Below are 72,089 nucleotides of genomic sequence, written 5' to 3'. Positions count from 1 at the left end.
TATTCCCAACATAACTAATGGCAGAAATTCTGTCCATTGGTTGGGGTTTGAGTGTGATGTGAGGAAACGTTCTACAGTGCAACGCATTCTATTGGAGCCTAAAGGTTTGTCTAAGTTCTTAATTAGCTCAGTTTTAAATTATGTTCCTCTGTCCGTCATCATTGTTATAAGGGTACCAAAAAAGGTCACCCAGTTCTATATGGAAACTATGGCCATTGTTTTGGCTGTAATTTCCGTCATTGGTATGGCTGTAGGAAACCTCGTGGATCAGTCCATACATGTAAACAAATAATTAAGACCATTCGAACGCGACCAAGAGCCTACGAAGTCGGTATGCACATGAGCGACATGCACATCTGGTTGTGAAAACACCAATGGGTGAATTTGCGTGACGGTTGACTTTCGATCGTTGGTACGTCAAAAACTCTCGAACATATTTGCGTTCTTCCTTCTGTAAAGTTGGCCATGTATATCTGGCGTTGATTATTTTTGTCGAAGCTTTTGCTTCAGGATGAGACTAAAAAATGAAAGTTATTGGATAATAAACTTCTTGTACTTTTGGGGACGAAAGGTCGCAAACTTACCTTGGTCGTGCCACAGTAAATCAGAATACTGTCAATAGGAGATGGTATTTGCCTTAGTCTGAGACTGGAGTTGTTTGTAGTAAGTAGGTTTTATATTTTTTGATCCTCTTCCTGGCTGTCTCCCAACGTTTCGAAATTTACTGTGAGTATAATGAAATAAGTCGAAACATTACTAGGAAGAAACCATTATTGACGTCATTAATACCTGTAATATCAAAACGCTAGTCATTAAGTTGTTCATCTACGTGCCTTTCAACTGAATACGGTACAAATATTAAGACATTCAGTGGTTAGACATCTACACATCACATAAATGAATAATAATAATAACTGGTTGTTTATCAGTAATTTAAGATTTATATCTCAAATGTTAAAAAGCTAGCTGTATTCATATGATGGGCAGAAGTACTTGGACTGTGATAGGACCAGGATTCCCCGAAATAGCTCAACTTAAACTAAACAGAACTAGGTGAGCACGAACGAACGTATTGTATTTATAATTTGAAATCAGGCAGTCATCAAGTAAAAAAGAGTCATTAATTCATACAAACACTACATCCGTCAAAGCTTAAATGAGAATCAAAATTTACGCAATCTACTGTACCTCTTCTACTTAGGTTCATCATGTGTCCGATCGTGCATTGGATATCGACTTTGAATGGTCTAGAATATACTTATTAGTATTAGAATTACCAAACGAAATTTGCACGGACTCACCTGGGTTCTGGAAGTTGTATAGGATCAACATGTCTTTTCTGTACTGAAATTACCGATGCCTAGATTTTGAATCATCGATTTTCCAACACTATTCTCCCCTACGAAATAATGTAGGGTCCTTATGTCGCAATGTTATGACCAATATGACGTTTACAATTTGCATGATCTAATATCTCACGCTTCGATTATAATATGTGAGTTTTTGGGGGTACACACTGATATATAATAATTTGAGGCATTCCATCATGTGACTTTAGGTTGCATAGAAGTACGATACAAATTCTTTTTGCCTTTTCGCTTTAGATCACATAAATATGCATTAATATGTGTGATTAACACATGTGACTCATCTAGGCTTGATTCACCCGCACAACAATCAAATGGAAAAGCACGCACCTTACACATACTCATTAGGATAATCTTGGACTCAGTTTGAATTTTCTACCTGTCCAAACGTCATATCTGGGCAAACTGGTTCAAATGGTTGCAAACGGAATAGAAGAAGCTTTCACTTAACGGGCTTCCGTGTTCAGTAGCAGTGGATCACCGATACCTCCAGGCAAGAACCTAGGTATATTGACGACAATAGAGGAAAAAAATGAAATTTATGAATCATAATAATGTGTTATCCCTAGTTCTTAAAAATAGGTGAAGTTTCCTCTTAAAGGACTCTTGGGAAGTTGCTTGGACTAGCTCAGCCGGCAGCGAATTCCAGCATTTGATAACTCTGACGGAGTATAAGTTCTCTGAATGCGTTATAAAAACTTTACATTCCCTCTGATTCACCATACCACTGACTACGGATTCTACTCAACATAACTTGGTTGTGAGAATATACAACACCTAATGCAATGACATCAGAAATGTGGCTAAACTTCGAGTCATTCAGAACACATTTGTCACATTCATGTGGGGTGTTACTGGAGATAAATCCATTGTGAAGACAAATAACATCTGATGAGACACCTTGAGGACTGTGATCAGATTTTAACTAACTTAGAGCGTGTTCCTCACACTTAAACAAGATTTCACTAGAAATAAGTAAATTACTAGGATGAACAATATCTGATAAAACAACATATGACTTCTGATCAGGTTTTGATGCACTAGATATACTTTCCACATATTTGTAAACAGTTCCGTTGGAAAAAGATGAATCATGGAAACAACGCATATCTGGTAAATTAATATCATGAATCCGGTCAGAGAATGATTCATCTGAAACATCCAACTTAATAGTAAACGTGCCACAGGTATTAGGAGTTTGACAACGCTTTAACCAGCAACACCTGTTATGAATCATGCCCACCCAGTGAAATCAAAAGGCAGAAGTGAGGGGGTTCAAAGATATATTTGATAGCTCATCAATATACCGAGAAGTGATTGATCTAAACCGGCTAGTGATCGCAGGGGGTGTTGAGCACGGCGTTCCCACTCGTGATTTGGTGCGGATGCATGGCCGAGCACCTTCAGCTAATTGGATCTATTAAAACTAATTTGGTGAGCATCCAATGTCGAACATTTACAGAGCTATTGATTTTGGGGATTTATTTGTCTTTACAGTGGGATCGAAATGACAAACTTTAGCATTACATGCAACAAAATAAAGAGTAGTATTACAAACTGCCTGTATCTGTCCAATTTGACTAATTTTAAAACATTTACCACTACAAAATACATAGAATTTACCACAAGACAAACATTTAAAGAACTTGTGCTCATCTTCATCACCTGCTTCTTAGCTCCTCAATGAATTGTAATCTGCATAACCTTGAGTACTCACTGAATTGGGATGACGTAGTAATGTAGAGGAATTCTTGATGTCCCTAAGAATCAGTTTATGAAATTTTCCTTCTTTACAGAATTCGAAATTTGTACTCTTTACACGGTACAGTTGTAGTTCATTGAGAGTTGCATAAGTTAGTGAAATAGGATTTTCTGGAAATGGCAAACTTTTTAATAGATTATAGGCTTCTTTTCCAATGAATATAAGCAAATGCACTACAATATTAACATCATCAAAATCTTCCTTGGTCATAGTACGGATGTCTAACCTTTCTATATAATCCTCAAAAACATCAGAATTTGAGTGTATGTCCAGCTGTCCAACCACAGGCTCTATCTCGACGCCAATGTGATGATCAGAAGTATTTCGATTAGCCCAATCTAAACCAAACAGAATTAGATGAACACAAACGAAAGTACCGCATTTGGAATTCGAAATCAGGCAGTCATCAAGTACAAAAGAATTATTAGTTCATACAAACACCACAATTCCATGAAGTCAATTCCGTGTATGATGATCCACTATACATAACTGTGACAATGAATTTTTGTCACATTTCATAACAAAGTGGACTAAAGTGTGAACCATGATATTCAATAGCTAACTGTTTACGGGGTTCATATAAGAAGTGGTGATTGTTAATTTGATCACTATATATTTCTTATAAGTAGGCATAACTGATGAGTCTTGCAATGAAAACAGACTAGTTGATGGACATTTTGTGACCTCTCATAGTTCCCCAAATAATTTGACGTATTTTATTCCTAAAATAATCGTTAACAATTTAGCATCTAAAGGACATTTTTACTACTTTATTTATTGAAAGTACTTTTACACATATAACCGATGAATATATCATCATATTTAAGTATTCTCCAAGATGACAGGTCCATTCTTTAATTTGCGACCGACCCTAATTATATATGTTTGGTGCGATTAAAACGATAAGTACACTTCAAAATGAATCATTAGTATAAGTGATAATATTTTAAGCAGTTTCTAATATAAGTTTCTAAAAACGGTTGGTGTTTTTTTAATAAAAAGAAGTAAGTGCATGACCTCGAGTTTCTAAAAATAGTTATTTATCAGTTTATTTATGCTTTTTGTTTTCTGTAGAAAAAGATTGTTTCAATGAAGTATCAGTATCTTCTAAAATGTTCGGTTTTGCATTTAAAAGTAATGTGGGTTTAGGAGTTGGATTATGATACTCACTGAAGAACGATATGATGACTAATTTACATAGCTTTAGTTATTTTTCCATCTTGGCTCCACAGGTTGCTCAATGTTCTCTGGTATCAGAGAGACAGTCATAATCAACATAGAAATTAACAGAAACACGCTTTAGACCATGCGATCTTACTAATTCGGCTTGACGAGTTGTAATTCTGATGGTGAATAAATCGAAATAATACTGTGGTAAACGAAGACTTGGAAGGAGAAAAGCATTCTATTGTTTTAAACAGAATCACACTGTGGCTTTGTTAAATAAGGAAATCGAAAATTCAATACATAAGTTGCATATTTTCCTTCAAATAACCCTAACGTACTTCATTATTCTTCCGATCATGCTGGTAAAACTGGTGAAGCTCTATGGAGCCGATCTTCCAGAGTCACCCTTCTAGATGGAACTTTCTAGCTTCATTTAGGACTAGGTCTCGAAGAATTTCTTCTCTGACTTCATCTGATGATACTGGAATGCTTCGTATGGCGTCTGCTACTATACTCCTTATTTTTGGATCTATTGATATGAAGGTAATGATCATGTACTCCGGTCCAGGGTATTGAACTCCAATAAATCGAAAGAGAGCGTCGGCCTGACTGATACGTGATACTGAAGCCACAGATCAGAAGCCTTGTTGCTTAGCACTGTAATCTATTATACCTATAAACAGGGGTTCCCTTCTTAGAACCAAAGATTGGAACCAAAGGTTTGTGGTCTGTCAGTAGAGTAAACGTATGGCCATAAATCATTTTATGGAATCTTTTAACGGCAAAAATGATTGCAAAGGCTTCAATTTAAGTTTGACTGTAGTTTTATCCAATGAGTTGAGTGATCTAGCAGCACGAGCTTTTTCCGATTTGTCTGGAAACACGTAAGATATCACTGTTCCAACTCCATTACTAAGGGCATCAGATGCAGCAACAACTCCCAAGCTGGAATCTAAATGTATTGAGAGAAGCTGTTGATTGATTTGCATCTGTTGAAAGTTGCTTGACATTACGCTCATCACTATCAAGGTTCGCCTTTTGACAGTAGTTCATTCAGGGGACCTCTCACTCGATAAATTGTTTTGAGAGGGGAGATTGCTATAATGGTTAATAAACCCCATGAAGAGTCATTAAATGACCCTCGATGAGTGTTGATAGTTAGAAGCTCTCCACAATCACAATCTACTTCCACTTGCAGGTAGGCATCGAAAAAAAATATTTGCGAAACGTATTCCACCATTAAGCTTACCGAACAGGTCTTCAGGAACTGGGAACGGATACTGATTTACATGCACTGTAACGTTTAAGCCGGTTGAAAAGTTGGAACATATGCTCATAGTTCTATTAGTCTTCTTAATCACCACGGTCGGTATGGCTGGTTGGATTACACTAGCTTGTTGTAAAAGGTCTATTTCCTGATCAGCTAGTTCAAGATCAGTAAACAGTTTAGAGTGTCTTAGATGAAAAATAGGTTTAGCAACTGGTTTCACTAGTAAATCAGCTTTCATCTTCATACAGTGACCAATGCTATTCTGAAAAGCAGTCTTAAATTTTCTCCTTAGATTTTCTAGTAACCTTTCACCAGTTTGTTTGCAAGTATCCGAGTGCTCAATGATGAACAGAACATGTTGTAGACACCGTTAATTACTATATCCATTATTCCGAGTTTTTCTAGCATATCTAGACCGAGAAGACCATGATTTGGTTGTTCTATTGGATAACATATTTCTTTACAGTTAATTCCATTGAAAGAAAATTCACAGTGTAATTAGCAACTACTTTTAGTACTTCTCTTGATGCATCTTTAACAGTTTTTTTCTATGGCTAATCAGCGTGCCCCAACGCAATATCTCACGGAACATGCTTTTATCCAATATATATCCCTCTGACAAAAGCTGCATAAGTTCAGTTAAAAATGTTCGATGGATAAATCCGCTAAATTGTGGTGGTATGACTTAATATTTTTATACTTAACATCGATGAGAAAATCCGACTGTTCACACTTAATTTTCTTTCGAAGTTCGCAAAAAAATTCAGAACTGTTATCAATAATACAGTAATAATAGTAATAATAATAGTGATAATAATAATAAAGTAGAAATTAAACAAAGATTCCCGTCGGATGAAGACATCACTTTAATAGAATAGTCGTTTTTCTATCAAATATCTAGACAATATTCAACAAAATTAACATAACTGACCATGAAAATATATAATAAACTGAATATTTTGGACATATTTTAAAAGAAAATGATATATGGATCAGAGAACCGTGTGTGTGTGCAAATAATGTATCCAAGCCTATCGAATTTAAAAATAAAATATTATATGTATATTCTTTTTATGGAAATAATTTTGTAGACAAAATATTTTTAGTTGCTGTTATCGGATTTCGAACTAACCCTCATGAAAAATTTTTTTGATAATACGTATTGTTACCAACGAAATGGATTTTCAAAAGAAACTTATATTTCAGACAAATTGGTACATTGCTTATATGATCTTACCAAAATATTTCACTAGAATATTACAATTAAAAACCAGTACATATAATGATAACAATAATACTGTGTAAGATGAATTTCTGGAAACTAAATATGTTAATATAACACTACAGAAAATTGTATTAACTTGAAAATGAGATTTAATACTGTCAAGTTGGTAATTGTCATTGTATTGATTTACAGAATTCAAGTGTGATATTGTTTAACAAACAGTTCGTTTAGAATCAGAAGGGGGTTTTGTGGAGATTTTAGTAATTTTATATAGTTGAGATCACTAGTCAATTGAAACTAGATCACCATGGAAAACCTGAAAGCACTGGACGGCCGTTTCATCCTATTGTGGGACTCCTCAGCAGTGCGCATCCACGATCCCGCTTCGCGAGATTCGAACCCAGGACCTACTAATCTCGCGCCAGAGCACTTTACCGATAGACCACTGAGCCGGCATCCAACGGTGTTAATGTTTGACTTCAACCAATCCGCGAAATTGAGCAACCATTCACTCATGTCTTCAGTGAGCTGATATCTCCCAACAGACCTGGTTGAACTCCACTGGTTACTGCTTCCAGGTTTTCCATGGTGGTCTAACTTCAATTGACTCATGATCTCAACCATATAAAATTCGTTTAGTCTCTAGAGTGAAGCTTTACAATCTTTTTTTTCTCAGAAACGTTTGTTTGCTTATCAAACAACAATCTTCTAATTGCTTCCTAGTCGTAAGAAGTCTTCTGTTGTTGAGTACTGAACAGAAATCAGAAGATGGGAAGTACGAAAGTGACTATTTAAAAGTTAGTGTACAGAAAACAAAAAAATTATAATATTATTTGTGATCCTGAGTTTCTAGAAGCGTTCGGATGTCAATACATCAGAGTCCATACTTGCAAGCAAAGATATAGAAACTCTACAATACCTTCTCTAACAAATACACTATCAGACGAACAGGCTGTTAGAGCTGACCTAGTCAACAACTTGTAATCTTGAACATGTCGCTAATTAAAAGTTGCATGAATCCTTATCTTCTTAAAAATATTTCATTTAGTTCCAGGAAGTTTATTTACCTATTTTATGCATATATGTATGCAGTTATTGATGTTTTTGCCTTAATGTAAGAGAAACTTGTTAAAATATTATGTGCTGAACATCCCATATTGTAATAAACATATGATATCGAATAAAGTCACAAACAATAATAATAATAATAACATAGGTTCTGGAATAAATATTCGTGTTTAACTTAACTTACCAATTCCAAGAGAGGACTGGATAGCAGCCGAAGATATCGGTTTGCCTGTCGATGTATTACACATACCTTTTATCAAAGCATTCGATAACGTGTCTCACTTAGGGACTATGCAGAAGCTTTCGAGCAATGGAATAACAGGTGTCATAAAATAATGAATAAGAGGCTTCTGATGTAGTCGGGGACAGAGAGGGAGGGCAAATGGTACACTTTCTGAATGGAAACTGGTTACAAGTGGTGTACACCAAGGCATCATCTCAGGTTCCCTATTTTTGCTTCTCTGGGTCAATATATTACCAAGACTACATAAACCAACGAAACTGTTGTTTGAAAATGATGTCGGAATCTAGAGAAATATAAATGATGTGGCTGATCATCTTGATATCTAAGCTGATCTGGACGAATGAGTTAAACGGTTTAAAAGTTAGGGTTTGGAAATTAATTGTAGAAAGAGTGTGCTAATATACGTTGGATGTGACAAGGGTTAGCAGCATACAGTTATCGGTACACAGCTTCCACAAGTGCACGAACAGAAAGACCTAGAAGTAGTGATAAGTCATGACTCGAAAACAACTGCTCATTTCAGTACAGCAGCTGCCAAAGGTTTCCAACTGTTCTAGTTACTTTGCCGAGCATTGAAATGCTTTGATGAAGATATGTTTTGAGTTTCACACTGCAACTAAGTGATATCCCACTTAGGGTATCTTATTCAAGCAGCTAGTTCATGTCTTATTAGGGATGCTACCGCACTCGAGCGTTTACAGCTTGTGGGAACTAAGTTAGTAACCAATCATTCCAAACTCTCCTACAATGATCTATTAAAACGCTTTAAACTTTTCCACTTATCTTATCGTTGAAGGCCAGGTGACTTTATATTGGCATTCCATATCTTAAATAATGATATGGGTGTTAGTATGACTTATCTTTCTTCACCTTTTATCTCTAAAGCCGCAGCAAAGAATGTTTAAAAACCGCGAGCAAATAAACGCTGAGTAAGATCCCGTTTCCTCATCGAGTGGTCAGTCTCTGGAACACCGTATCCGAACAAGTGGTATCAAACTCAACAGTGAACACTTTCAAGGAAAAGCTGGATTTTTACCGGAAAACTTGAAATAAGAATACTTACTTTACATCATTCAGTAGTACAAATTATTCATAGATATTCCCATATACTACGGTTATTAATGATTACATTTCTAATAGTTGAATTTATGAGTCGATTAAAGCTAGACCACCATGGAAAACCTGGAAGCATTGGACGGCTGTGTTGTCCTAGTATGGGACTCCTCAGTAGTGCAAATCCACAATTTCTGTTGTGGGGCAGTAACTCATCGAAGACAACGATGGTGCAATTTTGTGGATTGGTTGAAGTTAAGTATTAACAACCTTTGGATGACAACTCAGTGGTCTAAAAATTAAGCGTTCGCGAGTGAGACCAAAGGTCTTGGGTTCGAATCCTATTAGCGAAGTCATGGGTGCACACTGCTGAGGACGAAACGTCCGTCCAGTGTTTATAGGTTTTCCATAATGATCACATTTTTTATAACGTTTTCAAAATAAATGTACATTCATAATTGAATCTTAAATCCTCGTTCATACATAATTTTGTTTGAATAGTCAGTCAGCCAGTCACAATGTAGAACTTCGTACGTACGTACATCAGTTCGAGTTGCCATACCACATTAGCACAGAGATGCAGTTGTCAATTCAAATCCCATATTAGTAGAAGTAGTAAGAGTATAAGCATTATGTGAAAGATTAGAGTTTAAAGATGTTATTGAAGGAGTATAATCCAATGAAATAAATTTAGAAAGAGAAAAAAGATAGAGACCTAAGAAATTCGGAAGATTAGAATTTGGTAGAACACAAAGAGTGGATGCAACTTTGCCATTGTAAACGATTTCTAGCCATTTCATTCAAGGTTTCTAACCATCGATTGCTAACCATTGTTTGAATAAATTAATATTGAATTATAAGTAAATTAAATTCCAAATAGTGTATTAGAAAATGTTTAAGATAAGTGTAGAATAAAAGAGTGACAAAGTTTGTTTGTTTGTTTTCCCATTGAAATGATGAACACCAAAATTATCGGTGAACGTTTTTGTATTTTTCACCATCGTTTTATAAAAAGTTTTCTCGTGTAGTTTATCAAAATTTGAAAAAGACAAAATGTAAATTACGTGATATTAAAATGATAAAATGTATAATACCAATATAACCTCGATTGGTAATTGAAAGAAACTAATCAGAATTACTGGCTTTCAGTCATTATTACTCATCCATATTTAAAAAAAAGACATTATTAGTCATCATTCACACTTGTTTGTCGTATGAACGACTTAAACTGTGTCAAGGTTTCACAACGGAGTAATATGATTAATTCAATGAATTAGCAATCAAGTTCATTGATTATAATACAGAAAGCTGGAAAGTTACTCATTAAGCTAATAGTTTAATGATTACAGATAAATGTTGGAATCCGATTAATTCTTGGCAGGTTAATTATGACTAATGATGTCGGAATATAACAAAATATGTATTCTAATGTCTACTGTTAGTTATTATTCAATATGCATTAAGTATTTCGTCATACAGGATAACATAGTTTCGATGAATATTTCTGTTTTACTCGGTATCGAGAAGTATTTGTAAAAATGAATATTCAAACTTATTTTCTTTAAAGGTAAGATGTAACTTCCTCCGTATTATAGCAACAGGAATACAGCTTAAGGAAAGTTTCCAAATATACAACTTTACACTCCGTTTAAATAATGAGTAGTGTGTTGAGAAAATATATAATTCGAGGGAAAAACTGTGGAGAAATAAATTACAAAGTTCTTAATATCTTTCCATAATCATCTGGATAACAAAAAAGAACTTGGATTAAAACCCTTTACGGAGCTTACACTAACAATTATGAAATCATGCTAATGAAGATCTTTTCTTTAATGTAAGCAAAAACACAGAAATTTATATCAATTAATTGTTCGGAAATGTAGAACGAGACTCTGAATGATTAAATAGATTGATTTATTAAGTTTGAACGCTGAAGGCTTCTTATTCTATTTTCGTTGTAGACCTCATGACTAACACAATGAATAGGATGTTTGTAACACGGTTGTATCTTTATTTAAAATTTGATTTGGATAGAGATAGTATAAGTTCCGGTGACTTCGAGAAATTACGCCGAAGTTATCAACACTTCTTTAATTTGATTAACAAATTCAAAAGGAATCTTGAGTGTGTCGGGCTGATGAGTTCACCTAATTTTACCAAAGATGCCAAATTATTACAAACATAACTTAGACACTTTGTTTCTTAGCATTTGTGAAATGTTATAGACAATTAATGATCCTACCTAAAAATTATCAAATATTAAAGTACTTAAGTGGTATCTTTGCGAATAAGTTACAAATTCAATGTATCCTCGGTAAATATTTTTAACCCAACAGCGGAGTGAATAAAATGTGAACACTGTCCAGTTTTGAGTGAAATATACGTACCTGATGCCAAACAATATAAACAATAATTCTATTATGAGTAACTGATCAAATATTCTAATAGGTAATCTGTTTATTAGAAATTATCTTCAGTTTTATTAAGTATTCTGATCGCTTATTTCAGAAAATAGTTTTATATTACTATTTGAATAGTCGTCTAATATTTATTACAAACAAAAACGAAGGTAACGTTCGTTAACTTTTCATTTCAAACGATTACTTGTTATTGAGTGATGTATGCTACCAATGTTGATAAGTATAAGTAGTGTTCAGCATCAATCTGAAGTGGAATACATGGCAGAAGAGGATTGGGAAGATTCAATTGAGGAAAACAGTAAAGGGAACGGAAAGTAATCGTAACGGCAACGAATTTCGAAAAATCATGAAATCTGTAAAGGACAACTGGTGGACGGTGTGCAAATTATATATTTGATGTATGGTTTCCACATTTCACCAAAGTTCTCTGTAATATTGCACAATAAACTAGTCCCCCCACCTGAGTGTTTGTCCACTAAAATGATTGTTTACTCAGAACCTATTAAAATGTTGGACTTTTCGAGAAGTTATTGAAGTACTAAGTCCCAAGAGTAAGAAACTAGATGGCATAAACCTTGTTTATCTTTCACCAAATCGATTTAGGATCTATCATGTTCTTGTTCACTACAGTATTACTTTTGCCAAAATAATGACTATTACCAGTAAATAATATTAAACTATCAAATAACTGTCAATGAAATTGTTCAACTGTGTAGAATCTTATTTAATACACCATAGAGAAACTATTGATTGTTTTCTAACTATTTAACTTCCCTATTTAGCTAACAGAACTAAACTAAAAGTGAACTGATATTTCACACATCACATTAATACTACTTTTATAGTTTAAATCTTAGTTAAACAATTATTCAAAATCAGGAAACACTTGATAGCTGTTTTGTTCCAGTATGAGACTCGTCAGCAGTGAGTATCCTCTATTCGCAGTTTTGTCTCTACAAATCCCCATAGTAATAATTTTACTTTCGTTTATTGATAACTCAGTAGTAAAGTAACGTTAATAGATTACAATTCAAACCTATATACGAATTGGTGGTTGGACATTGAATGACGTAGCTATCGGATGACAAATCTCACATAAGAGAAAGTATCTGAATTTCCGTTCAACCGCTCAACGGTATAACGATTGTAGCGAGACTTAGCGGGTTTATATTTCTTTAAATAATAATATTTCTCTGATTCAGTGGTACGAATTGTATTATAGTAAGGAATTTTCATCATCATTGATTTAATATTCTAATGGACTTCTCTTTATAAGGCCATTTGAATTTTATTTACTCAGAAATAAATTTTTGGTAGTTACTATATGGCACTTGCCCATAATAGCAAAATTTTTCTACGTTTAAGCTGAAACATCTATTTTCTTTATACAAATGTAGATTCAAATGATAGACTAGGAAGAAAATATTCAGAAAACTTCCGTGTCCCTGTTTGCGTTTTCTAGCTTTTTATCATTTCAGTAATTTGTTGGGCATTTGAAAAGAGCGTAACAATATACGATTAGTATTCACAACCAATTAGTTTAAACACGCTCAGAAAGCCTAAACGTATTGCGATATTTGCACAGTTAATGAAATGAATAGACAACATATGTGAGCAGAAGCAGACTCTTCTTAGATGGGCTTGTCGGTGTTCACTGTTATCCAATATTTCTCCAGCTGGCATGATTTTCGTGGTAAACTTCACCTAAAGACTCAAGATAACTTTAAAAATTCATTGATAGTCCAGCTTACACCAACTCCAAGGTAAAAAGGTCACTTCAGGCTTACATTTGTGATCCCTTAAAATTCAATAGATGAGACATCATATTAAGGCCTGCAATATCCATGATAAACTAAACATATCATAAGTTAGCAAGATGGTTAACCAAATCATTGCTCATTAATAACAGAGAACATGTAACTCAGTTTGAGAGATAAATTTCGATGTTCTAATGAACTGGATCACCTAGATGTATTAGATAATTTAATAGTGTTGTCTGATGCCTGTTTATCATTTATAAATATGCAGTTAAAGGAAACCATTGGTATTGTTTCCAAACAATCTGAATCCCTTTATTTTCCCTAAAAAGAGTTGAGAAAATAAATATTACTCTAAACATTGAGAGTCCAATTTCGCTTCGATAGTCAGCTATATAAGTATACTGATGAAGTGGGTATAGGGTCACACTAGAGTATGTCTTTGTCAATGTCTTCATAAATAGCTTTGAACGAAGAAAACTGAAACCTGAAATCTTGAGTATAACATACACCTTCAGGTAGGGCGATGATGTCCTCATTTTTCAAAATAACATTAATCACTCTACCTATTTGCTTTGTTGCTTAAGCAATATTCACATAAACATACAGTATACAATAGAATGCAAGCATGACAACAAAAATAATTTTTTTAAGTATTAGTGTAAGATATGGAAATGACAGAAATATTAAGAGAAGCATATACGAGAAAGGATTCTGGACAGACTAATGCCTGACCTACAACAATAATTTTCCTACCAGTCGCGAAAGATGTCTCGTTAAAACAATCTTTAATACAGCTATAATTTCATCATCAAATAATGAAGCACATGGTTACTTTGAGTTTATTAAAAGAGTCTTTTAGAAAATGGTTACCAGAAAAAACTTACTATGAATTATGGAAAAGAATATCCTAAAGATCTTAACCGATCATCAGAATAATACCTGTCTTAACCTACTTCCTGTTCAAGAGAGATGAGATTTCAGGAAGAAACGACGGAAGAATTCGTACATTATGGTAAAGAAGCTTTACTGTAGATCTATTGATTTCACTAAACGATATCAGATGTTCATCAAAAAATCTACGAGTAGATCATTGCCTTTTAAAAGTTACTACTAGTCCTATTTGTGAATTTACATATGTCGGCTGACGCCAACACAGTAAAAGGACTGAAAGAAGAGTTCGTAATATATTTTCTGATCACATTCCCACGAATTTACGTCTGAAAGAGATTAAAGTATTCACAAGTACAATAATCATGCACTTTTTGGACTGTGAATATAATGTGGTAATCTCTGAAGTATTCATGCTTCATGCTTTTCAGAGGTAATGAACCACAACCAGTTCGTGATATGAAACTTAAAATCCAATAACCTCCACAAAACCAATTAATCACATGTTTTATATTTTATCCATCTTATTATGAATTTCACTTCCATTTCAAACACCCATAGCAATTTCACTCGTTAAATTAGGTCAAAGCTCTATTGTGTTTTTTTGTATTATAAGGCCATATGAAGCTTATGAGAAGCCATGATAGAGATTGGATTCGTTTTATTCTGCAAATCTTGTTGTTTTTGTTTTCGCCTATATTTATTGACCAAATGGAAAACATATCCTATCTAGAGGACATATTACTAATCCTCTATTTTTATTTTCTTCAACACCTACGCATATAACTTTAAGCTCATTATGACCTTGAAACTATTGACATCCAATAGTCTCTGAATGCTTTGTCTGTATTCACGGGTTTGTTATCTTTTACATTTTCTTAAACATTGACAAAAAGCACCCGGGTACCTTGGCATCACACTTTGTCTTATGATCTGTTTAATTATGATTACGGAGAAATGAAAAGGGTATGAGGATGTAAGCGTATTTCAAAACCATGATATTGTATGAGAAAAATTATAACTTCAGCAAACAATAAATTTATTCAATAAAACATCGAAGAACTATCATTCCATTCCAAACCAGCTACCCAACGACATCATCCATGTTGTGTGACCTTGAATTGTTAGTTTTGAAGCTGTGTGAGGTAATCGGTGTAAATTGCTGAGGTATCCTAAACATGGATACAGCGTCTACCTAATAAATCGTGATTCTTATTGTTTTTTAGTTAGTATCGTTCTTTGACAAAGCTATATAATAGTAAACAACTAACCAGTTTGAAATAAGCATATATTCATATTAGCCAGTAATAAAACTAACTCGGTGATATAAGAAAATATTAACCTCCATTCAATCCTATAAAATACATTTGTATCCTCAATCGGTAGACAAAAACGATTCCCGTTACTCTGGGTTGTTTATCCCAACTGACTAGTGTACGTAATTACCTTCTAACAAAAAAATTTACCAATGGTTGAGTAACTCACTAATATATATGTTTTCAAATTCCTTTACAAGTATGTTTTTTAATGTTTTTCATGTATAACATACGGGAAATGTTTTATACTTTTTTCAACATATTTTACCATACACGACGCTTTTAGATTGCTTCTCCTTTCGTTACCAACTGTAAAGTCAGTGAAAAAACCACTCAAAAATGAGTGAGTTTCTAACAGATGTTTATTTTCATGTTATGATCTTTCACTAGTACACAACAACAATTGCATGCTGGATCAAATCTAGGACACAGTTCATAACAATGAAGATGGTTTAAGGTCATTGGTTTAGAACTAATTGATTAGCATTTTCGGTGTCAGTGAATTAATGGTACTATGCAATAATTATCCAAATGTTATAAGTAACGATTGTATCAGTTTTGATTTGACTGAATCCTCAGGTATCAAGGTTTCTTACTAAGAATTTACATGACTCAAGATCAAAACTAATAACTAGTAAACTCTTGCTTATTATTTATTTCAGTGTTTTGTATTGAAGATTTTTTATTCATATACTTGGTTTATGAAAATGATTCTTCTAACTATTAAACCATTCCATTGAACGTAGAATGAACTTTTGTCACCTGCCATCAAGGGACTAATCGTTCAAGATTTTGAACAAAATAAAGAGAAATAGCTGAAGGAAGGCTCGGATCAGAAATTTATGCATAGTTGCAGCCTTAGCAATTCATGAATTCAAACTTGTTCTCTGTGTACAAAAGTGTCATGTTCAATCCTTCGTTCTACCATGATCTTTACAATTCTTCTAATTTTACAAATCGTCAGTACTATTTATTATATCATTCTTCAATTTCTTTATATTCTATAAAGTAGACAATCATCTTTTACAATGCTTAGACAAATTACTATTTCTTATTATTTCCAAGGACTGAAAACTCTTGATAACTTTGTTAAATGATTTGAATCCACTTCGTTTCTTTTGACTACGGACAGTTATATTCAATTCTTGAGAGGTTTAGTGACTTTACAATGCTTTATTTTGTTCATGGATTACTACATGTAATTCGATTGTACAGTTAAAGTTAGTGACATTTTTGGAAACCGAATTGTCTTCATTGAAGCGATCTAATTTTATTGGATTAATTCTGATATCTATCTCATCATTGTAGCATTTATTACTTTGGACTAATCCAACTTCCTATGGTTCTCAACCAACATCAAGACTTTTTTAATCAACGCTAAATGAAGTTAGAACATCTGTTTGTTTTAATAATCAATACTATCACATTAAGGTTGTAGATAGCTAAAGAAAACCTACAGAATAGATGTATATATTTTATTCTTTAACGACTGTTATTGTTGTATTTATGGACTACTAAAGAAAACTATTTGCAAGATTTTTTTTAAATCTAGAAATTCATGATCGCTGACATTTAAAATTCAGTTATTGAACAGTGACCAGTTATCTTCATAACTATCTAATTGAAAGCTTCACAGGTCAACTATTTTGTTTTTTGAGAAAACTAAAGAATTAATGCAAAAAGAATTGGATAGTAAAAGTTGTTTAACAAATGCTTTTTCTCTTACATATACTTTAAATATCTAACCTATCATTAGTGAGCAAGTATTATGGTGATCACTGGAGAAAAATAAACCAATTGACTAAAAGAATGTCAAACATCTAAAATAATTCAATTAAACTGTAAACAACAAGTCATATAGATAAATCATAACAAATAATTCCTTATTTCACTGTCACATTGGGTTAGAAATTATTTCACAATCAACAGAACCGGGTTTAACTTAATCTTACTTATTCTTCAGGGATTTTTAAAACTTATGACACTGATATAATATAAAGCTCAGTATTAACGTCTTGAATAGTTATACTTTTTGATCTGGGTTTAATCTCTAATAGATAATGCGCCTCTCAAAGTTACGTCTAACCGATGATTAATGATAAATTTAGAATAATCATTATGCAAGTATTCTTATCGACAACTTTCAGTTACATCATAATTAATAAGAGTTGCTTAATTTATCTTTTTCAGTGACGAACAAGATATTTCTCTTTTTTCAATCAGATATCAACGTTTTTCAATATTGATGCATATAGTTATGTCAGTTACACTTAACAACTATAGAAACTGAGCAAATTATGTTTAGTGAAAGTTAACCAGATGAAATACACAATAAGCCACTTCCTGATAACTGATACTCATCAATAAGAGAAACTTAATGCCCCAATCGAGAGGACTGAATACTTCAGTGGTAGCATCCTTGATTGTGAAACTAGGTGACTAGAATTCTAATTCCACAAGGAATATCTATTTCCAAAATATTACCTATGTATATTACTAACGAGTGCCAATTAATAGGAAACCTATGTCCAGGACTTCCACACAATCAACAAAATTATTAGCGCAATACAATGATTGACTGAAAATAGCTGCTATCTGTTTTAAAACATGAGTATCATGAATTTGATTAGGTTTTGATTTTAATGTTTTGAAATATCAACTTTAAGCGGAAGGTTGACAGAGTTCAAAGTTCGACGTAGATATTGTTACAAATGAAATAGATTAGCATACAAGTAGAAAGTGTACCATTTTTACAATACAACTACCTAAGAAAACATCCATACATATGTGAATTTACAAATAGTTTAGAAGACGAAATAACCTCTTATCTTTGTTTCTGGATTTCTTTACAATCGATAAAGAAAATAGTCCATCCTGGGCTTAAATGTTTAATGTATTACCAATTAGTTATACTAAAAACTGAAACACTTGTCCTAAACACTGGCAGTGTACCTTTCAATCAATAGATAGATTATAACCTACTATTAATTTCTCGTAAACAGATTCAAAAAAATGGTGAGTCATAATACTATGAATGTTTTATTATTGTTGTTGTTTATTTTATTCATTGATGTTTAACCTTAATTCGTTGTCATAACATTATATCATAATAATCTACAAAATCTAGGTTACTATTGTTTGGGTTACACTGCTATTGTTTAAATAAAACTGTAGCAATGAAATTTGAATGTTTTAGATAAATGAAATTCCAATGTTTGATATTCCATGTACTTTTAAATCCAAATAAGTTTGCTTAGTTTTGATAAAACTAGAATTTTTAAACAAAATTAGTTATCTTAGACAGGTACTGATGCTTTGTACCAGTTATGCAGTGATTGTTTTAATGTTTAATAAAACACAATTGTATTTTAAGCAAACATGGATAGTGGCTAGCAGTAGAATCCAGGACGCGCGTTTCGTCCTATTCGAGACCCGTCAGCTGGATGTACCTGCATCTCAGAGTTGATGTTCACTCTGGGACTCGAACCCAGTACCTTTCGCTTCAAACGCCATTGCGTTATCCACTCAGCTACTGAGTCCAGATAGACACTTGCTTGTGCAATGCGGTGAACTTTAAATTCACTCAGTATTACTTGTTTGAATCTTCCTATTGATGTTTAGGACTGCAACTGGTCAGTCTCTTATTGACATATGTGCATACTGTGCGTATTCCCTCGATATAGCCTAATATCAATTGTATTTGATTTTTCTCTCCAACATATAACAGCTTTCATTGTTAGGTATTTATCATATAAATTATATCTAATACAAAATATCTAAATTATACAAACATATTTGTGAAACGATACAGAGTTCATAAATATGTATAGTATATGTATAGGTATTGTAAATCCTGAATTCAACTCGTATTATAACTTGATGACTAAAACTACTACAACGCTCAGATTACTTATTTTAAAAATTTGTTCAACATTCATAGGCTAAAATTGTTCACAATGTTCTCAATTTATGATAAATGTTTTATGTTCAATGCTTGTAACGATATTTCCGTACGTCTAGTGAAAGAATGGTATGTTTTTCACCCAAAATTTTGCTTGAAAGCCTAACTCCAACTGTATCTGTGTTTTTCATCCAAGATTCTGGATAGTGCTACACTAGACATGTTAATAGCCGACAGTAGTGAATAACTTCAACCACTTGTTTTGAAATCTCTTATGAAAACTGAACAGGAATTCCTCACTAAATGAATAGAAAAATGACGGAAATTACTGAGTGGGATAGATTAAGTGAATAATGAAAATGTTCAGGATAACCTTAACTCTTTCGTCTGGAAAATACGTTATTCCTTCAAGTAGACATTGTCTTTTTAAATCTAAAGCGATTGTAATGAAAATATATTAAACTGAAAGACCAATCAGATTTCAAATGGAGATTTTAAATTTCTGACGTGAAATTCGGAAATCCATGTTAACTGTTCATGGGTTAAAGAGCAACTAATTGGTAAATATCTGTATCACTATTAAAATATTATTGATAATATTCGGTACCATGTATTTTAATACAGTTAATAATTATCGGTAGATACTATGCACTATTGCAATAAATTCCTGTCTAATAGTCATTTTACTTGTGAACATTAGAAAAATACACAGAAGTTTTTGAACAGGGATTGGTTACCATTTATCTTTACCTGAAAATGTTTACAAGCACTTTCACTCCCAAGATATTTCATTCATCTCATAATTAATTCAATTCATGATTTCGTACGTACTCCTCTGTTGTTTCGCTACAAGATAAATATAGTAAAAGTCTACCAATTACCGTAGTTGTTCCACTTAAATTTCATAATAACCAAGTTATGATCTAATAGGTTGTATACATGAGAATAACATACACAATTATTCACATTAAAAAGGGAAACCTATTTCATCCATACGTTTTGGTAGCAGCTGACTCTCAAGTTTTACCAGGCGTCCTGAAACTCTTGGGATTAACGAGATAAAACCTGTAGTGCGACGGTGGAGCATAAAAACAGCATGAATGTAACAATATCCAGGATATTTATTTGTTTTGATATTGTGTTGATAGCGTAAATCAGCAGAGATTGGTATGATAGTCTATATTTTCTAAGCGAATTGTTTTAGACAACTCATTCTATCAGCGATATATAGGAGAACAGGAACTCGTTCAGTGTATAGATGCTTGAGAAAACCATTTAAAGCTGTCTACAAATGTCATCTGTGAGCACCCCCACTGTAGTGTATCCCAACTTTCTGAATGAGAAAATAAAAACACAAAGTAAAAGTTAAAGCTTGAAATGAAATCCTAGATGAAAATCATACTTTTTTTTATACCGCATTCACTCATTAAATAGATGGAAAAATGTTAGATATTGCATACCTGTTGAGAATTGAAACGGAACTGTATTGCAAATTCATGCACCTTATACGCATAAAAATCATAATATGCTTACGAAATTCTGTTACTTTAAGCGATACAGTTAAGGTTGACTGAAATTAACGAAAGAAACTGTGGTATTTACATGAATTAATGATTCATTTGTACGTGATTACCCACTGATTACGAATTTCCAGATATGATAAGTTTATTTGTGCTCATCTAGTTCTACCTGCCTTAAATTGCACTCTTCGGAAATTCTTTGTTAGTATATTAATTCGGATACTTTTAATTACCATAGGAACCCATCGAGTCAATCAACAAAATAAAAAAGTCTCATTGAAGAAAATTTTGTTTTCAACGATGTTATTTACTAGAGCTGCATAGTCGTAGTTAAAGTTAATTTTTACATATAGTAGTCTACAGTAAAAACAGAGAACTATTGAGTCACTAACAGAGGTGCTGAAGGTCTTTAAGAAATTAAAGTTACGCAAAAGTCAAATGGTAATCCGGATGATATAACACATGAAAGACTATTCAATTGACGATTATATAAAGAATAAAAGTATGAGCGAAAGTGTTTCAAAATAAGATTTAGAACAAAGATGTGAAAGATTATTATATATTTGAAGAATATAAGATAAGAGGAGGAAATCAAGCACGTATCAAGAAATAACTAAAATAATAAGTGCTAGTACTAAAGTAAACTATGGAATTTACCGCTTATAAATTAAAAGATCGAGCTTGAATTGACTAAATGCCAACCCCTCCGCTTAAGTAAGTTCTCACCCGGTTTGCCTTTAGACCAGTTTGTCCCACTTCGCGAGTAATTTCAAATGAGAGTTTTGGTGGAGATAAATAATCATGATTGACTAGATATACAATAATCGATATATTAATTGATTTGACCGATGGTCACCATCCAATGATCAATTAATTGTAAATAAATCTCAGTCCTAAAGAAGGTCATTCACCGCCCAGATAGCTTAGTGGTAACGTCTGTGACTATGAAACTGGGTGATCGCGTCGAGTCCATCAGGGAGAACCAGTTACCTCAGGACTACAGGTACACCTTACTGACGAGCCCCAAATCGCACGAAACCTAGGTCTAAACAGGATTTCGTTGACTACCTCCAACGACCACCTTATCACTCCAAACTCCACATCTTTAACTAATAATCAGAAGGATAAAACCTTAAGTCAGTCTGCAGTACATTTTAATCAAACGAAGCCTTTTTCAAAGTTCTACTTTATTTTTCAAAACTGATTAAGGATGAGGAAATAAAAGCTTTATGTCTTAAGAAGAATATCCATACGACATACAGTTACCTTTTAAATAGCTGTTTATATGCTTAACATCATGTGTTGATATTAGTTGTAAAGTCACTGAAAATCCGAAAGCACTGGTGCAGATATTTCATCTTAAATTCGGGATTACATAGCCTTTAATTTTCAAGGGTGAATATGATACAATTAAGCTAAGGAGTCGAAATTTAGTTGAAATCTAGTCATCAACAAATATTTATACATTTTACTTATCAGAGTGATCGGGTAACGAATTGGATCTAAATTATCTTGACAGTACATTTGAAGAGAGACGAACTAACTTTAAGGATAACCTAATCTAATAAAAAAATTATGAAATTTCACCAAAAGTTCGTGTTACCAATAGAAAATTTAAGAGAAAAAATTCATCGGTAAATGGCAAACAATAAGCGAAATAAAAATGACCATTTTGTAAAGAATATTTTTAATAAAATGTCAATCAAGTTATGGTCTACCTAAAAATCACTAGATAATCCATGTGACTGATCTAAATCACATTTATCTTCGTCATCTAACACCCGTAATCAATCACTATACCAATATTTAAACCAATTAGATTTCAGCATAGGATTATGAAAACTGATAGACTATTGGTGTATTAAAATATGACCTTCAGATACAATAAATAATAGTCAGTTTACGCTTCGTCAAGTGTAGATAACCCGTATACCGTCCACCGGGGCGATCGGGGTTAGATCCATATTACAATGACAATTCACTGTCAAAGTATTGAATTTCAGGAAAATTTACCACACAATTTGTTAACGATGAATGTAGTGCCCGAAAATACTGGTCAAAAACGAACATGCAGGCAGTCATCACAAAGTGATGCTGATGAAACGATTTTAGAATGTAAAAATGAAGGAAAACGCCCGAAGTTTGAATCAGTTCACCACTTGACGTTAAGTAATCAGATGACATCAACTCCGTTGGATATTCTATCACCGATTGCAGTAAATTATCCATCTGAAAACAATCAAGCTAGCAATAATCCTGTTAGTTCAGACATAAATTTTATTGATTGTGATGAACTGGCTTCATTACTAACCTCAAACTATTCATGCAAACAGTGTTTACCACTTATACTTGACATTAGAAGCCTTGCCTCTCAAGCTAATTTACGAATACAAACAGCAATCGGCATACCGTGTGAATCTCGTGTGAAGTTACGTCGTGCATTGCCAGTACTAAATAATTATTTACGTGCTAGAGAACAATGTTTTAATGCCCATCATCTAAAGGGCTACCAACCAAACTACCGTTTAATAATCATCTATACTGATTCTGATATCGATGAATTTCCTATGTTAAAAGATCTTCTTCACTGCTTGGTTAAACACTTGATTGATGTTCATCATTTAGATGCAAGAGTTCTTAAAGGTAACTAAAATATATTTCATACACATGCATCGCTTCTTATAAATATGTATTTTCTTGTTAGTATCTTTGATAAAAACATAACGTAATCGAGATTAAAGAAAGGTTTCAATTAAAAAAACTGTTTACATGTTTATTGTCATGTATGTGTCACATGAAACACATATTATTGACTACATTCCTCATAAAATAAAAGTGCACTCAGTATTTTATGTATAATCTCTGAGAAGAAAACTCCAATGATTAAGGTCTCATGTATAAATTCAAGTGTTCAGTGAGAGTATTTTTTAAAACCTTAGTGTCTTATTGAAGACTTAACTTCGATTCAAAACTTGGTTAGGTAACTAAATTGTTCTTTGTTGTCTTCAGCTTGTTTTGTTGACGATTGGATTACTTTGTATGTTATATTCGTCACAGATTGGTTTTATTCGAAGTATCAATAAAAATTGACGGAGTTCAGTAACTTAGAAAGTGGAATAGTTGTTACCAATAACATTGGATAATCGTTGTGCAATATCTCAAATCAACTGAATTTGAAATCGTATTATTGGATCTTATTCTTGGGTCTGATTCCAGGGATGACCATTTCTGAACAGTCTCATTATAGGGCGAAATAGCTGTTTAGTGGCCCCTAAAGCGAAATCAGTCTGTGACGAATACGGTTCACAAACCATATTTTTGTTGAATTACTTGCTAACTGTTTCTGTTTAGCAAAATAAGCACTTTCTTATAAGCTGAATTTTTTTGATACATTAGTTTCAGGAGAGTGTGAAGGCACATTTTCATGGAACAAATATTTCACAAATAATAAAAAATTTTTATGAGGTTTTACTTATGCCTATTAGTTAACGTTAGACTTGACAAAAACCTACTAATTTTAGCAGCTTTGTTTATTTGTTTTTGAAATTATCAGATTATTGATTTTATCACGTGGTTGTTAAAGTGTTCAGTTCAAACCTTAAATAATAAAATAGATTCTTTTAGATGAAAATAGGAGAAAATTATTATATTATAATTTTTAGCGTATTTTTGATAAGGTTGTTTGCTACTGGACAGGATTACTAGCCCTATGCCCAACCCTCCTTTATCTAGGCTTGGGAATGGCTCTAATCCTAGAAAGGTTTCAGGCGAAGTTAATACATTTTATTAGATTGTAGACATTGGAGAAGATTTTAACTAGAAATTATCTATTAAATATTTTAAACGTCCATATAGTTTTATTTTCTAGTTTAAGACACAATAATAATAATAATAATAATAATAATAACTCACCATTGTACACTTTCAAAATTTTGGTTTAAAATGGCAAAAGTTTTCTTAATACGTAGATCTTCGCTCAATATAATCTGCCAGTGGGCATTCATCTTCGTCGTTTTCAACCAAATAGATGTTGGAGATCGTAATATGGAAGTTACTTAGCACTGTGTATTACTAGATCTAGGATCAACTAAAGTAATTTCTGATGAAACCATTTTTTAATGCGTAATAAGTTTGCTTTCTGTCTTATTAGTATTGAGTTAATAAAATCAAATGACTTCATACAGATAGATATAAACATTCTGATAATATCCATTTCACTACGAACGGATAAAATAGTATAAATAATCTCGTAAATTTCAACCTTAGTATTCTTAGTATTTAAGATGGTGATACGTAAAGGTCGGAATTATGAAGCGCCATTATATAGTTTTACGAAACACAATGTTATCTCCATATTTTAGAAGACATTTATTTAAATTAGAGAGATATTTAGTTATGTGAATTTCCACCTAAAAATCAATGATTACTTGCTTGGGATTTAACTTCATGTAGTTCTAAAAGATGATGTAAAAAGTGTAATATTCGGAGTGAGATAAAATGTGAAAAATCTACGAATGGATAAAGCATTAGATTTCAATTTAGTGACTGATTTATTTAGTGTTTACTGTAAGATTTGGAGGTTTGATTGTTAAGTGTTTCGTATTCCAGGAAAAGTCCTCAACAGAGTGTTGCTGAACCGGATGAAAGGCGCAGTAGACACCTGACTTCGAGATCAACAGCCTGGATTCAGCAACGATCGGATTGCGACACTACGGATCATCATCGAACAATTAATTGAGTGGAGTTCCTGAGAAGATTGTCAACAATATCCGGAACTCATAAGACGGACTAAAGTGCAAAGTCGTGTACGGAGGACAGCTGACAGACGCATTCCAAGTAAGGACCGGTGTCAGACAAGGCTGCTTACTCTTCCTCTTTCTCTTTCTTCTGGTGGTTGTCTGGATCATGAAGACCTCGATATCTAAGGGGAAGCACGGTATATAATAGACAACTTGGACGCAACTAGAAGATTTGGACTTCGAAGATGATTTAGTCCTCCTATCTCATACACATGAACAAATACAGAGGAAGACAACTAGAGTAGCAGCAGCCTCAATATACACAAAGGAAAAAGCAAGATCCTCAAATACAACACAGAGAACGCCAACCCAATCACATTTGATGGAGAAACTCTGAAAGACGTGGAATCTTTCACGTACCTGGTAAGCGTTCTCGATGAACAAGGAGGATCGGATGAAGATAAAGAGGTGAGGATTGGCAAAGCAGGGGCAGCATTTCTACAATTGAAGAACATATGGAACTCAAAACAACTGTCAACTAACTTCAAAGTGAGAATCTTCAGTACGAACGTCAAGACAGTTAGCTCTACTGTACGGAGCTGAAGCTTCGAGAACTACTACATCCATCGTCAAGAAGGTACAAGTATTTATAAATAGTTGTCTTCGCAAAATACTCAACATTCACTGGCCTCATACCATCAGCAACAGCCTTCTGTGGGAGAGGACAAACCAGCTTCCAGCCGAAGAGGAAATCAGGAAAAGACGTTGGAAGTGGATAGGACATACATTAAGGAAATCACCAAACTACACCACGAGGCAAGCTCTAACTTGGAATCCGGAAGGGAAACGGAAAAGAGGAAGGCCAAAGAACACATTACGCTGGGAAATAGAAGCAGATATGAAAAGGATGAATGGTGACTGGAAAGAAGTGGAATGGATTGCCCAGGACAGAGTTAGATGGAGAATGCTGGTGTGCGGCCTATGCTCCTCGACAAGGGGTAACAGGCGTAAGTAAGTAACTAAGTAAGTTTTGTATTCAGTACTAGATAGTTCCGAAGTTGGGTAAATAACTTTTTACTATTGACCGTTTACAGAATATCGTAAACCGACATCAATTGCTATACAAAGCTTTCTCTTAGTTTCTGAAGATTCTAATTAGTTTCACTTAGAAAAATTTCACTCCTACTGAAATAGTCATGGGTTGGTCATGTTTCAGGTTTATCGACCGTCCAAGCTTCAGCTATAGGCTTATAAGTTTAACTTGAAACAATTATAGAAACTGCTATAATTAGTAGTAATAGAAATGAATTTATTTTATAGATACACTAGTTGTATTGACCGGCTGCCTAATTACATTATTTAAGCACATTAGAATGACACTCATATGCAATAATGTATTTTTAAATTATTGAAAATTTCGCAATATTGGATAAGGTCAACTATTGATAAAATACTGTACTCAGCTACGAAAATCGTAGGTAACTTGTCTGCCAACTACAGGTTTATGTACTTGGCTTTTAACCACACGTTTCGCTTGTTGGACAGCGATGTTACGCAGTTAATTAAATCAAGATAAGTGAATCAGGTTTGAACGTTCACCATGACAAAATATGTAGATATGAGACCTGAGTACACTAATCTGTACTTGATATGTCATATATATATATATATATATATATATATATATATATATTGTGATGCAGTTTGTTGATTTCCTCAATAAATGTCCTATACCCCTTCAATGTCTTCTCTCACTTCGTCAGTTGAAAGTTAGTTTCTTCTCTCCTACAGTAGGCTGTTGCTGATAGTATCCAGTCGACGGACATTGAGTATCTTTCATTGACGACTATTTATAAATACTTGTACCTCTTTGATGATGATTGTGGTAGTTCTCCAAGTTTCGGCTCCGTACAGTAGGACTGTCTTGATCGATCTGGTTTTGTGTATTGTGGTTCGGTGAGATCTACGTAGCTTTGTGTGTGCGTTTGTGGGGGAAACAGTTCTGCCTATAACCATTTTGTTGAATGCACATAATTTTGCGAATATCTCACCATTCTCGTTTCTTTCTCCCAGTTAGTTCATGTCGTCCAACGATATTTTCATAACCGCTGTTTAGGTCTCCCATCAGGATGATGCGGTCCTTTCCTGGGCGCTTAGCTATGTAGCCTCTCATAGAACTGATCTTTACCATCGTCAATTCCATCATTGGTGGGTGCATAGCAATGAGTAACACTGACTGTGATTCCCTCCTTCTTTGTATTGAAGGATGCTTTGATGATCCTGGATCCATGAGATTCCCATCTTATAAGTGATTTTCGTTCTTCCTTCGACAGAATCAGTACAACTACTTGTGTGTGCGAAGCACTTTGCTGTTCATAACCAGAGTACAACAGCATCTCTCCCGAATCCAATCTCTTCTATTCAGATTAGGTACAATGCGTTTCACTTATTCCAAGCACCACTAGGTTGTATCGCCTCATTTTCTCAGCTATTTGATTGATCCTCTTGTTCTCCCACCCAGTCCGGACATTTCATGTACTTATATTAATTGTTGCTCTGGTTGTCGCAAGGGCCATTGGCTTCATGACTTCTGAAGAATCTCGGCTTTCACCATGAGGCGTCATAATTCTTCTGAATGAAGATTCTTTGGTTCCTATGGTAGAGTACAATTGGTTTAATTTGTTTAATCTGGTGGGCATTTTTAGCGAGGTTGTTTTCTATTGGATGAGGTTTCTAACCCCATTCCAAACCTTCTCCTTTACCCTGGCTTTGAACCAGATGGAACCCCAGAAGGACTACAAGTGGCGTTATGTATACATATATATGTTTTGGAATATGTTTAGTAACACTTGTTTTGCTTTTTTCTGTTTTATTTTTTCGTTTAGGCGGTATTCAAGAGTTTTGCAATTCTTATCATCATTTATGTGAACAGCCGTTGACCAAATCTCAACCTATTAGTGATGAGTCAAAAACTAGTCCCACTGAAAATATCTCTCATAATGAGTCGAGAAATATCAAGGATAAGTTAGCTCATTCTTTGAATATTTCACTTACAAAAACAAGGTGTCGAAAATTAAAATTCACATGTTCGCCAATATTGTTACCGGGTTTAGGCTTGTCTGCAGGAAGTACAGAACACAAGCCGATTCGATTACATAACTCAGTAAAACAATCTAGTCATTTGGCTTCAGCAATAATTAACCGTTATAGCTCAACTGCAAATTTTGTTGAAAAACAATGGAATCTAGCAGAATTTTGTGTAACTGATAATGATCCTGGTGATCCAAAAGATATATTTCGTGCCGAAATCAGTCGAATATTCCCTTTTCTATATCTAGGTAAAAACAAAATATTCCATTAAATGATTTCATATGATGAGTTGTAGTAATGTTATATTTTCATGTAGAAATAACTTATAATTATATTACATAAGATATTGTTTGTTTCACTATGGTGTTTGTAAGCATTTCGTTCATTAAAATGAGTAACACTTTTTTAAATAATAAAAAAAACATTTGATCATATAGGCATACTACATCTAGGATCATTAGTGGACCATTCCACTTATCTCGGTCTAAATAACTTGACAGTATGTGCAATAAGGTTAAGTCCTTAAACTTTACCGATAATTCTCAGCATAAAAGAATCATAGATTTTGAGATGATGGAGAAGATTTGTAGCTCAGAGAACAAAACTCTATCAGAATCATAGATTATTGTCATGTCGGTGGCATCATGCTATGATGTTTTAAAATCAGTGGAATTCAGTCGTAAATACATTTAGTATCAACATAAATGTGAATCATTTGTAATCAAAAAGGCGTTTTATACATCAATGTGCCCATCAAATATTAATATTATGTTAGCTTAGGTCTCATTACTCTAAGTTTCAAAAAAGTGATCAATTATTGCTTAAAACCACTTTTGATTGCTTTATCACACTCTTGAATCTCTCTCCATTTTACTTCATACTGAGTAACGTCACGATAAATAAACTTATAAAATTTCTGGCATGCTTATCTTATTTCAAGTTCTATATTATGACACTGATCTTAGTTAAACAATCGCTGAAAATCAGGGAACACTGGACATTTGCTTTACCCCAGTATGGGACTTCCAAGCAGTAGACATTCATAAGTACCACTCCGGAGGATTGAAGCCATGACCTTCAGATCTTATTTTATAATGATATCTTTCCAAATTTATCACTGTTTTACTCATCATAATTTTAGAGTTTTATCACATGGATCTTGTCCTAAATATCCTTTTAGAAATTTTCAGCTTTTGATTTTGTCCAGCAATTCATTTTCCAGGCAATTCTCTCTACATCAAAAGTTTAAAAATCTTACCATCTTAGTTTGAAATTAGTTAATCAGGTAATATAATACTTAGTTGGAAAGGATTGGTTTTATACTATGACAGCTATTTAGTATTGGGTATTTATTTATCATTTGAAAGTAGTCCTCTTTTTTCTTTTGCAATCGATATGCAGAACATCGCACACACATGACATTGATCACCACCCAGTGATCGATCAATTGTAAAGAACATGGCACACAAATCGATTTTCTGTATAGGCTTGGTTTTTGTAACAAACCGAGAATAGTACACAGTGATCCGCCATCTCATTGTTCGAGTTAAATTTTATATTCAGTTATTCGTTTCGTCAAATTTTCCTATTTATCTGTCAACAAATTAAAATATGGCACAAGTATTCAAGTTGTCACATTTCACATTAGTACAGTAAAGATTGCTTACATGTCGTCCTTAATTCTGTTATAGTTACATAAATAAATCAATAAGTGTAATAATATCGTTTGTGTGTAATATTTATAGTACTTTTAAATAAAGACACAAATGTATAAACTTTTCAGTATAATATACCTAAATGCATATCCACTTTTACTAGCTACAAATTTATAAATTGTAAACTTCATACTACGTTAGTGTGAAGGTTGGTTACTTGTACGCCTATAAAACATATCCATCACCTATGGAAAAATAAATTTGACAGTGACAAATTCACGTGATAAATTACTTTTAATTAAGGTTAATATACTATATATAACTTGATGTTGATACTTGCATAGACTCAGGTATAGACATGCAAACATATGATAATGGATGATTTCATTGAGATTTGTGTTGTACAATTTTTTGGTACTCGATTTACAGAAATCCTGATTTCGTCTTGATCATTTTGTCTTTCTTTCTTATTTTTCTAATATAGGGAATGAATACGATGGTCAAAATGAAAAGATTTTAAATAAATATAGTATAGATTCAATTTTAAATGTAACTATTAAAACACCATTTCTTGATGAATCGCGATTTAATTGCTGTCGTCTCCCTGCAAACGATTCACATTCACAAGATTTACGATCGCATTTTACAACAGCATTTCAATTCATCGGTATGTAGATAGTCATACCATATTTTTATTTTTGTGTCCATTGTTCACTACGATTTGTATGATATTCAATAACACTAATTTTTGGTCATTGAACAAATAATGTGTACTTATGTTATTTCTGTGAAAATTAGTTACACTTCAACAACTAAATCACTTGATTGTTCCCTATGTAGCCACTTAGTTGAAGCCTTCTATGCAAACTGGATATATGATTGTTGTAGTTTGCATCACTGACCATTTGACAAGTAAGAGTCAGTTACTTCAAGAAGACGTAAATTGAACAACTTTTAACTTCAATTCTTAACAAGACCTTCCGTTGTTAAAACTGTTTCAGATAGAGGTGAGCAACAGGTGCATGATGTAAATAGTTACTAATACGTACTAGTCAAACTATGTGCCTAAACACACCTCAGTCACTATGAAATTCAAATAATATGTCGCCAAGATATTCAGATTAGAAATTACCCACTGGAATTGAAGAAAATCGGCTCATCATGTGTAACGGCGTATTAAGTATATTATACATGGGACTTACGAATAATTCTGGGAAATATTTTGAAATTAGTGTATTCCGCCTGATATAAGACATTTTCATAATATAGGATTTTTCGTTCAGTCGAATCTGTGTCAATAATGTTACAGTTTAGTATAAGAAATACTTTTCTTCGAACGTTTGTCTTAAAAATTACAATCTCTAGTTTAAAAAAAACAACACCATACTTTGTTTTCTTGTCTTCGTTGTAATTTCTTTCACTATATAATTAGTATAATCTTGAAATAATACGAATTTGATGAGTCATGTCCTGGTTGTGATTCACTGCTTTGTAGTTTGTAAAAAGAACAATACTGTCTGCTATGCTTCTATTTATGCTGAGTCAGTCTGGAAAAATATGTCGTTGTTTTTGTTTTTGAGAAAGGGATTGATAAACAGACAGACGTGGATTCTAGACAAACAGTGACTCATCTAAAATAGATTTAACTTCATGCCAAACTTAAGAGATGGATCTAAAGTTTTAAATGTTTATCTAATTGGGTAATAAATGCGGTGAAACAAATACATAAATTTTACTCGGATAAACCACATCGAATGTTGGTCATCAGACTAATGCCATACTGTATTAATGTCCTACTGTGCAGCAGTAATATCATCCAAATGCTCTTTTCTCTTTCTTCATATACAATAATAATAATAATAACTATTATTATTATTATTAACTAAGCAGTCAGGAATGAAACCATTTGATCATACAATACTGAATATCTTAGTATACAGTGTCGTGGAGTTTGTTGAATTAGGAAGTTATCCATCACGTACTGGTTTTAGAGAGCACTGAAGAAAACTATCTTGGTTTTCAGTAGTTATTTGTAATCTAAAACTATAAAATATCACGTTTTGTCGACAGTATACAGAATTTAGAACAAGTGATTCTTAAGTAACAAATGTACTATATTGGGAGGATGTTATGTGATCATATGTATGAATTTTTAAGAAGTATTTGTGTTATAACTATTCTAGATCATAAGGGGTTTTCGTGGAGGATTTACTATTTTCATAGTTGAAGTCATGAGTCAATTGAAGCTAGACCACCATCGAAAACCTGGAAACACTGGACGGCCGTTTCGTCCTATTATGGGACTCCTCAGCAAAAAAACATTAAATAATTGACATAAATTTCTTAGATAAACAGATATTTAGGACAGTTTAAATATGATTGTAATGTACATACAATATGCCAAATTTGAATATAATAATATTTGAAATTCATATAAAATCTAATGAGTTGAACTGTTCATATATTGAACACATTTTCTATGCATTAGATCATTTCTTGCAAGTAACAGTATAGGAGACTTGTTTTAAATATGTAGATCTAAGTTAGATATATATCTAATACATTAATTGTCATTTTATTAAACCTAACCGCATTGAATAAGATCATTATCATTGATGATTGACAGATCAGATCAATAATTCATAGAACTGATTATAATGATTAATCAGTTCAAGTTGTTATTGTTGTTATCGGGGTAACAAATTAGTGACAACGAATAACACAATGTTAGTATACAATAATTATTTTTCAAAATTTATGAATGATGTTCATGAATTTGTAGGTAACATTGACAAGGTATGACTTAATAATTTCGAATAAATTGAGCATTGGGTAGATGGTTATAGATAAATTAATATATTTATAATGTTTATGTTTATTTTTATTGTTATTCCTTGTTTAAAAAATGTTTTTATTGAATATTATCTGAAGGTGTCCATTTGAGATTAACCATAACAGTTCATCTCATTTTTTTTTGTCGCATTCTGTTAATTATAAACATGACATCAGATAAACATAGGTATTATGTCTAGACAATGAAAAAAACCATATCTTAGTTGATTTTTCAAGTTGTTTGTGATAGTTACTAATGCTTATTAGATAAGATTGAATATTTTCATATTGTACATTATACATTATACCTTATCCTCTTATTGATCAATCCACTGTAGTATTTATTTATTTATTTTGTTAGTCAGACGTAATCGACTATTCAAATTTTGTATAACACACTCTTTGGGCTTTATGATTTCCATAAAAAAGTCTTTTTATTGCTCTAGTCAAAAATTTTAAATAAAAGCTTGAACTCATCGAATAATTTTTGCGTAAATTCACTGTGTATCTGATGGTTGAATTGAATATCTGAAGTCAAAATGTAACGAAATATTGTTTTCTAGGTAGTATTCATTTTAAAAAATGATCTGATTTAGGGTACCAATGAAACATAACAGCACTGGAAATCCGTTACGTCCTGGCATAGGATTCCTCAGCAATGCACATCAATCACAACTGATGCCTACAAAATCAAAGTAATCTCCACAAAACGTTTTCAACTAAACTATAATAGTCAATTCACCAGTGACCTTCTTCAAGATATTTTTAAAGTTCTAGTGAGAAGTCGTTATAAGTGGGGTTCAGACATGGCGACAGTGTGAGAGTTGTCACCTATAATGTTGGATAATCGTCGTGTTATATCTCACACTGATCGATGTTGAAATTATATCAATGAATGTTGATCCAGTAGTTTTACTGGTTAGATATTCATCTTGTAAAATGAAGACTGTAGGTTCCTGACATCATGAGGTCGTGGATATTCACTACTGAGGAAAGCCTCGTATTAGGACAAAGCAGTCTTGACGAAGACACACAGTTTTCCAATGCCCATTGATATTTAATGGCACCTCAACTGAGATCAATCCATTACGAATATGACGTACAAATTAAACCAGTCTTCACAAAACTCTTTTAACTAAAATACTATTATATAAGAACTCTCGTCTAAATTAGAGCGAATAGTTTCACAGTATTTGAGCGCCGAGTTGATGTAAGACATTAAATAGGAATAATATATTTGTATTTTTATTTTCACAGTTGAAATCATGAGTCAATTGAAGCTAGACCACCACGGAAAACCTGTAAACACTGGACGGCCGTTTCGTCCTATTATGGGACTCCTCAGCAGTGCGCATCCAAGATCGGTCGCTCAAAATCGTGAATTGGTCGAAGTTAGACATTAACACCGTTAGATGCCGGCTCAGTGGTCTATCGATTAAGGGCTTCGGCTCGATACTGGTAGGTCCCGGGTTCGAGTCTCACGAGTGCGGGATCGTGGATGCGCACTGCTGAGGAGTCCCATAATAGGACGAAACGGCCGTCCAGTGTTTCCAGGTTTTCGATGGTGGTCTAGCTTCAATTGACTCATGATTTCAACTGTGAAAATACTAAATTCTCCACAGAAGCCCCTCTGATCTGTTTTTATTTTGTTTATTTATCTTTATTTTATACATGCTGTGACAGATATGGTTCATATCATATATTACAAATTGTATGTTTCCTTATAAATTCACTGATAAGAGACAATATATAGTGTGAATGTAATTTTCTCCTCTCACCACTTCATTTTCTATACCATATGTTATATTAACGCTTATCATTTCACATCACATATCACATCATATATCTAGTTTAGACTTTTTTAACGTTGATTGGATGACCTATTCAGTGTACAATGAAACGAAGAACCGTGTACCTATTTATATTCGATAATTTTGATGTTTGATTATAATTCCTTGAAAAAGCTTGGACCAGATTGCCAGGCGAAAAGTTGGATTTACTACAAATTCATTCGCTGAGATTTTACAAATATATTATTCCTATTTAATGTAAAATACTATTAGCTATTTATATATTGTGTATTGACTGTTATGATACTAATGTTATTGTAGACTTATTATACATGAACCGTTATCTTGCTTAATCTAGGGTATAGCGATAAAATGAACTTTAGATAAATAAGATTACTGATATTTTACAGTTGGTCTTCTTATATATATATATATATATTCTGAAACCAGTGGAGTATAGATTCAAATAAAATATTTGTCAGTCTCCACTAAACTCTGTAAATTATATGTCTTACTTTAAATTAATTGCTTGTTGCCTGATATTATAACACAATAGCTTGGTTGAATGTATTGTTCATCAACAAAAATTAGAATTCCCTAGTAGATACAACCAATTTTCCCCTAACTCCATTTTCTAAGATTCAAATGAAATTCATTGGTTTGTTGCATAAGCGAATCTTCTGTTCCGTTACATCAATCATACTAGTGATTCCATCAACTCACTTCTTTTGTCATTACACCTAAGATTTTGTTTGAAATGGGGAATGAAGTAATGTTTTCTAATTTTATGATTATTGTCACCTAATAAAAAATGTTACGTTTCATTTTCGTTTACTTTATCAATGTTTTTTCTCTAAAAAAATTGTCTCTCTATAGAAGAAGTTCGTTGCTCTGGCAAAACTGTACTTGTTCATTGTCAAGCTGGTGTGTCCAGATCACCAGCTTTAATTATTGCTTATTTAATGAACTATTCAAGTTTGTCGCTACTCGATGCTTATCAATATGTGAAATCGAGACGTTCGGTGATTGCACCGAATTTCGCATTTATGGGGCAGTTATATGAGTTGGAATCGGACTTAACATCTGGACGATTATCAAGACAGTCGAATATATTAGATCCATTATTAAAAACTAATGAATCATTATGATTGTTACTGTTAATAATATCAAATTCGATACTACCTATTTGTTTACCCAGTTAATGTATTTGTTTACCTAACTATTTATTCCGTTCATGATTCAGTAGTATACACCAGTGCGGTTGACTGGAATCATTTTGATATAAATTTGTAAATATCATTATTACCTCAGTCACACAATAATTCAGGTAAAGTACATAATATCATTATTTTCATCTCATACGATAAGCTTATTCTGTTTTATTCAACGACGTGATTCACTTGTTCAACGTAAAAACTGTTTGATGGTTTTCTGTCACAATTTGTCAGCTTCAAAATGTCTTTTTTATCCTCTCGAATTCACCTCAATGATTTTTTTGAAAAATGATTACAAGACGGATACATTTTCATTCAGATGACTTTTTTTCTATTCAGATTTCAATATTTTTCAAAAGAGAAAGATAAATACAACTTTTGTTTGAATTTTGCTGTTTTGTTTAAATAAAACCAGCATTTTTGTTTTGCGATTTTTTTATGTTTCCGTAAAAGGATCTTGTTATCCCCAACAGTGATTTGAACGTTGTTACTAACGTTATTGTACAAAGTGTGAATTTTTCTTTGTCTGTTTGTTTATGCTCATGTGTGTATGTAAACGACTGTTATGCTTTTCTACTTTTCTGTGAAATATCAATTTTGAATTTGATTACTTCATTTTTAAATGATTATGGTGAAGACAAGATTATGAAGAAAAACTATCTCCTGAATTAGGTGGGTTTTAGAAAGATCAAAGGTTTATCCATCTTTCTTTTCAAAAAACGTTAAGCTCTAACTGGTAACGATAATTAAGAATGAATCTTTTCTAATTCGAATTTTCGCATAGCATTTGCGCTTTTCTAATCGATTGTCACTACTTTCAGCTTAGTAACTTTCCGTGTGCTCAAAGGTCATATTTTTATTGATATATCTATACAGAGTTGTACGATTTAAACTTTTCTTGAATATCAAGTTCCCTACACTTCTGTCTTTTCCGTGTTTTTTCGTAAAAGTGGAATATTGTTGGTATTGTGTCACAGTTGCTCTTCTATTGAGTCAGCCATAAAACCCTTTCGTATAGGAACAAGCTCAATCGTTTGGTAATCAGCAATTATCGTAGAGCTATACCAAATCCATTTTCAAGATATAAAAGTGAGATAAGGTTTAGGTGGTTAGAGATAGTTGTGAGGAAGACCTGGACGAAGTTTCGCACCCATCAATAAGGCAAATCGGGGATTTTGAGGGAACAAATTTTCCCTGTGCGATTCGGACTTAAGTTACAGCTTCACACTATGAGACTTTACCAGTGAGTTATTTAGGTTCTGATTGCCCTTATATAAGATTAATATATCTACAATTGATTGTCCATTAAGGAGTGGCCAAATTAATATTTGTCTATTAGTTTAGTGCTGACTAAATTCTACCAGTGAATGGGACAGGTCTTTTTTACTAGTAAACTAATCGGTATAGGATAAAATTTAGGAGAGCAGTTCGACATTCATTATTCTCACTTTATTAATTATCATTAACTGTACAAAAATAAGAATTCACTGTATGAGTACTTAAGATGTTGTAAAAGTTAGTCCCTGAAAACTTAAGATATCACAAGGATAGTCACGTGAAGACATATATGTACTTAATTTCTTCCTTCATATACTGGTTCTATGATTCCACTTGTTTGTAGGCGTTCGAATTCCTGTTCAACAATAGATAGAGCTGCTTAAGGTACCGGACGTTTTGGTTTAAAAACAAGGATGACTCCCGGTTTAAGAATTAGTTGTGCTTTCACATTTTTGCATTCCCCCAGTTCTTCCGTTAACAGTTGGCCATGTTTCTCCAAAACAACGTTCTTGAAATTCCCCATTTGTTTGTTGGTTCTCACGCGACTGCACATATGATTAATGGAGTCGTTTACTAGCCGTAATGTTTCTATTAGGTTTAACCCAGTAAATGAACCTAAATCAAAAGAGGCTTACAGATGATCCGTTTAAATCCCATGTCGATCACATCATTAACTCTACCCATGAATTTCATTTTGATGGTTTTGCTGGTGTTACATTTGAATCATAACATATAAATCAAATCATTACTTAGTAGGTTAAGTTATTCCAACAAATAAATTTATCCGTCAATGGACATCAGCAGAGTAAGAGTAAATTAACAAAATGTGGTAGAAAGATAAGGTGAATTAATTATCTTTAATGAATGAAAGTTTTTGTTCGTATGTATAACAACGATAACATCTTCCTAATTCAGATTCCCACCGTGACCTTTGTATTTATTTAATCCGTTGCAAACTCTCTTAGTATCCTAATTTTATTTTGTGTCACAAGGTCATGCAGGTTATTGTATATGCAGAGTTGTTCTCTCATAATTTAGTGGATATTAAGCGTTCAATACACACCTGACTTCTCCCTGTCTTCTATCAAGGTAGGGATAATTATTGAAGTTGTGTGTCAGACTCCATGTCTATGGAGTTCTCTATAGATCTCGTTCGTATTAAAAAAAATCTTAATTGTTCACAGCTAGGAATAAGAAAAGACCCAGTCTCAAACCTATCAACATTGGATTTTAACCAGTCTAACGATTATCAGTGCATCCACGACGGTAAAATTTTAAACAATGGGAATCTGATTTAAAAAAGGATGAATCAAAGAAATAAAAGTATGAAATACCATTGAAACTCAAGACATATAGGGAATTAAAGAGCATTTATCTGTACACCACTGCTACTCTGAGTCAACAACTAAAATTTGTGATCAACTCAATAATCCCTTTAAAAAAATAAACATCCACATAAATGATTCAACTCTGTCTGATTAGCCCTAGCTGACGATTAGTCTGCTTCTGTACTAGGTAGCATGACGTTTAGGAGTAAAAAAGTAGTTAGAGATGCTCAATAAATATCTCAAAAAACTCGTCATGAGAAAATTCCAAACCTCAGAAACCTACTGAGTGGCTCAGTTTGAAGTCAAAAGTGTAAACACCCGCTTATAGAAAAGACAGATGCTCTGTCAAACGCAAGTTATTTTCGAATTTCTTTAGAAAAATATCTGTAATTCCAGTATCCTTCGAAATTAAATGACCATGATTCAAAGCAATAAATTAATAAATAACAAAGATGCAGATAAGTAAATTAGGCCATAGATAGATTGATAGATAGATGGTTGAGTGAACCTTTCTCTTCGACTCATCTGAAGAAATTCGGTTAAATCCTATCTACTAGAGAAAAATTATTCGAAGTAAAAATTACACTTTTTTCTGGAACTTTTCAGAGTATTACTGGAACCACATCTCTATGAAATATGTTTCCATTCTACAAGTTTAGAATTTCTGTGATATAATATAAAATTTATATACAAAAATTTTTATTTCTACCAAATAATAATGAATAATTAATTTTCATGACTTCATATACTTAAAGAAGGAAATATTTTTTCAGAACTCCGCTAGCCTGTTGACTCTATAATTTATGATTTGAGACTAACATTATTTATATACTTTTTTGTTAACTTTAATCATTACATCTTTAAAACGCATGTAGTCACTCATTCAATTCAAAATTAAGTAGGTAGGTTGATCAATGGAAGTAATTCCCATTTCCATTATGGCAATGAATTCAGTAGTTGTTAAAAATATTTCACTAAGTTGCTATCACTACGACACAATACTCTCTCTCCCTCCCCTCTCTCTCTCTCTCTCTCTCTCTCTATATATATATATATATATATATATATATATATATATAGATAGATAGATATATACCGATTTAAAAATTAACCTTGCTTAGTTTCTTGCATAGTTTTAACAGAAGTAAATAACCTTCAACGGTATTCTGAAAAAACTTTCACTTCTATATTTAATAAATAAAGTTACTCTTTTGATGAACTAATAAAATAAAGCTGTCAAAAATCTAGTACAAACTAATTAAATTCTGAAGGTCAAACACTCAGTCTATTCACCTGAAGATGTAATAACAATGACGTGTTAGATTGCGACTGTACTATTATTATTATCAACAGCAATAATATATATATATATATATATATATATATATATATATATATACTGATCCCCAAGTAACAGGCGTAAATAAGTAAGTAAGTAACTGATTCCCAAGCTATGAATAACTTTACTACAAGTCAAACGGAATGGTAATTAATTTCTGGGAAACTAGTTAATATTATACTCTAATTACTTATTAGTAGTATAATCTCAAGATGTAGTTGCAAACATGTTATGTAATTAGTGTTATTATTCATATGCTAGATTGCAGACACTTTTAAGTTTCTAAAAGCCAACATCCTAACAATTATTCTTATGTAATTTGTAACACTTTACCCTTTAAATATTACATTTTTTAGCTAATTTATTTGACAACCAAAAAGATTCACTGAACTGGAAGTTTACTGTTATACAGTTTATGATAATTTAGTCGATTACCTAATATGTAAGGAACTGATGATTATTAATAATCAGTGTATTGTTGTTACGAAGCCTTCAAATTAATATCTACAGGCATAACATTTGACTAGATGAAAGCTGATTTCTTAAATCTTGTTATTTTTTTGAAGAAAATCACAGTTTAAAGACAGTTATCGTTACAAAGTGACAAGAGATGAAAAAATTCTGAGAAGCCATGAGCAATGATTCTTCATTCTGTTCCTCTTTATTTAATTCTTAGATGTATGCAAACAACACTCCATTCAAGATAGAACTCGGTATAATCAGATCTTATTAAAATTATGATATTACTCAGTTACAAGTCTAGAGTCCAATGGTTCTTGCTTTCAAATATATTTAGTCTATTATGTAACATAATAATTATCCAATATGGTCGTGAAATTCTTGTCTTATTATCAATTTGGCTAACTGGGAAGATTACGGCTCCCAATAAAAGCTTTCCGAAATCTCTCTTAAAGAGTATATGCTCATCACTAATTAGATAATTCAGGGAGATTCACCATAATTTATAGTCGGTAGTGAAATAATAACTTATAAGCTGTTATATCCCCTGGTGAATTATGAATGATATCTCTGAGGACTATTTATGGATCAATATAATACGTATATTTCCTATTTTGACCTTTGACCTATTATCATACGATTCTTGAGTTATCATCAGTCTATCGATTACTTTCTCCCTATTAACAGCCACATTTGGCCAATTATTGTACAAATGTTATTTTCTATTTTTTTGGTACGATGTGGTCTGTTTGGTTTGTATATAAACGCAGTATGCTTGTGAATAATGATTCATATTGCCGAGGCTGTTATTGGTGTTCTGGACTTAACTGGCTGGGCTAGGCAGAAAGCAGGGCCGATACGCACTCAAGACTGTTCGTACGATTTTATGTATCATTGTTCCGAACAATAAATCCACTACTCTCTAATTGGGCCGTTCATATACTAAATAGGGCACTCAATCGTTATAACATTAACCATATTTGGTAATCACCAAACTAGATTATGGATTGATATGAGATGTAAAATCAAATGTGTGAATTCAAAATCAATGACTCAGTGGTTGCATAACCTTGAAAAGAGATTAAAAAAGTTCGGGCTTAATCCTGTCGTGGATTTGTCCAATATTAAAGGATTTTAACTTAGAACACAACATTTTGACAGCCCTCTTCAACTTTCATTAATCCTCCAAAGAATTTTTAGTTTATAATAATAAATTACTTTTAAGCCACATTAAATCTTTATAAAACCACCTACAAATTAATCATACAAAAACCTACTTAATGAATAATAATTGAAGTAATGTCAAAGTACTAATATAGTGTATACTGCTGATGTTGAGTGATATGAGTAGTATGTATCATCAATCGAAAGTAAAAGGCCTAGATGCACAAGGTCAACAAAATCGAAGAAGAGAGAAGGAGAACAGAAAATGATTTGTGTGGAAACAAAGGAACAATCAAGACTGAGACAACTGACTGACATTTAGCAAATGAAGTATTTCCTGTATGGTTCTTAGATTTTAGTGAGATATTTTGTAATTCTGTGTTCAAATACATTCGACTTTCCCCACTTGTATTCTAGTTCACTACACTGACTGTTAAGTGAACAAACGGAATTCAAATAAATCCTTATTATTCAAATAATTCATAAAATGATTTTTAAAAAAAATACATACCAAAAATTATAACATTGGATGCCGGCTCAGTAGTCTAAAGGTTAGGCGTTCACGCGCGAGACCAATTGGTCCTGGGTTCGAATCTCGCGAGATGGGATCGTGAATGAGCATTGCAGAAGAATCCCACAATAGGACGAGACGACCATCCAGTGCTTCCAGGTTTCCCATGATGGTTCACCTTCAATTGACTTATGATCTCAATTATTAAAATTACTATAATATCCACAAAACCTTTCTGATTATTTATTTGTTGAATATTATTCATAATAATTCACTTAGTAGACTGAATTCATAGAAACTTAATCAATTTTGCCGGTAAACAATTACTTTCAGTGAAATTTTAATAGATTATTGTATTCTGTAATGTTTTTTTCCAAAAAAAAAGATAAAAAAACACTTTTAGGGTAGTTTTGCAAGATAATAAAAATTTCGTCTGTATTTTTGTTTTATTCTCTATTGAACATTATTATTTCCGATATTTACAATTTCACATTTTAGTTTATATTCAGATCAAATTAGATCATTATCATTTATCTATTGATAACTCCGATTTTTTAAATTTCACTTCTGTTACTGAGTAATGTTATCAGCATTGTTTTAGATGATGTTTTACATCACTTAGAGGTTTGCACTAAAAAAACAATATTTTCTACTTACTATAACTGTTTATTTATGTTCGATTGTATTCATTGTCCTCGTTGTTTAAAGAAAAGAAATACTGTTGTAAATATTGTGTTTTCTGAGCTAGGTGGTTTAATCGGGAAGTTTTTATTGACGTTCTAGACAATGTCGTCAGCTCAAAGTACATAATACTTTAAACATTCTAATCTTTAGCTATAAATACTTTTCAATCATTTCAGAACAGACAGAATATTATCTCTCATTTCTGGAAATACATCTAATTATCGAAAAGTGATTGACACTGGTTACTAATTATTACGTTCTTCGTAATATATATTTTGCTTATCCAAATACTATAACTTATTTTTGTTTGTATATTCCCTCTAAACACCTCGTTTGCTAAACAATTTTGTTTATTAATCTTTAAATAGTACTCTAGACATTCAAAACAACGGTTTTTTTTTATATCGTGAGACCTTTTGGTTACATCTGTCTCATGAAAACAGTACAGACAATACAGAAAGTAAATATTTAACTTGGTCATAATTAATTTTTGTTGAATAAAATTCACTAAAGTCAGGCTATAGTACTTGAAACTATATTCATTGCATTTATGTAATTGCTTTCATTGAAGCAAGTAACCATTACTCTACTGATAATTATCAGATCTCAACAACTGGATGAATGAACATTTATGTAATTACATCCAATTCCAGGATCTTCAGTTTTTTGAACATACCATATTTATAGTCGCGTTATATGATGTAGTTACTTTGAAACCTCAACTTGTGATGTTCATCGTCACAGTTATAAATGTTTTCGTTATGCTATCTGAGTCCTAACTGAATTTATTCAATAAGTTACATTTTTATCTTGATGAATCAGTGAATAGTAACCAATATTTTATTCTATACTTCATCATAATGTGAAACGGACAACCGCTTTATTCCTAAATGGATATAACCAATCTATGTGGAATGATGTTATTAAGTCTGAGATTTTATTCCAAATCATATTTAATGAAAATAGCGCGTTAATTAAACCAAATTATCTATAAAACATTCCTTTCTCCGGTAAAGGGAAAACACTAAGAAAGTGATATTATAGTGAATGAGAACACAAGTAAGGACAGTCGAATGTATTTGAACACAGAATTACAAAATATCTCACTAAAATCTAAGAACCATACAGGAAATACTTCATTTGCTAAATGTCAGTCAGTTGTCTCAGTCTTGATTGTTCCTTTGTTTCCACACAAATCATTTTCTGTTCTCCTTCTCTCTTCTTCGATTTTGTTGACCTTGTGCATCTAGGCCTTTTACTTTCGATTGATGATACATACTACTCATATCACTCAACATCAGCAGTATACACTATATTAGTACTTTGACATTACTTCAATTATTATTCATTAAGTAGGTTTTTGTATGATTAATTTGTAGGTGGTTTTATAAAGATTTAATGTGGCTTAAAAGTAATTTATTATTATAAACTAAAAATTCTTTGGAGGATTAATGAAAGTTGAAGAGGGCTGTCAAAATGTTGTGTTCTAAGTTAAAATCCTTTAATATTGGACAAATCCACGACAGGATTAAGCCCGAACTTTTTTAATCTCTTTTCAAGGTTATGCAACCACTGAGTCATTGATTTTGAATTCACACATTTGATTTTACATCTCATATCAATCCATAATCTAGTTTGGTGATAACCGTTTTTGTCAATAAGTTATTATTTCACTACCGACTATAAATTATGGTGAATCTCCCTGAATTATCTAATTAGTGATGAGCATATACTCTTTAAGAGAGATTTCGGAAAGCTTTTATTGGGAGCCGTAATCTTCCCAGTTAGCCAAATTGATAATAAGACAAGAATTTCACGACCATATTGGATAATTATTATGTTACATAATAGACTAAATATATTTGAAAGCAAGAACCATTGGACTCTAGACTTGTAACTGAGTAATATCATAATTTTAATAAGATCTGATTATACCGAGTTCTATCTTGAATGGAGTGTTGTTTGCATACATCTAAGAATTAAATAAAGAGGAACAGAATGAAGAATCATTGCTCATGGCTTCTCAGAATTTTTTCATCTCTTGTCACTTTGTAATGATAACCGTCTTGAAAATATGCGATGATACACACGACTTATATCACTCGATAACAGTAGCACACACCACTATATCATTGAAACTCACTTCATACAAATAAAATCAGAAATATTTATTATTCTATGTTGATGTCATATATTTGACCTGATAAGTAAATATTTTTATCGTTTCGCGGTCATTATTATTATCCAAACAAAAAGGAATTATCTAAAATGGAATATTCAATAAAATAGTTATTCATATTGATAACATGATTCATAATTAGTCATTAAAGTTTGAATGTAGGTCGAAACAATCTACAATTTACTGACTATATAATCCATTATAGAATTAATTGGTTAATACAAAATAAGAGAAATGAAAGAAACATCCCACATTAAGTTGGAAAACAAGACTTGTAGTAAGTTACATTTTAGCTTGAATAACCTCTAACACGTAGGCTGTTTGAATTTCATTCATATGAATGTATCCGGATGAGATCATCACTATAAATCATTATTATTACATTGTCCAAACAATTACTCATCTATTAACCTTAAAAAAATCAATGTTCATATATTCACAATGTGTATAACAATTGAAAATTCAATATGTAGTTATCACATTTGATTAGAGGTTATGCAACGGATTAACCTATCAATTTCTAGTTACGATTTCAAGGTTGTTTTAATCTGAGGCTTGTAGCTAATTTTTATGTATTCTCTTGCTTGATAAGTGTAAGTGTATTGTGTACGCTTGCTGGGTAGTCGACTCACCTTTTCTAGGTTTCCTCACTCACTCTACTCTTAATGCTTCCCTAGCAAACAAAATACCTTCTGGTTAGTCCCGAACCTTTACAGTTGTATTGTTAAACGATTTAAAACTATCGGCATGTAACTTTAGTTTATTTGTGCTTCCATATAGGATCGTGGAATTAGAGTTATAGGGAATTCCTAACTAAAATGAAACAGTCGCCTATTACTTCCTTGTTTTAAAAATGCTTTGGTGATATAATGTCATGAAGAAAAAACTATCTCCCAACTGAATACATCTCTTTATAAAACATTCACGTAAATCTTATTGTATTTCAACTAAGTAGAAACATACCGATTATTCTAAATCGCCATAGTAACAAACATCAGAACGATGTTCTCTGTACTATAGGAAGTAATCTCTTGTTAACACAAATTTATTATGAAATTAAGCTTTCTTATTTATGTAAAATTCTAATAAGAAATATAAACACTGGATAATCATGATAATACACTAAATATAAGTCAATAAATGTTGAATGATGACAAAAAATATCATAAAACTTGTTTATATTCTATGAAATGGGTTAAATTTTATGAATAGATAGAATTAACTAAACAAATTAATTCAGTCATTAAAAATTAATGAAGATGTTCAAGAGACAAAAATTTCTTTTCCACGATATTATTGTCGTGAGCTGCACAATTGTATTTTTCGGTCATTTTTTACATGTAGTAGTCTGTAATGACGATTTAGATTTCGCAGCTGATCTGGCTCTTTTATCACATAAGCAACAACAAATGCAGGAGAAGACAACCAGTGTAGCAGCAGCTTCAGCAGCTTTACGTCTCAATATACACAAACGGAGAAGCAAGATTCTCCAATACAATACAGCATGCACCAATCAAATCACACGTGAAGAAGAAGCCTTGGAGGATGTGAAAACCTGAGAAGCATCATTGATGAACACAGTGGATCTGATGCAGATGTGAGGGCGCGGATCGGCAAAGCAAGAGCAGCATATTTACAACTGAAGAACATCTGGAATTCAAAACAATTGTCAACCAACACCAAGATCAGAATTTTCAATAAAAATGTCAAGACAGTTCTACGGTATGGAGCGGAAACTTGGAGAACTGCGAAAGCCATCATCCAGAAGATACAGGTGTTTATTAACAGTTGTCTACACAAAATACTTCAGATTCGTTGGCCAGACACCATCAGTAACAACCTACTGTGGGAGAGAACAAACCAGATTTCATCCAGCGGAGGAAGAAATCAGAAAGAAGCGCTGGAAGTGGATAGGACACACATTGAGGAGGTCACCCAACTGCGTCACAAGACAAGCCCTCACATGGAATCCTGAAGGCCAAGGGAAAAGAAGAAGACCAAAGAACACATTACGCTGAGAAATGGGAACAGAAATGAGAAGAATGAACAAAAATTGGATAGAACTAGAAAGGAAGGCCCAGGAAAGAGTGGGTTGGAGAATGCTGGTCGGTGGCCTATGCTCCATTGGGGGTTACAGGCCTAAGTAAGCTAGTTTCAAATTCATTAATAAAAAGTCATGTGTTACATACCAAGTTAAAAATTCACCACACTTATATATATACAAGACATTTCTAATGTCAATATAATAATCATATTAAATTTAACAAGGTCATTGAATCACCTATAAATTTGTTATTTTTGTTTTAAGTAATCTACGTAATATCTGAATAATACTTGTTCGTTAATACGTGATTTAAGCATAATACTGATGTGATTAGTTATATATTTCATATAATAGATTGACTATTATGAAGGTGTTAAAAATTCAGTTTCACTTAATATTATTCAATATTGAAATTTTAAGTTAAATGTGTACAAATTTATGACTTTTTAAAAAAAAAGATAATTCCCTTCATAAACTGACATCAATTGGAAAACTATTAACAACTGAGGAACACTTGACAACTAATTCCAAGTTGGGTTACTAAAAATGGGAACATACGTGGTCAAACTTGGAAATGAATTTATGACAAGCCATAATATTATTCAAAATTTGATGGAACACATTTAGAACGTCAATTATTAAACATGATTATCATTACAGAAGTTTTTCTGATGATCATTAAACTTGATAGTAGCTATTAGTGATCACTAAGTTTTGATAGAAATTCTACTAAGAAATTGTAATTTTTGAATTCTATGGTGAAGTGATAACCCCATAGAAAGTTCTAACTGAAGATTACTTTCTTTTGAATTGAATAAAGTTGGAAATATGAATCAACAAATTCAGATACAATACCTGAGTGGTGCAATTATTGCTATAAGACTTTAAGACCTTTGAGCTCAGTCTTACTTGGGATTAAGAATACTCAATGCTGATAAGTTGTGTGTTAGGATGAAGCATATGAATAATGCTTCTTGGTTATTAATGGTTCTCTAAATAACGTTCATTAGTGATTAAAAGTGACTTGAACATGAACAAAGTTAAACGAAGAATATCATCCATACAAAACAAATGAAAATAGTTTTATGACTTCTGATTTATGATTTTAAATTAAAGTTTGCTTATCAACAAAGCTAATTGATTGCTGCATTCGAGGATTCAGACTGTAAGATTTGATTTGAGTACGAAATCCAAAATCCAAACAAAAGATTTGTTGATAAATAGGTACTGTTTTATCGGTCAAAAAATCAGTAAAGCACTTAACAAACTTCAATTAGTAAAGTATCTGAGGGATTTACATGCGTCAAGATACGAGAGAACGAAATGTTCTTTTTGTGACAGTTATGTAAGAATTGTGTACTCTGGTTCATATGCATTTCTCTTCGTCCTTCAGCGTTTGCCTGAAGTAATCAATTTCTGAAATATAAACCCTTCAAATACATTAATATTTGACGAAATTTTCTGATAAAATTTGTACGAAGCTAAGTAGAAACTAACTTTCATTAACACCAACTTCAACATCATTAGACCATATTTGAACCAGACAACGGACAGTGAAAGCTATGCAATCAAAATATGGAAATGAATGTGAACAAAGTTTTCAATAAAGATAAGAGATGAAGCCAACTTTTGAGAAATTTAAGGGAATACAATTACAGTAATGAGTGGGTTGGATGTCCCACGTCCATGTAAACACATAGAAACACCACACAACAAAATGATGTTTTGTACCGTATGCTCAAAAATGCTTGACAATCAAATTAGTTACTAAGTATTAGTAAGTAGTTTCATTGATACAAAAAAGGAACCGAACTATAAATAAATGAAGGTGAAGAGGGCAAATAGAATTCATGCCGCTTTTATTGTCAAAATTATTATTTGATTAGGATTATTCTGTTCCTTTTTTGTTGAATAAATTTTTTATGACTGTCAGTCTAAGTTTTCTTTGTATTTTGGAGAAATCTAGTTTTACTTTTCATCCCCGAGTAATTTCAGCAAAAAATGTACTGAAAATTAGGAACAGATCATATTTCTCAAAAGTAGGGGTCATCAATTTTAGACAAAATGAAGACTAAGAGATCTTTTGAAGAGTGTGTTACTATTTCACTAGTGGTTTAACATTTCTATGTGTTGTAAATTTACTGTAATAATCAACCTACCTTTCCCGTTTCCCTTCGGGATTCCAAGTTAAAGCTTGGCTCGTGACGCAGTTTGATGATTTCCTCAATAAATGTCCTATACACCTCCAGCGTGTTCCCTCACTTCTTCGTCAGTTGAAATTTGGTTTGTTCTCTCCCACAGTAGACTGTTGATGATGATCTCCGGTCAACGGGCATTGAGTATCTTTCATTGACAACTGTTTATAAGTACTTGAACCTCATTGATGGTGATTGTGGTAGTTCTCCTAGTTTCGGCTCCGTATAGTAATGGCCACAGCTGTGGCTGTGGCGACTAAGCAATTATCATGATCTTTCTCTCACAATTTCCGTCCAACCACAGCCAATGTCTTAACAGGTGATTCGACACTCAATGGTTTTAAAGGAGACAATACAAACCCCAAATGTTTTCCGGTATATATACCCCTTGATTAGTGTCAGTTACCACAAATCTGAAGTTCAACGTAAATCTTAGACATTTGATATAGATTTATTCTTTATTTAAAACGAAAAACGGCAACTCCAGATTTTTACTACTGTGACTTCTTGAGTACTTTAGCCTAACATTTATTATTCTCCGTGAACTTTTTTAAGTTAGTGTATCTAACTTAACTTAAATATTGATTTTAAAAATTAAACAACTAAGGTAGAAAAATAATTGAACATATTGTAGGCGTGTGAAGATATCTCCTAATTAGCGAACATAAAATTCTTATAAATTACCGAATTTGTTACTGGAATTGACACTACTTTAACTGAAGGACGTATATAAACCATTTCAATGGTAAAGAATTATCCTCCAAATTACAAAACTATACTCTCATAAATATCATTGTTTCTTTCTGATGGATTATTTTACTTCTTCATACTTTCTACTATTCTTATCACCAGAGGTATTTCAAATATTCATATTCTTTGTATGAGTCAATTGTGACTGTTTTATGGAATGAATTTACACAATATATATTTGAAACTTTGTTTACTTATTTGCATTGATAATATGCAGATTATTTAGTACTTACATTATATCTACAAGTTGAAAACTTTTGATACAACCTTTTCAGTTTGCTGCCACTACCTCGAAGACTTCTAAAGATTTGTATAAGTTCATTCGACGCTCTATTTGGTCTCATTGAAAAAGATAGGGCAAACAAGTGAATAACCTACTCAGACAAGCAAAGCAAAGTTTGAGTTAAGATTGTTGACATCGCAGTGATAGTACAATAAGTACATTATCAATTGGAGTTAATTACAGTACCGTCATTGTTCTAAAGCAAATAGTCCGGCAGCTTGGGTTGACGGTTTTATGTTCGTGAGTGTTTAAATCTACTTAACTCTATTGAAGATCCCATAACTACTGTAGTTTGACAACACTATACCAGTAACACCTATAATTGAATCGTGCCTACCCAGTAAAATAAAAAATCAGAAGCGAGGAGGTTCGAAGATATATTTGATGGGTTGTCAATATATTGAGGATTGACTGATTTAATCTGGCCAGTGATCGCAGGAGATCTTGCGCACGCCGTTCCTAAAAGTGATTTGGTGCGGATGCATGACCGAACGCCTTCAGCTAAATGAGTCCATTAAAAGTAATGTAGTCAGCATCCAATGTCGAAAACTTACAGAGTTATTGATTTTGTTGATTTATTTACCTCTACAGATCACTCCCTCCCAAGCGAGGTAGTGATGACCCTACGACGTGGCCAGTCAAAAGTTTAAACCCAACGAGGTTGTCGTCGGTAAACACTCTTCCGATAGCTCGCTGTTTGGCAGCGTCTGGTCGTCTTTCCTTACTATAAAGGGCCATGAGATACAATATAGTAATTGGGAAAAAAAGTACAATCGAAACCTCGGTTCTTCATAAACACCATCGTTCTTTCACAGCCGTCCTGGGGAAGAAAAAAAGAATATGTAAGTGCATGTGAAAATACACTCGTGCGCGTAAAGACACAAAGCGAGCAAAAAAACGTTAATAAACTAACACGCTTGCGACAGCGTAAAAGCGTTTCAAAAAATTGTTAATTTTTTTTTTAAAAAAAATTCAAATTTACGCTTTTAAGTAAAAAAAATTTGTTTTTTTGGAATAAACATATAAGTACAAGCATATTAAGTTTTTTTATCATATATAATTCAAAGGCAAATCGAGATAAAGCAAAATGTTAGCTGGTGTCTTACGTGCAATAGTCGTTTAAATGTTCTGGAAATCTTACTTTTCTTCCAGGAAGCGTTGTTTTTACTTTATTTTCAGACACTGCTGAAGTATCAACATGCGTGTTGGCTCTCGGATGAGGTACTACAAGTGTAGGAGCCGTGTCGTTCGATTGTACCGAAGGAAAATCGAAGTGGATAGGATCTCCGTCTAAATACGCTGCTTTGATTCGATCGACAATGATGCTATCGTTAGTGTGGTCCTTATCGATTAAATAGTACTTGGGTTCACGCTGAAAAACTTTGAATGGTTCTTCGTATGCTGATTCGAGGGGTCATCGATGTTTGTGTCGACGTACGAAGACATGTGTACCATATCGTGAATCACGTTGGACGGAAATATCAGTTGATTGCGGTTGAGTGGAAGCAAGTTTAATTGAACGCATTGTGTTTGTAAGCCTGCTCGTGTAGGAGTTTAGATCCATGTTCATTGAAGAAGATGAATGATCCATAAATTCTCCTGGAAGTCGAAGTGTCGTTCCATAAACTAGTTGAACTGCAGTGTATCGAATGTTAGCTTTCACTGCATTGCGAATGCCTAGTAAGACGAGTGGAAGAGCGTCCGTCCACTGTGAAACGTTTGCAGCTGATAGCGAAGCTTTTAGTTGTCGGTGAAAACGTTCTACCGACCCCTTTGCTTGTAGGTGGTAGGGGGTCGTTTGGAAGCGAGTGATTCCTAAAAGTGTGGTCAGACAACCGAAAAGTCCAGATGTGAACTGGTGACCGCGGTCTGCAGTGATGGTTGGAGGGCAGCCAAAATTTGCTACCCATCGTTCGACGAAAGCACGAACCACTGTTTTAGCAGCAATGTCCTTAATAGGTACTGCTTCTGGCCATCAAGTGAAACGGTCTACGCAGGTTAAGAGATATGAGTATCCATTTGAATCTGGTAAGGGTCTTATCAAACCCAGATGAACACGGTCGAAACGAGCATCAGGGGTTTTGAAAGAGCCTAAGGGACATTTGTTGTGTCTAGTGACCTTAGATTTCTGGCAGCTTACTCAGAAGGGTGCCCACTCCCTCACGTCTTTATTCATACCAGGCCAACAAAACCGCTTTGCTATAAGCTTGATGGACGCACGTACACCTAGATGAGAAAGTTTGTGCAACGTATTGAAGACGTTGCATCAATAATGTTTCGGCACGATTGGGCGATCCCTACCTGTAACTGTGTCACATTGTAAGGTTTCCTTACGTGTTCACATCTGTTTTATGCGCAATTTAAGGGTTGTTGAGGATAACTCGTGCTGACGATCAGTGTCTTCTTTTCTCAGCTTAATAAGTTTGAGAAGGTTGATTTCTTAAACTGTTCAAGTAACAATATCCAAGGTTGTCACGTGTTACTTATAAAATTGTTACGGGACTTCTCTGACTATCGAGTCTGATGCATTTGCGGAGATACAAATGAGTGCTTTGATACCCTGGTATGGGAGCATAGCTACTTTTATTTGTTCTAACGACAAGATACTTGAAGATGAGCATAAGATAACAGAAAGTTCACACTCACTACGTAACACAAAGAAAGGGTCGAACATCGTTAACACGGAAAAAAATGGATCGATATGGTATGGGTCGGCCTTGCAGGCGTGGATATTCCGTTTAACTTATCCTTATTTCAATTAAATATACCATCCCATTCCCCGCCTAAATGTGTTCTTCAAAGTTACTAAACATCATATCACTGATTGTTACGATAGGACGAGTCAATGTAGACAATGATGTGACTTCAATGTAATATCCTATAGATTACGTAGTCATATCATGACAAAGCTACAATTTTGAAATCAGGTTTATTATTGTAGAAACTAGTAAAAATGTATGAAAACCGAATTAGGCCACAAATTTATTTACTTCGGCTATAATTTCCCTATGTGTGGAGAATACTTTTTGCACACTACCGTCCAAATTAGTTGTACGTTTCCGTGAAATTAGTCTATTAAAGGTTTTATGAGAGATGCGTGATTAGGTATGAACCATCGATGAAAACTTACCAGCCTGTTGAAAATATGTAATTGCATGACTGTAATCTATTCCGGCTGATCCAGGATAGCCTTCGCTTTGCTTTGCAGGGAGCCACTACCTCAAGCGTCAGTAGTGTCCGAAAATTTGCAGGGTCCGAAGGGACTAACGATAGCCGTTTGAAGAATGTCGTCAGCAGTCATTGGAATTTGGTTGTAACCTTTGGTCAGGTCGATTTCCGAAAGAATAGTAGATCATCTCAAGGTTGTTATCAGGCCGTGGACGTATGAAGAGGAGCAACAATCAAGAGTAACTTTTATATCCCATCGCCTATCGTCACCAGTTGGACGCCAATCATTGTTATCCATTTGCGGGCCATATGCAAAAGTTATACCCAAGGGTTGTTCGATGGTTGGATAATTTTCATGTCTATCATGTGTTCAAACTCGTTTTTATTCAGTCTAAGCTTTTAGGAGCTAGTCGGGGCACTTTCCAAATTACAGCTGGGCCTGTAGTAGCTGTGTGCTGTACGAAATTGTTGGTTACACATGGTAGTTTCGGTCGTGTTTTGTAAAGTTCAGGGTACTTGCCGAGTATCCATCAAGCTTTCACTTCAGAAGATCAATGAGCTGTTGCAAATATTGACCACAGCTAGTTGAGTGGTAGCTTCTTCATCTGCAGTTTCTTGGACTATATGAGTATTGAATTCAGAAAGCGGCAGATCTAAGTATTGTCGTAACGGCATAAAATGCTTAGTGTACTTAACGCAAACCAGAAAAAGCTTAATGATTTCACAGATGATACAAAAGGTATCAGTACTGGGGTAAGTAGGAAGTTTGTGATCGAAGTGAGTTTTGTAGACCACACTTTTTGCATGTGAGTATGATGGAGGCGTCGTTATTGGAGCTGATTCAAGGACATCATCTGGGTATATTTGACAATCTCTAAAATTATATTATAGAACGTATGTTGTAAACCGCGTAACAGACAAGCTAACACAATTAACAAAGTCTATATACTGCTGTCGGTCTGGGTCTGCTGCCGACACGCAAGCAGTAGCGGATATGGTGCGCTACCAGCTAGATTTTCACCGCCTTGAAATGAATAGAGAACCAACTGTTTTGGAAGCAGCTGTTTCTTGCAAACATTTCTGCTACAACTACAGAGATGACTTGGTTGCGGGCATTATAGTTGCTGGATGGGATGAGGAATTAGGTGGCCAGGTATTAGCATTCTTATGTTATCATCGAAAATAGATATACTCGATTCCTCTCGGCGGCATGCTCATAAGACAGCCAATCGTTATTGGTGGTTCTGGTAGCACATATACCTATGGTTACGTGGATCACGGTTTTCGCAAGGGGATGACAAGAGAAGAGTGTGTCAGTTTTGTTTTAAAGGGTTAGTTTGTCCGATAGATTTTTATTTATAACCTCTCATCGCTTTGTAACATCTAATGATGTAAGAGTTTATAGTTCTCCTACATTTTCTGCTGGTTTTTCAAAATGTAACCTTCCCACAGTTTAGTCAATACTCATGTTGCGTTGTATAATGGTTGTAACATATCCACGTTATATTCACTGACAGTCCAATAAATGCGGAAATCTCGTCAAATCAAAGATTACTATCACATAATCGTTTTTTATGTGCAAAAGGTGAAAGTAACACAGACCTAAAGTTGTACTTTATAGACTTATTGTAGGCTTATTATACGTTTGAATAATGAAATCAACCTTCACAACTATATGGACCTTGGCTACCCCAGTTACATCAATTTTTGAATACAGTCAGTCAGTCAACCACAACGTAGAACCAGGCACATATATACATCGGTCCAAGTTTCCATACCTCATCAGCGCAACAAAAAGAACACCGACTTCATAGTAGTTAATACGGTTACATCGTTACAAATAACACTATAGAGGAATCTCATCTGAAATTAAGGTTAATATATATGGTAATCAAATATCCTGAAGATTTCCGAACGTTGTGTTGTGGATATGTGTTCAACTAACATAACCATAATTTGAAGAGCTGAATTTCTGGGTTGGTCCTTTTGTATCGGTAATCTGCGGCTCACATTATTACTATCCGATTCCCAATCTCCATCTGTTTAGTACAAACAACACAAGGGCTCTAGTTTTGACCAATTTTGAAGCCTACAAACTCCATTTATAATCTTCACTTAAGAAGAGTGCTTGAGCATATTTTTTTGGACAGTCCTTCTTTAACTTCTAGTTCAGCAAAAAGATAACACATTGCTTCACGAATTTTTAAAGTAATCGACCAGATAGAAATCCAAGTAGATCTTGTTTTTTGTAGTCACCAGTGCGAGTAAGACTTCCCAAACGAGTGCTTGAACAGTTCCGTACTATTAGCTGTCAGTTTGTTACAGCTAAACACGTACACAACTTTGAGATCTCATTTTTTTTCATATAGAAGTTACAAGTCTTAATCAGGCTAGACGATATACTTCCGCTTTATCTTGAGATGCACTTACACCGTACTTGTTTACTACTGTTACCTCACAAAACATATTGTTTTCTTTAGACTGATCTTAAAAAGCTTTTAACCATCCTAACAAGAGAATGTATTTAGCATGGCGAGTGATTTTAGAAAGTACCGATTTGATTCACTCTCGGTATGTTTACTTGAAAACATTCGAAATGAGAGTGAAATATAGAAATCTTTTAGTTGAATATGATATGGTTTTTATTTATTTATTTGAACATATAAATATTGGTACAAGGAGGCACCAGATACATGTGCGCCACACAATAACAATGAGAATGGGAAGAGATAAAGAGTGTATGGTGGTGAAAAAATAATAGTAATGGGAGAAACAAAAAGGTACAACCAGAAAGAATTCTTTCAGTCAAAGAAGTTACGACCAGTTTTTATGAGGAAAGTAAAAGGTTACAGCAGGATCGCCACTGGCTTCTATTCCCAGCCATATCTGATAACGTCTCTAGCCTCTGCACTTCACCATCTTTAGGACCGTAACCAAGGAGTCTTGAAGCCAGTCCTGTGCAGCTTTCTTTCAAACACTGACCACCTCCGCTTTTTCCAACCAGTCCCAGCGTCGGCAAATAATGCACTACGAGGAATTCTCTGAGACGACATTCGTAGAACATGTCCAAGCCACCGAAGTCGGTGTTTCAAGATGGTGACACCAATTGAATTATCATCTCGGCGCCCGAACACACGATGCCGAACCTCTGCATTACTAACATGGTGTTGCCACTGAATGTCAGCAATCCTTCGGAGACAACGATGATCGAACACAGAGAGACGTCTAACATCCTCAACTCGGAGAGGCCAGGTTTCACAAGCATAGAGCAAAACTGCTCTCACCGACGCGTTGTAAATCCGACCTTTTACAGCCAGACTAACATCACGAAGGCGCCAAAGGTAGCCTAGATTGTAATAAGCCGTTCTAGCTTCCATTATACGTGCATCGATCTCATCACCCAGTGATTTGTAGCGTTTCAAGAGTTGGAGTTCTTTGTGGACTTCCGCCTCGTTAGGTGGATCAGTTGTCACCGGCCGTGGAGGACAGGACAATCTGACCGATGTTGCCGGGGCAGTAGACCAGTTGAACTGTTCCTCGAAAAACTCGGTCAATCATCTAAGACGTCGATGGATGTTATTGATTGGCATCCCGTCATCTTCACAGATTGTTTCACTCACACCAGACTTTTTGCTGTCTGTGACTCGAATGAGTTGGAAGAGCTTTCGACCGTTACCAGATGCAGCTGCTGCTTCCAACTAATTGGCACGCTTCGACCACCAGACTTCTCAGTCTTTATGCAAGCTTTGCCCAATTTCATTGCGTAACAGCCTTCGTTTGTGGTCATACGGTCACCCGAAATAGACCGACGAGCTTCGATGAGTTGTAAGGAGCCAGAAGAAACCCAGTGCTTATAAGCGGGACGTTTCGCGAGGGCGCGAGCAACTTTACTCTCCATTTTCATGGCGTCATGCAGCTGCAACCAATGTTCATCTATACTTTTCGGTGGGATGGTAACTAACCTAGAAGCTAGCTCGGTTCGTTACTTACTTGCAACAGAAGCTGCAACCAATTTACTGACATCGATCCGTTGATGACGGTCAATTCGTTGGCCACTGAAAAGTAAGGTAAGATTGGCGCAGACCAGGGCATGATCAGACTTCAGATAGGTACTCCAAAAGGAGCGACAGTCTTGTACACAACCACGCCAGCGGTAGCTGATCGCGATGTGATCAATATGAGTCCAGGCTTGAGATGCAGAGGGAGGACGCCAGGTGGCACATCGGTAATGACTGTGCCGGTAGTAAGTGCTAGCCGGAAATAGATTGTGGTGTGCACACAATTTCAGTAGATAGTCACCGTTATCTGATCTGCCACCAACAAGTCCCCATCGGCCACCTAAACGACTCTCTTCCTTGCCTAGACGCCAGACCTGAGCATTCAAGTCTCCGGCTAGTACTACAAAATCTATCGGACGCACTCTCTGAAGAACAGTTAACTGGTGGTAAAATTAATCCTTGATCGCATCCAGGCTGCAATCTGTTGGAGCATAAGGGAGGTGACGAATAGATATCCTTTCTCACGCCGATTTTTTACATTGATGGAACTTTCTAATCTAACAGCACATAACCGACTGTTAATAGGGATCCAAACGATTAGTGCTGCCTCAGCTCTAGCCCTTAGTGCAACACCAACGCCAGCTAAACCAGGCGAAGATGACACAGGGTCCCGGGATAAACTCACGTAAAACAAGCCTTTTGAAGCGGCAGATGGAGAGTGAATTTGTAGTACTTCACTAGAGTCTTGAACACGGGTCTCGGATAGACAACAGACGTCGATATCAAGACTTTCTAAGGACATAACCAGCCCTATCTGTTGTCCGATCTGCATTAGTGTACGAACGTTGAAGGAAGCCTGTTTGAATGGTGTACTTGGTTTCGGAAAGACTGGTTCAGAATTCGTATTCAGTGGAAGCATTCACTTTCGACCCGACAGCAGCTCCAGATCGTTTAAATAGAACAGAGTTTCCACCATGGGCGAGCTTTTGTATAAGTTGAAAAATTGGAGTACATGAAGTGGGAATAGAGGAAGTGACGTAGTATATAAATAATAATAATAATAATAATAATAATAATAATAATAATAATAATAATGAGTGTTATCAAGTGAATGTGAATTGTCTGAATTGTAATTGAAGCGAGCGTAGTATGTCGTGAAGTAATTATCATCTCATTAGATTTGTGTGAGGGCTGTGATACTGCCCCGGGTGCCCAGACCGAAGCAGGTGGTTTTCTTAGGAAGCCACACCCAAAGGCTTTGACCCAGGATCTAATTCACAGATCAGTGAAGCAAGGTAAGGAGATGCAGTCCCACGGTAGCCGGTGACCAACGATTGGTTTATACGCCACTTGTCACTTCAGGATCCTGGAGCCCATGTGCACTATTGGTTTGGGATCAGAGTTTTTCAACTCCACAATGTGGACTCTCCGTATCCATCAACCCGTTTAAAGCGTCGGACATTCGCCTTTCGTCTTCTCAATTTGGTAAAAAATACCCCTGCCACGAGAAGACAGTGGGTAAAACTTCCCTGGCAGAGGCTGTATATGCGTGGCCATGTGAGAGCATTTCGAGAGGGAGAGCAAACTCTCCCCACTCTCAATCATACCTGGGCGTTTGGAGGCTGTTATGGTTTAAAAACACAATAATTAATAAGAATTGCAAAACAGTAATCACTGTTCCTTTTGGTCTGTCAGCCTCATAGTTTAAAATTCCATAAACTTCCGAATTATTTAGGGTATGAAAATGTTAGCGTAATTAATTTATGATTGTTAACGTGATGTGAATAATTTGTGACTTGCAAGTTTATGCGCTCAGCTTTAAACCACATTATTTGAGAGCTAGTGATACTGCCCAGCTGCCCTAAATTGAAACAGGTAGAACGAGCTTTGAATCATAGGACTAGTAATTGAAAGTTGAGTCAGTCAGAAGCAAAGTGAGTACCCCCAAATGCCCTGGTACGGCCGAGAGTGGGGAGAGTCCACTCCCTCTCGAAATGCTCTCACATGGCCACGCGTATATAGCCTCTGCCAGGGAAGTCCTACTCACTGCCTTCTCGTGGCGGGGGTGTTGTTTACGAAAGTGAGAAGACGAAAAGCGAATGTCCGGCGCTTTAACCGGGTTGGTGGACACGGAGGGTCCACCTAGGGGAGTTGGAAAACCCTGATTCCAAACCAATGGTGCACATGGGCTCCAGTATCCTGATGGAACGAATGGCGAATGAACCTGCTGTTGGTCACCGGCTACCATGGGACTGCATCTCCTCACGATGCTCCACTGCCTTGTAGATCAGACCTTTAGGTTAAAGGCTCAAGGTGTGGCCCCCTAAGAAAACCACCTGCTTCGGTTTGGGCACCCGGGCAGTATCACAGCCCACACACAAATAAATGAAATGATGAATTCTATTGACGATACTATTCTCGCTCATATTAGAAGCAAGACAATTTACACTATTATTATTATTACCATTATTATTATTATTATTATCATTACTATTATTTACTACGTCGCTTTTTCACTCCCTTTATTCCCAAATTGTGTATCCTTTCCAACTTATGCAGTAGCTCGCCCATGGTGGAAACTCTGTCCTATCTAAACGATCTCCAGTCACTGTCTGGTTGAAAGTGAATGCTTCCACCGATTACGAATACTGGAGCAGTCTTTCTGAAACCACGTACGCCGTTCAAGCTGGCTTCCTTCAACGTTCGCACACTAATGCAGATCGGACAACAGATGGGGCTGGCTATGTCTTTAGAAAGTCTTAATGTTGACGTCTGTTGTCTATCCGAGACCCGTGTTCAAGACTCTAGTGAAGTACTACAAATTCGCTCTCCATCTGTCGCTTCGAAAAGCTTGTTTCACGTGCGCTTATCCGGGGACTCTGTGTCATCTTCGTCTGGTCTTGCAGGCGTTGGTGTTGCACTAAGCGCTAGGGCTGAGGCAGCACTAATCGTTTGGATCCCCATTAACAGTCGGTTATGTGCTGTTAGATTAGAAAGTTCCATCAAAGTGAGAAGAAACCGGCGTGAGAAACAGTGTCTTTTCGTCATCTCCGCCTATGCCCCGACAGATTGCAGCCCGGATGCAATCAAGGGTGAGTTTTACCACCAGTTAACAGTTCTTCTCCAGAAAGCGCGTTCGACAGATATTGTAGTATTAGCCGGAGACTTGAATGCTCAGGTCGGGCGTCTAGGCACAGAAGAGAGTCGTTTAGGTGGCCGATGGGGACTTGTTGGTCGCAGGACAGATAACGGGGACCGTTTGCTGCAACTGTGCACAGACCACAACCTGTTTCTGGCTAACACTAACTTCCGGCACAGTCATCGCCGGTGTGCCACCTGGCGTCCTCCCTCTGCATCTCAAGCCTGGACTCATATTGATCACATCGCGATCAGCTACCGCTGGCGTGGTTGTGTACAAGACTGTCGCTCCTTTTGGAGTACCTATCTGAAGTCTGATCATGCCCTGGTCTGCGCCAATCTTACCTTACTTTTCAGTGGCCGAAGGATTGACAACCACCAACGGATCGATGTCAGTAAACTGGCTGCAACTTCTGTATCGAGCGGAGCTAGCCTCTAGGCTAGCTACCATCCCACCGAAAAGTATAGATGAGCATTGGTTGCATCTTCACGACGCCATGAAAATGGCGAGTAAAGCCGCTTGCGGCTTCGCGAAACGTCCCGCTTACAAGCACTGGGTTTCTTCTGACTCCTTACAACTGATGGAAGCCTGTCGGTCTACTCCGGGTGACCGTGAGTTTGACCACAAACGAGGGCTGTTACGTAGTTAAATCGGGCAAAGCTTGCGTAAGGACCGAGAAACCTGGTGGTCGGAGCGTGCTAATGTGATGGAAGCAGCAGCTGCATCTTGTAACTGCCGGAAGCTCTTCCAACTCGTCCGAGCCACTGGCAGCAAGAATTCTGGTGTGAGTCAAACAATCTACGAGGATGACGGGATGCCAATCACTAACATCTCTCGACGTCTTGGACGATGGGCGAAATTTTTCGAAGGGCAGTTCAACTGGCCTGCTGCTCCGGCAACATCAACCAGTTTGTCCTGTCCCCCATGGCCGGTGACGACTGATCCACCAAACGAGGCGGAAGTCCGCAAGGAACTCCAAATCTTGAAGCGCTACAAATCACCGGGCCCAGATGACTTACCTCCGGCTCTTTTTAAAGATGGTGGTGACTTTCTGGCTAAGGAACTGACGGTGTTGTTTGCAAAGGTTTGGGAGGAAGAAAGTGTTCCAACATCATGGAATGAGTCAATAGTCGTCCATATCTTTAAAAAGGGTTCACGTTGTTCCTGTAACAACTATCGGGGGATAAGTCTACTTCCGATTGCGTCCAAACTATTGGCTTCTGTCATTCTTCGTAGGTTGTTTAAAACCGGAGAACGATTGACTCGCGAGGAGCAGGCTGGTTTTCGTTCTGGTCGAGGATGCATTGATCACATCTTCACCCTCCGCCAAATGTTAGAACACCGTCATACTTGTCGCAGTCCAACAATCGTAGTGTTTCTTGATATCACGGCTGCCTTCGATTCGTTGGACAGGACTGTTCTCTGTGATTGTCTATTGAAGAAGGGTGTGCCTGAGAAGTTCATTAACATCTTAAAGGCCCTGTATACGAACACCTCAGGCACAGTGAGGGCATACAACCACCTTTCTCCCTTGTTCCATTCAAGCAGTGGGGTTAGGCAGGGTTGCCCGATCTCACCATTCCTCTTCAACTTTGCCATCGATGACATCCTGGAAACAGCTCTGATGGATGTAAGTAATGGCGGTGAGGATATGTTGCCTGGAGAACGACTTCTCGACCTCGAGTATGCGGATGATATTGTCTTACTGTGCGATAATGCCCAAGGCATGCAATCCGCACTTAATCAGTTGGCAATCAGTGTCCGCAGGTACGGCATGTGCTTTGCACCCTCCAAGTGCAAAGTACTCCTACAAGACTGGCAGGATTCTCATCCTGTACTCACCCTGGATGGTGAGCAGATTGAAGTAGTTGAGAAGTTCGTGTATCTAGGTAGCTATATAAGTGCTGGTGGTGGCGTGAGTGATGAGATTGATGCACGTATAATGAAAGCCAGAGCGGCTTATTCCAATCTGGGCCATCTTTGGCGCCTTCGTGATGTTAGTCTGGCTGTAAAAGGTCGGATTTACAACGCGTCGGTGAGAGCAGTTTTGCTCTATGCTTGTGAAACCTGGCCTCTCCGAGTTGAGGATGTTAGACGTCTCTCTGTGTTCGATCATCGTTGTCTCCGAAGGATTGCTGACATTCAGTGGCAACACCATGTTAGTAATGCAGAGGTTCGGCATCGTGTGTTCGGGCGCCGAGATGATAATTCAATTGGTGCCACCATCTTGAAACACCGACTTCGGTGGCTTGGACATGTTTTACGAATGTCGTCCCAGAGACTTCCACGTCGTGCATTATTTGCCGACGCTGGGACTGGTTGGAAAAAGCGGAGAGGAGGTCAGTGTATGACATGGTGTCGTGGCATGAAAGAAAGCTGCAAAGGGCTAGCTTCTGTTGGTCCTTCACGACTGCCTGGCTGGGGTCCGAGAGATGGTGCAACACAGTGTCTAGAGACGTTATCAGATATGGCTCAGAATAGAAGCTAGTGGCGATCCTGCTGCAACCTTCCCTTACTTTCTACATAAAGAGTGGTTCTAACTTTCTTAACTGAAAGAGTCTTTTGGTTGTACATTTCAGTTCGCCTTATCTTTTCATCCCTTCTCTTCCTACTTTCATTATTTTGTGTGGCGCATATATATCCGGTGCCCTTTTGTACCAATATATATGTGTTTAAATAAAATAAATTTCAAATTATAGGAATATAGGTAAAAGTAATAAAGTGTGCATATTCATTTTAGTGAAGAAATGCCTTCACAAAAAGCGCAACCGAAATGAAAACTTCAAAACCAAAATCTCACCCACTCATTTATTTTAAACATAACTAATACAGAAGCCCTGTTAGGATGATGTTTTAAAAGATCTTTATTTTTTTTAAATCCAATTCAGGTGTTGCTCTTGCAATTAACAGAGACGGTTCCAGCGGTGGTTGTGTACGTTTAGCTATTATTTCCAAGGACGGTGTGGAAAGAATACTAACAAAAGGTGATGAAGTTCCAGTGTATCGGTTTTCCTGAAATATAAATATAACCGTATGAATGTGAAAACTACTTTTTTTTATTACTGTCTTAAATATACCGTCTTTTTTCATCTTCCCTCTCATAAGTAGTTATAAGCCTACTATTGCAAAAAAAATATTCTATGAAACTTCGATCACCCAACTGACGCATTTTATCCGTTTTTAATTTCCTAAATTATGATAAATGTCTGATTTATAGGGTTGATATCATGTCGGGATATATCAGTCAAATAATTATCATTCCATATAAATAGTATTCATGATTAGTTGTTTTACTGGTATACCTGAATTGTAGTAAAAAAGAATCCGAACTAAAAAGTAGTCATTTGATACTTCAATGGGAGTAACTAATTATTTCCCATTTGTACATAAATATCTAACAAATTGCGATTTCTTGACTTGACGTAAAGGGAAATCAGTTGGTAATTACCGTAGCAGGATGTGATTTTTAGTTGTCAACAGTGTTTGTCCGATAAGAAATGGATATAAAGTTAACTAAAACCATTTGCATGTCTTTCGATTTAAAATGGGTTAAACGGGGTTTTGTATGATTAAGACCAAAAGCTTATCCAATAGTTGTGAAGAAAACAAAAGTTGCAAAAATTTTAATGGTGAAACAATCATAAATTTCCTAAATTTAAACTTCAAGTAAAGCTGTCTTGTGGGTTCTGAATCGATTTTGAACATAATGTTAAAACCAATACGAGTACTAGTTGGTACTCAAGAATAGAAATAAGTATGTTTCTTTTATCTCTATGCATCAATGCCTCTTGCATTCAAAAGAAACCATAGCTGTCAATAACGGGATTTTTCCTAACATATCAGTCAGTCAATCAGTTACAACGTAGAACTTCGTACGTACGTACGTACATCAGTTCGAGTTGCCATACCACATTAGCACAGAGATGAAGTTGTCGATTCAAATCTCATATTGGTAGAAGTAGTAAGAGTATAAGTATTATGTGAAAGATAAGGGTTTGAAGATGTTATTCAAGCAGTATAATCCAGTGCAATAAATTTGGAAAGAGAAAAAGGATACAGACATGAAGAATTCAGAAGATTAGAATTTGGTAGAACACAAAGAGTGTATGCACCTTCGCCATTGCAAACGATTTTGAGCCATGTCATTCAAGGTCTCTAACCATCGGTTGCTATCATCTCGCGAATCCCAACCAGGTAGTCTACACCTACCAACATGGCCCAGTCCACTTGTCAGCGACTTCATGGATTTATGCCATGTTTTGGTCTGGCCACCCCTAGCTTTCTTCCAACCTGCTCCTACACCATAAAGCATTGCACGTCGGGGCAGTCGGTGGTTGGGCATACGTAACACATGTCCCAGCCATCTCAACTGATGAAGTTTCACTACTTTATCAATCGATTTGCCATCCTTACCTAGTACCCGTTTTTTTAACATCTGCATTACTTGCCCGGTGGTCCCAGGATATACGAGCAATGCGTCGAAGACACCTATGATCGAATACTAGTAGCCTACGAATATCCTCCACTCTTATCGGCCATGTTTCACTGCCGTAAAGTAGGACGGAACGGACTGCTGCACAGTAAACCCGTCCTTTTGTTGCTAGACGGATATCTCGCCTACGCCATAAATGGCGCAAGTTGGCGAAAGCTAGACGAGCCTTCTGTATCCGTGCTGAGATTTCGTCACACACCAGACCACAAGGGCTGATGAGACTCCCAAGATAAGTGAAGCTGTCAACACGCTTAACTACTTCACTCCCTATCATTAGTTCAGGTGTCGATGCAACCCAATCCTGAAGTGACATTTTGCACTTCGAGGGAGAGAATCGCATCCCGAACATGCCTGCATTGTCGCTTATAGTGGTCAGAAGACTGCATTTTGTCAGCGTCTTCACCGAATAAAACTATGTCGTCGGCGTATTCTAAGTCAACAAGTGAGTCTCCCGGTAAAAGTTCAACTCCAGGAGATTGAGATGATGAAAGTGATATCTCTAAAAGCATGTCAACGACAAAGTTAAACAAGAATGGGGAGAGTGGACAGCCCTGACGAACACCACTTGAGGTAACCAATCCTGATGACAGTTCGCCATAGGCTCTAACTCGACCAGTTGTGTTCGAGTAGAGAGCCTTTATGAGGTTAATGAACTTCTTCGGTACTCCTTTCACTGACAAACACTGCCATAGAACCTCACGATCAACGGAGTCAAATGCCGCCTTAAGGTCAAGAAATACTACTATTGTGGGACGTCTGAATGTATGTCTATGTTCTAGGACCTGACGTAGAGTGAATATCTGGTCTATGCAACCACGTCCAGGTCGAAAACCAGCCTGGTTTTTTCTAGTCTGCTCTTCACGAGCTTTGGATAGGCGCCTAAGTATTATTGAAGCTAATATTCTAGACACTATATTAGTCAAACTGATCCCTCTGTGATTGTCACAGGAGGACTTTTGTCCTTTCTTATAGACTGGCACAATCAGTGATTGGGACCAGTCAGATGGAATTACGTCCAGTTCCCAGATTCTACCTAAGACCTCAGTCAATCTCGTTGCTAGTACTGGACCGACATCCTTAAAAATCTCAGGGGTAAACCTGTCAGAGCCTGCGGCTCTCCCTCGCTTTAGATTTCCTATAGCTTTTTCAACCTCGTAGAGAGTTGGAGGACTTACCTCAATTTGCCATTTGTGACGACTGGGGATCGAGGGTAACTGAAGTGTGGCTGTAGGCCAGTTGAAATGATCCCTAAAGTGTTCTGCCCATCGATCCAATCTCCTGGATTGAGAATGAATGATATGCCCATCTTTGTCTGAGATGGTTTCGCTAATAGTTGGGTTCCTAATACCGGTTTCTTTAATAAGTCTGAATAGCTGTCTGCTGTTACCTATTGCCGCTGCCTTTTCCATCTCTCTTGCTTTCGCTACCCACCACTGTTCGCGATCATTGTGTAGGCTTCTTGTTAGTCAGCGGCTAAGTTGACTCCGCTCTTCGTTATGTTCAGAGCCAGGTGGGATGAGTTTTCGAGCATCTATCAGTGTGGTAGTTGCTGCCGAGATCCATTGTTTCTCCCTAACCTTATGGTTTACCTTACTAGCGGATATCACTGCTGTTTCCACAGCTTTACGGATGTCATTCCACGCTGCTTCGGGGTGGGCACAACTTACATGTCTGTCTAACTGTTTTTCCAGTTGTTCCTGAAATATATTCTTAGCTTGCTTATCATTAAGCAGAACCCTTAGAGGCTTCCCTGCAGTGTCTTTCCTACGTCCAGTAGGACGCAGACAGATACGTGCTCGCACTAGAGCATGATCTGAGTCTAAACATGTGCTCCAGAATGAGCGACAGTCTTCTATCGAGCCCCTCCATCGGTGGCTGATAGCGATGTGATCTAATTGGGTCCAACGTTGGGACGAATCCGGGGGTCTCCATGTCAAAAGTTGTTTTTCCTTGTGCTTAAAGTTAGTATTTGCAAGAAATAGGCGGTCATCTGAGCACAGCTGCAACAGACGGTCGCCATTATCTGTCCTTCTAGCCACGACACCATAAGATCCACCCAGGTGTCTTTCCCTTTCACTTAGTTTACCTACTTGAGCATTAAAGTCACCAGCCACTATTACTACGTCAGAACGCCTAGTTTGAGCTGCAGTCAGTGGGAGAGTAGGCAGAGACGACGACGAGTTTCCCTATCTTTCCGAGTCCTTACTGATCCGTTTAGTCGGACAGCGCATAGACGACCGTCAACTGGGATCCAGTCTAAAAGAGCTAGTTCTGCCCTAGGACTTAATGCTATACCTACTCCAGCGAGGCCACGGGAAGCAGCATCAGGGCTTCCAGATACACGAAGCGTGTAACGAGATGGTTCTTTATTTTGATTAGGTGAGGTCAAATGAATGACACTTCTCGGATCTTGTATGCGCGTTTCGGAGACGCAGCACACATCGATGGTGTAAGATTCTAGAGTCCTAGCTAAGGAAGCCTGTTGTCCTATTTGGCACAATGTTCGGACATTAAAAGTTCCTATATGTAGTTTAGAGCGTGGTTTCAGGAGACCAGGAATAACGTTCCGTGTACTTGAATCGTTTGCCCTAGCGGTGCGAGGTGATAAAAGGACGTGGGAAGGGTTAGTCGTGGAGATAAGAGAGTTATTAGGAGTAGGAAGGATTTGAAAGTGACCAACTTGGTCTCGTGTGCTGTTATGGGTATGAGGGCTAATATCACTTCCCGGCTGCCCACTATTTTTCACATTGACTAGTTTTAAAGCTGAATTTAATGCCAGGAGTCAATTTAAGAATTGAGTTTGAGCATACGTCAACTTACTGCGAAATATAAACAGGTTTGGTTGACTTAACATTCCGAAGATGTATTATACCACGAAATGATATCAGCTTCTGAACTAGGTAACTATGGAGATCTGCTTTCGTATGGCCTGAGATTGTACCTATGGCATCGCACCGTGTCAAATCTTTAGCATTCTCAGCAAACGCAGAACCTTCAAGTTATTGGCCTGTAACTCATTTGTTCAGATTTTCAACTGGTTTGTGTTATCGAATGGTCTTCAGTCAATTTTATTCATAAGTTGATGTTCTTCTAAATTTATTGGATCAAATAGTCCATTAAGACTTCAGGAAATTCATCCTGAGAGCAAGTCGTTATTATGCAGTTTGATTATAAGGCGATTCAATGCTAGTTGTTTTAATAAAGCCTCCTCTTGAACTTCTTAATTACCGAAACCAAATCGGAGTTCGATTTTAGGTCCAACTGTTTTTGGTCTATAGAGGATGACTGAAATAACGTGCCGAAACCAGAAGTTTTATTTTCAGTCTAGAGATTAGACATTCGTTTGCGAGACCAACGGTCCTGGGTTTGGTCCGCGCGTACAGGGTCTTGGATGCATACTGATGAGGAGTCCCATACTTGGACTATACATCTGTTTCGTGATTCCAGCTTTCCAGTGGTGGTCTAACTTAGATCGGTTCATGATTTCGATAAAATCTAACAATCTCCACAACCTCATACTGGTATTTCATAAAATTGCAAAATTCCGCCCATAATTATTAAACATATAGTGAGTTTATTGAATTGCTTTATTGGATACTTTCAAATACCAAGGAGTGTAATTAGAAAATTAGGAGTGTTTTTATGTGATTTACAATCCTCATAAATAATCTCTACCGTGAATAAGTTAAATGATCGTCTTGATTAACTGACAAATCTTCATACTATTCTAGATTTTGTCAGTTTCGAATGGGACTTACGTGCTTGATATTCCATAAAGCCAATGCAGTCAGTAAAGATTTATGTGAACGGAAACTGCTCATTTTCACTTCATTTAGTAATAAGATCAATAATTCTTTCAGTCAGAGGTATTTGCTATAAAGAAATTGGTAGATGAAGAACTGAAAATAGTCGTGAACACAGTGTGTGGGTTGAAAAGATTAGACAGATGAAGGAACACTACTTTATTTGTAGTCAGTCAAATTGAAATCGCGGTTAGTCTGGTTTTGAAGCTTCACACAACCCTGCATTTTTATTGTACGAGACGGTTTTCAGTAATGTAAATAAATTTAAGTTGATAAGTACTTCTCAAAAGTGACTTCTAACTGTATTCATAAATGTACAAAATTAGGAAACTTGGGTAAATATATAAATGCACATATGTACGTTTTACTGTTTTTGTTCTAAACAGTTTAGACATAAAAGAATCAAATGACATAACTACTTCGATTAAGGATTGTTTGTTGGAAATTCTTACTAAAAATTCGAATGAATTTCGTAATACTCATAGGGGATGGAAGATATTATGTTCATAATTACAAACACTTTCCTAATCTTTAATAACGATAGTACGTGACATAATTCCCATTCTATTTCGACTTGGCATTGTACTCTACTTTTATTCTCTGTTATGTAGCAAGTTCTGGTATTCAGCAGCAGTTACTTTAGTTAACTACCATAACTCTCGGAGTTTTTCATTATGTCATGCATTTATGAATTTCTGATAAATTAACTCGTTTCCGTAGCCCTAAGTGTTGTAGATCACCAACGTAGATGATTGGGGACCTACTCTAGTCAGACTGGAATGGCGTGACCAACCAGCAAATGTTGAAGTCACTTCTCACGGTTACTACCTAGTGTGAATTACCCTTCCGTCGTATACAGGTACTATGGCTACCTTGATGACCGTATAACACAAACGACGTTATTACAGAAATGTATTATTGAGAGTGGGTAAAAGGAACAGAGTGCGATTACTGTTGCATGGGCCAGTCCATAGCGTGCAATTGACCGATGCGCGTTGGTTGTCCTTGACCTTGATGAGGACCCCCCAAATGCCCTGGTACGACCGAGAATGGGGAAAGTCCGCTCTCCCTCTCGAAATGCTCTCACATGGCCACGCGTATATAGCCTCTGCCAGGGAAGTCTTACTCAATGCTTTCTCGTGGCGGGGGTGTTGTTTACGAAATTGAGAAGACGAAAAGCGAATGTCCGGCGCTTTAACCGGGTTGGTGGACACGGAGGGTCCACCTAGGGGAGTTGGAAAACCCTGATTCCAAACCAATGGTGCACATGGGCTCCAGTATCCTGAAGGAACAAATGGCGTATGAATCAATCGTTGGTCACCGGCTACCATGGGACTGCATCTCCTCACGATGCTCCACTGCCTTGTGGATCAGACCTTTAGGTTAAAGGCTCGGGGTGTGGCCCCCTAAGAAAACCACCTGCTTCAGTTTGGGCACCTGGGCAGTATCATAGCCCTCACACAAATCAAATGAGATTTGTGCGGCGCATATGTATCTGGTGCCCCTTTATACCAATATTTATGTGTTTAAATAATAATAATAAAATAATACCGTTTGATATTTACTGACTCGACTATCGGATGATTTGGTTAGGGCACAGTGACATATCTCTGGCCCTACAGTATTTAGAAATACATGCGCACTGGTGCAACTGTGAAATATTCTCAAGGAGTTAAAACTAATGCACCATAAGGTTGCTGAAACAGTTATATATTTTTAGATCATGTAGTTACTAGACAAGCTAAAATACTGAATCGATGCAATTGGGTAAACCAAGTTTCGATTTGTGGACAGAAGCGAAATCTATCTAGCTTCATATTGTTTCATCAAAAAACTTGTTACCTCACATAAACTTAGAGTTCATTAAACTACATGGTATTCTTATTCAGGTGACATTAAAGCATGCGGAAGATCTTAAAGTAAACTGAACGAATTTCTGACTTGTTCGTAACCAATCAGAAAACAGCTTCTAAAAATGGATGATTAATGAAGAAGAAAGCAATAATACTGTAAACGGCAAATAAATTTTACCCAACTAATGGGTCTATTTATGTCTCCCGTAAGTTGTTCTGCATGTAAATCCAAACACCAACAACACATCAGCACGTCCTAAGGGATACAGTATGCCCACATTTTCGAACTATTTAAAGAAAAACAAATAGGAGGCACCATGTTTGTAATAAGAAATGTAATTAGGTTCCCCACTGTTTTATTCCAAACCCAATTAGTCTCTCAAAATTGTACAACATCCTATGACTGAATCCCGGACGTTCAAACTCAGGAACACATCATAGTAAGTTAATTCACTACTTTTTCACTTAGCAAGTTATGGTTATAAGAGCGCAAATGCCAAGAAAGTTGTCACTCATATAACTCCTACGGATTTTTGTTGCATATATATATATATATATATATATATATATATATATATATATATATATAATGACGAGTTTTGTAGCTCTGTGTTGTCAGTGTTGTAAGCTTTTGTCCGACGCTTCAACTGTTATTCTATGCTGTACTATTTCTTAACCATTGGAAATTAATTATTCACTCTCTGTTTCATTTTATACCACTTTTGTCTTAATCGTATATAAACTACGTGTGTTATTATCTGATAATTCATGTTTAAAAATTCATGAATTTTTCAGTTATGATAATTTACTGAACCATAGAGAAAATATCTGCTTGCTAACTTCATCTTCTGATTCTACACTGGGTTGGAAGGACCTCAAAGACCAATAGGCTTTAAGATCCCGGTCGTTTTTCGTCGGTCACTGTGTTATTAGTACAGCAGAAAGTCATCGATCCTATAAGCGATATAAGCGAAATACTCAGTAAGTGAACGCGATAACTATCAGGCTTTGTAATAGGTAATCTGGCCATGTGGGAGCAGAATAAAAAATTTGTTTTTTTTAAGATTCGTAGGTTATATTATAAATAGCAAACTTTCAAACTGGAATAAAATACTATCTTTATTTGCTTAATTACAGTAGG

General features: G+C 35.4%; 2 protein-coding genes and 1 non-coding gene across 3 annotated transcripts; 2 read left to right on the top strand and 1 right to left on the bottom strand.

The window, feature by feature from the left end:
- Window positions 1-19,008: 19,008 nt before the first annotated feature.
- Window positions 19,009-19,075, bottom strand: Smp_tRNA_00546_Gln_TTG.1.1. The gene has a single exon. It is a non-coding gene (tRNA).
- Window positions 19,076-22,890: 3,815 nt separating this feature from the next.
- Window positions 22,891-36,472, top strand: Smp_034500 (putative dual specificity protein phosphatase). The gene is made up of 4 exons (XM_018793582.1): window positions 22,891-23,604; window positions 28,586-29,038; window positions 30,930-31,112; window positions 35,944-36,472. Exons 1-4 carry the CDS (start codon window positions 22,932-22,934, stop codon window positions 36,213-36,215), a joined length of 1,581 nt encoding a protein of 526 aa, XP_018648080.1. The 5' UTR covers window positions 22,891-22,931; the 3' UTR covers window positions 36,216-36,472.
- A 17,834-nt stretch (window positions 36,473-54,306) lies between these two features.
- On the top strand, window positions 54,307-63,888 carry Smp_034490 (proteasome catalytic subunit 1 (T01 family)). Its single transcript, XM_018793581.1, has 5 exons — window positions 54,307-54,416; window positions 54,454-54,521; window positions 54,555-54,816; window positions 54,850-54,994; window positions 63,689-63,888. Exons 1-5 carry the CDS (start codon window positions 54,342-54,344, stop codon window positions 63,814-63,816), a joined length of 678 nt encoding a protein of 225 aa, XP_018648079.1. The 5' UTR covers window positions 54,307-54,341; the 3' UTR covers window positions 63,817-63,888.
- Window positions 63,889-72,089: the final 8,201 nt, after the last annotated feature.

The sequence above is a fragment of the Schistosoma mansoni genome, chromosome 1, assembly GCF_000237925.1.
Source record: "Schistosoma mansoni strain Puerto Rico chromosome 1, complete genome".
In the NCBI taxonomy this organism is placed as follows: Eukaryota; Metazoa; Platyhelminthes; class Trematoda; order Strigeidida; family Schistosomatidae; genus Schistosoma; species Schistosoma mansoni.
Note: the sequence above shows the minus strand (reverse complement) of the source record. Positions and strands in the feature narration are given on the sequence as shown.

Bases quoted from the DNA above. Each gene is read 5' to 3' on its own strand.
- Smp_034500 (XM_018793582.1), top strand. From the start codon at position 22,932: ATGACAATTCACTGTCAAAGTATTGAATTTCAGGAAAATTTACCACAC. The intron at 23,605-28,585 runs GTAACTAAAATA...TTTTTCGTTTAG, and splicing joins AGATGCAAGAGTTCTTAAAG to GCGGTATTCAAGAGTTTTGC. The intron at 31,113-35,943 runs GTATGTAGATAG...GTCTCTCTATAG, and splicing joins AACAGCATTTCAATTCATCG to AAGAAGTTCGTTGCTCTGGC.
- Smp_034490 (XM_018793581.1), top strand. From the start codon at position 54,342: ATGCTTAGTGTACTTAACGCAAACCAGAAAAAGCTTAATGATTTCACA. The intron at 54,417-54,453 runs GTAAGTAGGAAG...TGAGTTTTGTAG, and splicing joins CAAAAGGTATCAGTACTGGG to ACCACACTTTTTGCATGTGA. The intron at 54,817-54,849 runs GTATTAGCATTC...CATCGAAAATAG, and splicing joins ATGAGGAATTAGGTGGCCAG to ATATACTCGATTCCTCTCGG.